This window comes from Ictalurus punctatus, chromosome 27 (assembly GCF_001660625.3).
Source record: "Ictalurus punctatus breed USDA103 chromosome 27, Coco_2.0, whole genome shotgun sequence".
NCBI lineage: Eukaryota > Metazoa > Chordata > Actinopteri > Siluriformes > Ictaluridae > Ictalurus > Ictalurus punctatus.
In genome coordinates, this window is record NC_030442.2 from 9,322,988 (window position 1) to 9,383,027 (window position 60,040).

Here is a 60,040-nt window from a genome sequence, read left to right on the forward strand (position 1 = left end):
ATGTATGTACAATGCACATGGTTTACAGAGAACCTGACTTTGTCAACTGAATATCACTATTAAATCAAGTATATCAATAATGATGAAGCCCAGATTGTTCTGATAGATTGTTCTGATATAAACATAATTATCTATATTTTGACTGTTCCTGTTGTGGCAATCTTAAGATGTGTATGTACTAGATCTCTGACAGCCATTGATTTTGATGCAAGTCATGAAAACACATTTAATTTGATTTAACATTGCATTTTGTATTTTGTAAGAGTTTTCTGACTTTGGAACAGTTTTATTTGAAAATTTTGAAGGACATCTATTTACCATGTGATCCAGATCCAGAGCAAAAAGTTTAACACTTTTTAATTACAAGTGGAACGAATTGTGACATTAGTATAGATACAAATTGGTGAATACATATTTCAGTCATTTCAGTACCCATATTACAAATAATATTAGGGGGAAAAGTATTAAAATTATTGCAAAAAAAAAACCCTATGTTTTTAAATATAAATACATGCATTCAGTGAAAACATTCAATATGCATAAGTATTTTTTTTTACCTTTTTTCAAATATCAGTTGTTTTATCAATTGTTTTATTTTCTGATTGTGTCAGTGCTCAAGTATTAAATCTGATGTTTATAAATATGCTTTAACTGCCTGTTTATGCCTTTTTACATCTTTTTACATCTGTGAGCAAGCCTAAGACTTGCAAAATACCCATATAGCTTTTCCTGCTGCTTTCTCACTGGCTGGTTTCAGAAGACCATGCACTGCATAGTTATAGCTGCATTCACTAAAACCAAAGGGTTTTATCATGCTAATCAGTTTATTTGGTGCTAAGACAGCTAGCCAAAGTCAAGCCCAGCACCATGCCTGTATGAAGATGACTGAGAAGCCTGTCAAAATGGATGAACATCTAATGAAAATACTTCACTCGTGTAAACCAGTGCTAATCAACTGCACATTCCACTATTTATTACCAATTTAGTTCTCATATTCCTCATATTCCTATATTTGTTATTTAATGAGCTAGGCTTCTTATATATTGCTAGTATGTGTCTTTATACCTTTTTACTTTTAATATAATTAAAGGTGCATAACCAGACCATATCAACCGCCTGTAACGCATTAGTCTAAAAGTTACATGCACATGCACCTTCCCAGGTAAAAGATGGATATGAAAGGTACACTAGCAACAAGGTAAAGTGTAGCATATTAAGACAAATGAAATGAACCTCTCTAGCCCATTTTCTGTTGAAGAATCTCTGCCTGTAAATCATCAATATGGCTGGAATTAATATACTGATAATATGCATCTCACAAGATGTTAAGGATGAATCCTAGTAATCCAGGAGGGATGAAAAAGTGATATGGGAGTTTTACAAGCAGAATTATTGTTGTCATGCTGTTTTTAACTGAAGGATAGCACCCCCCTTAAATCTTTGGTCAAAAGGCTTTGAAAGAGTCAAAAGCAGCTCTGAACTTTTTTATTTCTATCATAAGCTTTCATACATCTAGAATTGATAAAATTAAATAATTGTTGTAATTGCACAGACATTTGAATGAAACTTTTAAAAGAATGTTTTACTTTTCCAAACAGAGGATGGTTGGTCTGCCTCGACCATTGTGCAGTAATTGGGTTATGAGTAGTATAGAGATGGATGGACAAAGTTCAAAAGAGTACTAGGCTGGGGACAATTAGACAAAGAAACTTTTTGCTTGACCATCCCTAATTGGCCACCCATGGCTTATAGCCATTCACCTTTCACATTTGATCTCAAACAGCAAAATAATAATTGAAAAAGAGAGAGAGAGATGGATGGATAAAAGCCACCACATTGAGACTCTGACTGTCAAAAATGGATTTTCAGTTGTAACAGTCTGTAGTATTCTTTAATTTCATGTTTTCTATCTTGCTACATGTTTTAGCAACACTGCTGATGAGTGACTGGGTCTTTGAGATGTGTCGGGTATGTGGGCTGGGTTAACAGGGTTAAGCTTAAGGTGTGAAAGGGGGTTGGGGATCAAATGCTTTATATGTTGGAAACCTTTTCAAGCCTGTTCATGAAAGCAGAGAAATGATTGGATTACTCTTCTTTTCCTTTTGAGAAAAAGAGGGAACATCTGAAAAGGTCTCGGCAACCCAGTGGCATTCCATAGCTCACTGCTTTCAAACTTTTTTCCAAGCAGCCTTTGATAGATGAGCAAAAGATGATCCAATTATTTTATTTACTAATTAGCACCAATGGAATCTGGCTCTGTCCTTGGTCTAGCTGGCCTCTTTAAAGTTCCCCTGTCCAAAAGGCCATCTTCATTTCTCCAGCAAGAGAAAAGGATAAAGACAAAGGTAATTTGATTGTCAGTCTTTTTCCATATGCTAGCTGGCCTGTGCGGTCAACCAAAGCCCCCCGAGACCAAGCCAGGGCATTTCAAGCAACAATTATACATGTCACCCCCTAGAAAACAAACATGCTGAATCTAGTTAAGGGGAGGACGGTGGAACAAATAATGCAGGAGGAATCTAGTGACCCGCAACAAACACAGCCAAACAGCAGCGCCAGACACAAAGTTGGGAGAAGCTTTGTCTTTCTTGGGCACAAGCACTGGCAAGGCAAGATAAGAAATGGTATTGATAAACAAAAAGGACTATTTATTCTTTTGGGTTTTTTTCCCAAGGTTTGACTTTTGAGGGGGCAGGATTTGCTTAAGTTAAGGAACAAGATGATGAGATTACACATATTTGAATACAAAACATACCAACTGTTTTTAAGGTAATATGAGCAACATGGTGTGACTTACTGACTTGGAACATTCAGTCAAGCAAATGAGGTGTTTGTAGATAGAATATAAATGATGCAGTTGGGTAAAAACTTGGTTTGGCTGATGAATCTGGAAGTGGGTTATGCTTATAATGAGCCTTCTCCATTGAGAACTTGGCTTGGCTTGAATTGTGTGGTTATGTGACACGGTGCACCTCGGTAGCATGCTTTGTTGAGTGAGACTTCTGCATCATGCACTCATTAAACCTCGCCTCAATTCGTGCCCGCGAGAAAGCTTGGCTTTCTCTGCACCAAAGGAGCCAGCGTATGGATTCAAACCAAACAAGGATGCCATTAAGTCCCACAATGCACTGAATGAAGGGCTCACTTCATTGTAAAGACAAAGCCTGCAGGGAGAGTGCTCTGTCTGGCTTAAAGTAGGGGGGAGTGTTTAATTAAACTTTGGAAAAAGCTGAAGGTGCATCTGAACCAAATGACCCTCCAAGTGAATGGGGGATTAGGCCGGTGGATGAGAGCAAGTTCATTAAAGAAAGAAGAGAGGAAGGAGAAGCCCTCAGTAGAGACACAGAGCTTTAAGATGCTACTACCACTATAGGCATGCAACTATGAGCAACAGTAATTACATTATAGCATTAAATGCATACCAACTTCTTAAGGAGATTACCATAATGTCAAATCCTTTACAGACAAATAAAATATTTTTGTAGGAGGCTAAAGCAGTTACTTTTTAGTTACTTTAACTAAAAAATTTATCATAGAGCCAAATGTTAACCATTATGACTTTTCTACCGAAATGCTTAAAAATATTACGAGGTGCCCTTAGGGCTGGAAATGTTCTTGGCATTAAGACAGAATTTCAGCCCTAGGTGTCAGCCTGGAGAACACAACCAGGGCTAACACTAAAATTGTACTGCCTATACTATAAAATATATAAAATGGCTCAAAGCGGCACCAGAATACTGTGTTTGTACCACTACTTCTATAGTGCAACTGCAGTGAAGAAGGGCATAATATGGTAATAATGATACCTCTTTATATACTTAACAGATTGGTCCATTTAAGACCAACTACAGGCCAATAACAGTGCTTACAACCATGTTCCTATACTAGCTTTAAATTTTGTAAACATTGCTCTATTTTAAGCACTACCCGAAATACAGAACATAGAACTTTATGTGGGTACAGATGCTCAAATAGGCCCAACATCTGTGCAAGTCTGTGGACATTCCAGGGCCTTTGTAGAAATTAGCAGGGAGTATAGCTCCTGTTGGAAAGCTGAATTGGTGCATTAATAATTAACCATATCCCCATTTCCTTCTCTCTCTTAGAACATCTCAGTGCTGACGCTTCCAGGGTAGGCCTCTGAGGGAGGACGGACTTCTTCATTTGGAGCATAGGACAATGCAGCACACCGCTTTTGTCCCTTTGATATCCTGCTGAGCCACAATATGGCCAGTCAAGGATCAATGAGAGCACACAATAGCCATTACCCCACAGTTTCTGCAGGCTTTTAGGGAAGACGCAGGGCGGACAGCTTCCAGACGGCATGGTGTCTGGGCCACACTGGGTGAAGAAGGAAGAAGGCAAAGGAAAGGCTGAGAGGAGAGAAAAAGAGGGGCTGTAGTGGAGGGGGGCAGTCATGGTAGGTTTCTTTTTCTTGAAACTGAACTTGGATCGTGGATCAAAAAAAGAAAAAGGATCCTAGCATGTCCTTTTTTCCCCCAAATAATATACACAAGCAGTATTTATATGAATGGCAGTTAAGCATTTAAGACAAGGTTATTTCCTCAATGTTGGAGCAATCCAAATAAATTAATTTCCTAAATGAAATAAGTTCATCTAAGATATTGGAAGGGATTTGTTCATATTAATACTTTTCCCCTTAATAAACACTTAAGGAATTTTTTTTTATTATTTGAGCCATTCCTTTGCACAAGCTCAATCCTTTCTAGAAAAGGACAGATGGCCGTCCGTGCCATACATATCATCATGCACTGAGAGACTCTTTGGTCCCTGTTTGACAGGATGTGATTTCTCAGTTCAGTCAAAGCTTGTGAGAGGCCCAGGCCCCATCTTTTGTGTAAGAGATGAGTGCATGAATGAAGAAAGTGGCAGGGAGAAATAAAAGGGAGGCTGCCAAAAGGTGAACTCCATGTAAAGAGACAGCAAGGAGTGGTGGTGGAATTAGTACTATACATTTTCAGGCATGCTGCTAAGGTTGGACACTGGTTTGTGGGCTCCTGCCATGAAGTGGACTCGATCGCTGAATGTGGACACTGAGTTTTTAAAGATGGCATGCATGCTGAAACACCACCGCTCGCTGTGAATGGAGGACAGCGGCAGGAGACCTTTCTCCTGGAACCTTCCACCATCTGCCAACACTGAGGCTCTGAGTATTTTGTATGCCTGAGTTCAACAGTGTGCTAAATCAACAGTGTGCTAACATGCATGTACATAAGTGAAGTTTTCATCTGCGTGTCGTGGTTCGAACTTTGAATTTAGAAAATAAATCAATGAAACTTCAAAAATGGAATAAATTCTGTAAAATAAATTGATAGATACAGTGCCCTCCACTAATATTGGCACTCTTGGTAAATATGAGCAAAGAAGGCTGTGAAAAATTGTCTTTATTGTTTAATCTCTTGATGCTTTGTTCAAAAAGTTCACAAAATACTCATGGATATCAAACAACTGCAAACAAAACACGGGTTAATAAAAAAAAATCTTTGTTAAATGTAGGTGTGCAATTATTGGCACCACTATGAATTTATATGAGAAAAATATATTTGAAATATATTCCCATTGATATTTTGCTTTTTTTTTGTACACCTGGGTGATTAGGAACAGGAAATTGTTCAACCATGACTTCCTGTTTCACAGGGGTATATATATGAGGTAACAGGTAGGCCAAATTCCCCTAGTCATTCATAACAATGGGCAAGATCAAGGAATAAAGCTGTGATGAGTGACAAAAGGTTGTTGAACTTCACAAAATGAGAAGAGGCTATAACAATATAGCCGGTCAAAAGTTCCAGTCAACTGAAAATGGATCATTATGAATCAACCTGGAATTGGATGTGTGTCTATATTGTCTTGACACACTATGAAGAGGATGATTCAAATGATCAAAAAATCTCCAAGGATCACAGCTGGAGAATAGCAGTTAGTTAGTTGCGTCTTGGGGTCAGAAAGTCTCCAAAACTATAATCCAAAGTCACCTACATCACCAGAAGTTGTTTGGAAGGGTTTCAAGAAAAAAGCCTCTACTCTCATCCAAAAACAAACTCAAGTTTCTTCAGTTTCCCAGATATTACTTGAACTTCAAATGGGATCGGGTTCTATGGTCAGATGAAACCAAAATAGAGCTTTTTGAAATAAATATTAGAGCTGGATTTGGCACACACACAGTGAGGTAGCCATATGGAAAAGTACCTCATGCCCACGGTTAAATGTTTTTCTACCAGAGGACCTGGATTTTTTGTTAGGATACATGGCATCATTGACTCTATCAAATATCAACAGATATTAAATTAGCACCAATAGAATCTGGCACCAATGGAATGAAAGACTGATCTCCAGTTATCAGAAGAATTTTGGTTGTAGTTATTGCTGCTAAAGGTGGCACAGCCCGATATTAAGTTTAAGTGGGCAATTAGTTTTTCATATGGGTGATAGGTGTTGGATAACTTTTTTTTGTTTCAATAAAAAAAATAATTAAATAAAACTTCATTGTGTGTTTACTCAAGTTGCCTTTGTTTTATGTTGTATTTCACTTAAAAATCTAAAACTATTGAAAATTTAAAACATACTATCACTAGAATGAGATAAATACAAAAACAGAAAAAAATCAAGAAAACAGAAAGAGCAAATATTATATATATATATATATATATATATATATATATATATATATATATATATATATATATATATATATATATATATTCAGTTCACATTTGTTCCCTTTTGATTATAGCCATCATATAACCAAAGCTTACAATAAGCCTGCACACACCCACATGAACACTATAATAGCTGTGTGTGTGTGTGTGTGTGTGTGTGTGTGTGTGTGTGTGTGTGTGTGTGTGTGTGTGTGTGTGTAATACTAAAATGTGGTTTATTTGTCTAATTGCTGTGTACCGTGTGCCTTGAAAGGAGAAGTGCCCACAGTAAATGGCATGGAGCCATTCAGAGAACAAGCAGAGACAGCAACCTTAAACGTCCTGTTTTGTCTGAGATCCATATCTGAGTCAAAAGCACAACAGACACTAAATAATCCTAAACTCTTGTGGCATAGATGTGCTTGGAGTGGCGGTTAGAGGAGCGTCACCACGTTTGAAAAGAAGATTGGCTTCCCCAAACACAGGCTAAATTCCAACACACACAAACAGAGCTATGTTATTGGTAATATACCACCATATACTGATCTCAATTAGTCAAATGAATTAGCCTGAAAACATGTCATGTGATTTCAGATAAGTTTAAAGTCATATCACTCTAAAGACATGAAAGGACGTAGAAAGTTAAAAGCATGGTCCAAACAGTCAAAGGCAAGCATGGATAGGAGACATGTTGGATCATGTTTGAATGGCTCCTGGAAATAATAATTCCAAGTAAAGTAACTGAAATAAACAAACCTTTTTTGTTGTTGTTGTTAAATAAATGATAGTTGGCAACAAAAGCTAAGGTCAGCATCTATTGTGATCACAGATAAGATGTGATTTATTATCTCTATGGTTCATTACTGACATTTACATTTGACATTTCTTTTTTTTTACCGTTCTGCTTCATTTAACTGAACAAGACTGAACAAATACACAGAGTAAAAGGACATAGTAAAGGACAATTAAAAAAATATATATATATATAGAAGACACTGCATGGTTTTCCCTAATATACTCTGATTAAGTGTATTAAATTTAATATCCTGGTTTTAAATATATCTGTTTATTCTTTTTTTTGAGTGAAATGAGGTTTGTCAGTCTAATCTGAACAGAAGTGTCATAAAGAGTTCAATCAAGCACAAGCACATGATCTGGACAGAAGAATGCCTTTAGATGTGTCACTTCAAATTTAAAGTTTAACAACAATGATTGCTGATTCTCTAAGCACATATCAGACAAACCCTGAATCCCCCCCCACACACACACACACACACACAACAACCAGTAAAGAGTCCTGCCAAAAACACTCTGTACTGTAATTTCATTTGATGTCTCTAATTTGTCAGCTATGTCTAATTTGACATTCTTTGGCAGCTGAATTGGTAATGCAAGTACTCTTAGTGTACCATAAACACAAATGTGAAGGTGGATTATTTTGAACGGAAGCATTTCCCATCCCACATGCAGTAAGTGGCAAGGCATTTAGAAAGGCATGCGACGGTTTTCTTCTTGTCTCAAGTGTCAACAGAGCTGGGGGCAAAGCGTCTGTCTCAGGATACATTCCTCTGAACACCCCATTTACACTGTATGTAAATAACTAGCACTGCATGAGCGCTGTATGTAATCTAGTCATCTAGTAACTGACTATTGTGTCTGTAGATTTGTTTTATTAAATTTGAGGAACAGAGAGCAGGCCTGGAGAACAGACAGGTCAAGTTAAATCTCAGTGTCCTAACTTATAGCCTACAGCAACATGATAATGACCTGATAATGTCTGACAAAAAAAGCAAATCAGAAGTTCTCCACAACAAATTTATCTCACTTCTTGATACATTTTTTCATAGCTTTTTTCAAGCTCTGCTCTATGTTTTTTTTCATTATTATTGCAAATGGAGATTTTCTGTTTCCCAATTTTGTAATGCACCCATTTTCAGTTTAGAATGCCATCAACCAAATAACCATCCAAGTTATGTATAAAAAGAATGAAAAATTCAGGAACAAGAGACTTAATAGGTTTAAACGCTAGTATTTGCATGATAGTAGACTTATCTCTTAGCAATGAGAGGGGAGAGGCCTAGAGCCCCTAAAATTCCACTCCAAACAGAAGAGGTCTAATTGAGCGAAAGGAATATTCAAGCTGGTCCTATCATAACAGCAAAGGAGTGAAAGACACATCAAGAGACCAGTCAACCTCAATTCAACCTCAAGTCAGTGCTCTACAGAACAACTGACCTTGAAAATATAGCAGCAAGGCTTTTTTACTGTCGTTGCTACTTACTATTAATTTCATTTAGGTACAGAGAATTTAGAGGTGAAACATGTCAAATAAGGCTTCATAGAGTTATGTTTCACAATGAGTGAAGGTGAAAATATGTTTAAAAAAAACCAACAATGAGCCAATGAGAATTTACAAAGGCTATACTATAACTAAAGCAGCAACTACCTTCCATCGTCAAATGCACCCAATACCCCAGCGACCCCCACCAGACGCCTCTGCCATTCAGACCCCCGCTCTGCTCCTCCCAGGGCCTCCATCCTCAATCCCTCATTCACAGAGGGAGGCAGCAAAGGAGGGGTATTGATATAATGAGAGAAAGAGAGAATGAGAGAAAAAAATAAAAGAGAGCACAGGCCTGATTAGAGCCTGAATTCCATTATGTCTCTTGTGCACGATGGACAAATAAAAGGCAGTAATAAGAATGAGTGGAGAGGGGCCTGCAGGAAGCACAAAACCTTCTAACACACAAGCAGAGATGATCCTGCAAGGAAACAGAGCCTGATAGTCAAATATTTGAAAATACACTACATTGACTGAGCAGACGCATTGTGATGCATATAATTGTATATCGGCACAAGCAAATATTGGCCTTGAGAACACACCAGAATGTGTGTAGACAGAGGCCCAAAGAGAAAAACACAACAACGCAGGAAATTACCTGCTGCAGGCAGACCTATGGCTGAGTGGCATTTAAAAATAAATTATGTTTGCTTTGCATAATTGCATTATGGATGTTAAGAGTGTTAAATGTGCTGAGTGTGTTTTCTTGAACCAGGGATTTTGTTATGTCAACATATAAATTCACCCCTTGTTTATAATGGAGAGTGGGTAAATAATTGCTTACATTTGTATATTTGTCTTGGGAATAAACACTATATATATTATATACCAATAAAATACCAGAGTTCTTTCTGAATTGGTTGATTTTATGACATGATGATGTTGTTGCCCAAATAATCGACTGTTGTTTGAAACGTGAAGATCACTACCTCAGAAGACCTCTACAGTAGCGATGGCTAGCACCTGCCTAGCTGTTGACACAAACCCTTTTGAGCCCATATCTTTAATCATCAAGCCTCTGATAAATGAGGTCTCGTATTCAGGCCGATTCTATCTACAGTGTTACGCTAAACACACAGATTGTTAATCATGGGGTGATAAGGGGGCACCTGAACGTCAAGCCAATGATTAAACCTGCAAGCTGGGAAGGCCAAGGGGCCGTGCATACACTCGCACTACATGGCTTGCAAATCAGTACCTGCAAAAAGTAAACAGAATTTTTACACCTACATCATTGTAGAAAATCATATTTGCTTTAAGTACTGATTCACATGCTGTATACAAACTGTAACTATGCAAATGCCTATGTACAACCCTACAACAATGTTTGCTTCTTAAAGGGGTTCCAAGCAGCCCCCTTAAGGAGCCCGTAACTATCCAATAAACTCTTGAGAAAACTTTTTCCCAAAGAGAGTTTTGGGTTTTTACATGAATGTATAGTATCACACATCCATTCAACACTCATTTTTCTATTCATTATATAATTCTTAGCCAAATAAACCAGGCACCAAAGATCATTTTAGATCCTTTACATTTTACATTTATGGCATTTGGCAGACGCCCTTATCCAGAGCGCCTTATTATTATCAAATTTTTTATACAAAAGAGCAGATAAGGGTTAAGGGCTTTGCTTAAGGGCCCAGCAGTGTTTAATTTAGTTTAGTAGTTTAGTTAGAATTTTTAAGTACTTTGTGCAAGCAAGTACAACATTAAAACACCATAGGCCATGCTGTTTAGAAAAATCATCAATGACAGTGCGCTGGGATGTTACCTCTCCAGAGTTGATTATTTTCCTATAACAGTATATCCTGAAGTGTCTTACCACACAGCAATTTGCCAATGCTAAACATTTTATTTTTCATTTATTAAAGAATATATATATATATATATATATCCATTTATACATGTTATGTTGTGAAATGTCCATGAAACAAGTTAGTTCCTGCTATCACTTACATTATAACAGCTGTAAACTGCATTGTTGAATTCTTGATTCTGATTGGTCAGGAGGTCTTCTTCTATATACAGCTTTGACAGTTGTTCTAGCACCAGTCGCAGGTTTTATATTATTGCACTTGTTATAATACGTTATCATTTTTATGATAGCAACTTACACTGAGACTTTAACAGATTAAAAACATGTATAATTGTAATTGTTATGGTGAGATTTTCCATAACAAGACTATTTATTTAATAAATGAATAATAAATAAAATAATTTATTTTGTATTTTCTGCAAGGAGTCTCCAGTGTCATTGCTTTGTAACAGTCAGCAGTAAAGCTGTTCCTTCACGTTTTCCGAAACAGGAAAGATTTCAGAAAAAAGAGCTTTTTTGGTAACATAACTAGCTGCAATTTTATCTTATTAACTTGAAGAGAGAAAGAAGGTAAGGGAAAGACTGTTTATAGTTGCGATAATGTAAGAACAGGAACCTTCTTGGACATTTCACAACATTAGAAGTAACTGAAACATATAAATAGCACAAGAATTTCTATACATTTAGAAAGTTATTTATTGCATTTAAGATTCAATGGAGATAAGATTGAGCAAGACATACTGTACCAGTGGTGTACAGCAATCTGTAATCTGGAGTGGCACTCTTGTTCTCAGGTGACCTTTTCGGTAAGTTATTGGTGTGTACTGTCACACCACATCACCATCATCTGAATGAGAAGGAAGATCACTGTGTAGAAAATGGAATATGGATTAAATGTAACATGGGCAGTTTTGTCTGAATGATAGAAGATTCAGATGATGAGCAAGACATTTAACTACTAAATTAATATTGGAATTGTGACCAATTACAAAAACTTGGGGAAAAAACGTTTACTGACACAATGTTTCACGATGAACCAACCATGCAAGCCATGAGTTGCCATCATAGCTGATCATCAATATTGAAAAACAGTTAGTCAACACAGCTGACCACTATGTAATAAGACAGATAAAGGAAGAGAATTTCCAGTCATCCATTATACATCAGTCTTCATCCATAAGGAGAAAGTTAGTTGACTGTTGAGCTTACTTCGTGCCGGCTGAATAAATTCAGAGAGCCACCCACAAAGCGGACCTCTAATCAGTGCAGCTCTACAAACAAGCAGAAGCCATGGAGATATTAGACGGCTCACAACAATGGAAGTGTGGCTGTGTGATAGGAGCAAGACAAGCGTATTTGCTTATGTGCCCCCTGATCAGTCCACAGGGAGACTCCAAAATTACACAAAGGTTTGTAATACCAGCCAGTCTTTGGTATGTCTTTGGTATGTCTTTGTATATCATAATGCTGTGATTCCTTTTTGTCCAGTGAGCCCATCAAAGTGTAGTACACTGAAGGGTTCTCTATAATTGTCATGTAATGGAGGCTGAGACAGAAGCAAGTGCAGGTATGGCTAAAACAATACGAAGTACAAGGATCAGGCAGAAAACAAAGTCCAAGGCAGGCTAGGGTCAAACAATCAGTGAAACAGGCAAAACTAGGCAGAACAGAGAATCAAGGTCAAAGTTCATAACCAGAAAAGCAACCATGAGCTTGGAAATACAACAGCGACTAAGCAACTGAGTGTAATACTTCGCAAAGACTAAGTGTTGAACAGTCTCTTATATGTGTGGTGTGATTGTGAGTGTAAACTGGATGCAGGAGTGCGATTAGAATGAGAGTGAGTGTTCTGGGAATTGCTCCAGGTTTCCCCGTGACCCTGAAGGAAGGATAAGTGGTATAGAAGATAGATGGATGGATGGATGGATGGAAGGATTGTTCTGGGAATTGCAGTCCATGGCGGCCATGTTTGTAGGCCGCAGTGCAGTATGGGAAATGTAGTCACTGGTTCGCTGGGAAATTGTGTTATAAGGTTCTCATGTTTTATATATATATATATATATATATATATATATATATATATATATATATATATATATATATATATATATATATATATATATATATATATATATATATATATATAATATCTGGGGGTCTCCTCAACCACCACTAGTGTGTAGCATCCACCTGGATGATGCAACAGCAGCCATAGTGTGCCAGAACATTTAAGGGTTCTCTCTGATATCGAAATTCACTCTTATAGATTTTTACAAATTTTACGGGTTCTCTTTGATAGGGAAACTTTGTTTTAAGTTTGTACATAGAACACTGAAGAGTTATTTTTCATAGCCAAACATTGTTATATATATATTTTTTTTAACTTTTAAATGTTCTCTCTGATAGGAAATGCATTGTTGTTGGTTTGTACATAAAACATATAATAGTTTTTGAAAGTAAAACTTTGTTATTTATTTCGATATATAACTTCTACAGGTTCTCTCTGATAGGGAACTGCTCTTCCAGGTTTCAACATAGAACTTGTATGGGTTTTCTCTGATAGGGACACACTCTGTTATACGTTTCTACATAGAACATCTAAGAGTTTTCTCTGATAGTAAAAGGGATTGGGAACCTTTTCGATAGGAAAACACAGTTGTAATGACCTACATAGAACCTTTCAATATTTTCACTAAGAAAAAAACCCTCACTGATAATGAAATACTGTTTAAGGGGGTTTAGAACATTCAAGGTTTTTTTTTCTCTGATGTGGAGACACTACTATAGGTTTCAAAATAGAACCTTTACATTTGTTTTAATATGGACCCCTCTATTAAAGGGAAACACACTGCTCTGGAGGTAAAGTGTAAAGGTAAAGGTAAAGTTTTTTCTCTGATGGAGAGCCCTCTCTAATGGTGGAACATTCTGTTTCATTTAGAAGAAGAGTAATATTGAGGAATACGTTTTTGATTTTTTTTTTTTACTGTTTTTCTTTATTTGAGAAAATTAAAGAAAGAAAACATATGTATGTCAGTATATCTTTGTTTTTATATCTTTATATTTCCATACTTTCACTCACATCACATTATTGAACATTGTACTCTTTTCACTCTATTCATTTGACATTAATTGATGAAATGAAAACACTTGTTGGTCATGACCTTGCTGTATTTTAAGGAAAGGGTGTGCATTCTGCATCTCACTTTGTATTGTTGCTTTACTGCCTATAGTATTCTGAATGCCTCACTTTATTTTAGTAAGTTTTACTTTTAAGTTGCTATTGAGCCTTGAACACTAGAGTGTAATGAGGAAGGTTAGTTATGTCTGAGGGAGGGGGGAGAGTTGGCCCTGTGCCAAGACCGTCAGCTATTGTGTGTAGAAAGGAGCGTGTGAGGAGGGAGCGTGGGTAATTTAAGACCGCTTTTAGCATGCACAGTCAGTGAGAATAAATCATCTGCTCTGCACACAATCACACAGCATAATCAGAGAGTGTGTATGAGACAGACAGAGAGAAGAAAGAATCAAAAGAGTCGTCTAAAGGCAAATATTGATTGTCATGTGATGCATATCAAGAAGCCTCCTTATCTCCGTGTTTGTGCACAATATGGCTGTATTGCAATGGGCAAATTAAGAAGTATGCTCCGCAATCAATTATAAGCAAATACCTGAGAGATGGACAGATACAGTCCTCTGACAGGTGCTTAAAAATATACAAGAGTGACAGCGATACCAAGTAGTTGATGTGCTGTATGACCAGAAGCCTTCATAAAAAGAAAGAAAACAGATGCACAGATTTTTAAATTACAAGTCATATAATTCAATACTCTCTTATACAATAGAGATCTCGATGGTTTTTTCAGAGATTTATTAAAATTCACTCCAGTCTCCATCCATACTGAAACTTTCTATGGTAGAAAAGCACCAGCTCCTGTCTGGCAAGCCACAATTAGTTGTTCTGCCAAAGTAGAATGGCCTCGTATATACACACACACTCAAATAAAGCACTCGGGAGTGGGAGGGGGGGAACAAACAGAGGTACTGCAGAGAGTCTATAAGGAAGGCATGCAGGGAGAGAGAGATTAAAATTTGTTTGAATGAAACCCACGCTCATCTCATTCATTTGGCATCAGGCATAAATCAGGCCTTTGTTTGCTCCTCTGTAAAGTAGTGTCAATCAGCCTGATTGTTTTCATAGGAGCAGCGTTTTTATGAATTTACTCTTTCACAGATTAAAGGGACCCCCTGCTCCAAGTGCTGCAAATAGGCAGTAGAGGCTGAAGTTCTCTTGCCACTTGCACATTAGAGCAACATCAAAGAGCCTGAAACAACCGATCTGATTTGTCTCGAAGACACTGCATGATGAATACGGTGCGGCCTTTTGAACAAAAGTGTTTTTGTGTCACTTATGCAAAGACTATTCAGCGTCCAAGCAGTGCTGTAGGATAGGGTAATGATAACAGGGCTTTCAAAGTGTTTGCAGCCACAAAAATGCAAATGATTACATTTACATATACATAAGTGTACATACACATATACATATACTGTAAATATACACGGTATACATATATGCATGTACATACACATACATATGTAAATATATGTGCAAGTAGGTATGTAAAAATTAAGCACAGTTCACAAAGTGTACAGACAAACAAGACATTTTGGACAAAAGTCTATTATCACTTCAAAACATCCTATTTCTCTGAAAACTGTTTATTACAATTATTTTTACTACCCTTTTCTACAATTATTAGAGAAGTACACTGTAGTCACTTCCTACCTATACATATACATACACAAATACATATACAGTACTTCTCTCAGAAACACTTGAACTTGCACAGTTGAGTGTACTATAATTGCTGAAGTATATTGTTGTTACTTATATTGTTGTTTTATATATACATGCACACAGACACACACGCACACACATGCCCGCAAACACATATGCAGACACACACACACAAACACATATGTGCACACTTACATACAGTACACCTAAGTAATTACTGTAGATGTAGTAAAAGTTAAGAAAAGTCAACAAATATTCTGGAGAAACAGAATAGCCATGCAACCAAAGCACAGATTTGAGTTCCAAACATACTATTTCTCTGTGACTTCCTACGTATACATATACTGCACATACACAAATACATATATGTATACTTTCCCCAGAAGCACTTTGCTTGCACAGTTGATAAAGGTCTTTTATCCAAAACATATGTATTAAGCTTAATTTTTACTACATCTACTGTAATTACAGAAGTATACTGTAGTTAGTTATATATGTATACATACATACATACATATATACAGTGTAGCTAAGTAATTACTGTAGATGTGATAAATGTTAAGCACAAATATTCTCGAGAAACAGAAAACTTTGGACAAAAGTCCTTTAATAGTTGTGCAAGCAAAGTGCAGATTTTTATCCCAAACATCCTGTTTCTCTGTAAGCTTTGTGTACTTGGCTAAACTTTTACACATCTCCATAAAATATACAGTATATTTATACAGATACATATACCCACAAATCATTTTATATGCCAACACATTAACACCTAGACATGAGATTTCCTGATGGCTTTACTGTTACTTTCTTGGTCCTCGATTAATAAAACTATTCTACCATTGTGGCCTTTCAGCCAAGACACAACATACATGCAAACAGTGAAAAGGGAGCACTTAAAGCAAACGTGTTGCATGCAACCACATACAGCTCCCTGATGAAGTCCACTTGGAATCCCTCCAAAACAGTTTATCAATATCAGTCTTCTAGTGTTTTCTATTCACTGTCTCTGTCAGCCTTTCCAGACAGATTGGTTACACTATAAAGCTATTCATGTGCTGTAAATCGCTTTGAACTTCAACTTTTTGCTGTCTATTTAAAAATTAACCGGCGAGGCAGAGTATCTCAAGGTCGTGCCAGTTCTTCCCGTTCCCAGTCAGCTCTCACTTTTCTGGGACGTAATAAATTGTGCCATCAATTAAACCATGCTGACACGATGCAGAGTGTCTCCTTTTGAAATGTCAGGCAATGCGAGACCAGCATGAATGATTTTCACAAATGGCCACTGAAAGTGATTTGAGGAGCTGATAAACTCATCCCCCCATGGCACACAGTCTTATTTCAATGCAGCTTTTAGACTCATGCTGCAGAGCACTGTTAGCTTAGTTGATTTATTGATTGCCGGGTATTAGATTTGGCTTTCAGATAAGTTTAATGCACTGAAACTGAAATATGTTGACTTTATTTCAATGCAAAGAAGAAAAAAAAAACAACAACTTGTGTCCAGTTCCAGCATATAAATAAATGCTTTTTGAGCATTATAGATTAAATCACAATTTGCTCATTCAGAGCTTTATTACAAAATTTTAACAATATAATCATAGTTTTGTCTCAGGGCTGCTTATCAGCTCAGCAAATCTTCAACTTATTTTCCACCAAAGGTTTTTTCCAAGGTTCCATGTTTGTGCATTAAGTCTGAGGTTTGTGATTCGTAAATAATCATTTAACATCATTTATGTTTTCTGATATTCACAGGCTATATTTCTAACGGAATAGTTTCAAATATACAGTGAATCAATAACACAACGTTTCTGAATAAATAGCATCTTTATTTTTACATAAAATAAGCATTCTCTATATAAAACAACACAGGTTTGTATAAAAAGTCACAAGTGCACACTTTTATATAAAAGCCATTAATCAAATATGAAAGAAACCCCCACTGCTTGTGTAATGTGAATGCAATATCTATTATAATTCACTTTTTTGCCTGTACAAATGCAGATTTAGTATTTACAAACGTACAGTTCTACCAGCACCAAAAAAAAAGTGGTCTTATTTTTTTTTAATGGCTACAACGCAGCAGTGCGCCTTCTTTATTTATTTTTCCCTCAGGTCTCTGCACTCAGTTGGCCAAAAATATATATGTAATAGAGGTTGAAAGTCTCTGAGTAATGATCAATATTTGCCACGCATATTCTCCAGATGTTCTGGTAATCACACTGGGAGATGTCTGGGCTTTTGGGCTTGAGGTCGCGTGGCTAAAGAGCACAAGTGGAAGTTACTTTTGCGTTGCGCGCGCCGCCCGGAACTTTCCTCGCGCGTGTGTCGCGTTTTGATTTAACGCGCTCTCCGGAAGTGAACATCGGCGAAACCGCTGTTCTTTTCAGCACCACCACAGGAACAAACACACCTGGAGCAGAAATAAAGGTTGAATTAGTGTCGTGGAGTACACAGTGCTTTAAAATTAGACATGCATAATTGTAAAGTCAGCGTTGAAATTGTGTTGGGTGGACAACATTTAGGTGTATTTATAAATGTAACCTTCATCAACAATATTGCGTAATCATGCAATGAAAACATAATCATTCTCAATAAGTAATTAAATTCCCTGCTGTTGGTAGGACATAACGCATCTCCACCATTACTTGTACACTATCTGCACTCGCTTAAAGTTTTTGAAGAAATTCTGAATATTTGTTTTGCCTGGAAACTTAAACCTCTCTCGCGGTCATGCACAGGTTCAGCTGTTTAAACCCACAGTTTGAACAGGGCTCGCTTATTCACCTGTGACTAGAACCCGTTGAACCATGCGGCGAAGTCCAGCAGCTCCTGGTCTTCCGAGTTTAGATGCTCGTATCCGCTCTCGTCAGAGGAGCAGGCGGAGCGGGGGGACTCTGGACCAGCAGAGCACGCGCTCGAGACCGTGGGAGACGGGACTCCGCACCGGAACGCAGCGGACACGGCGTCGTGCTCGTCCAAAAGTCGCTGGAGCGCGCGGATGTACTCCACAGCCGAGCGCAGCGTCTCCACTTTGCTCATCTTCTTGTTGGCCGCGCCGTTGGGCACGTGCTGGCGGAGAGTCTGAAAGCCCATGTTGACCTGTTTCACCCTGTTCCTCTCTCGCTCGTTTCGCCTAGCCACAGCCACTGGCTGCTGCTGAGCGACCCCGAGCCCAAGAGCTCCGAAGCTCAGCCTGCGCGTGCACCTCAGGCGCTCCGGGCTGCTGCAACCCTGCCTTTTCAGCAGCGCGCGCTCCGGGCTGCGCGGACTTGTCGCTTTCTGTAGAGGAGCAAAGCTGTCCGAAATCTGTAAACGGTACGCGCAAGGACTTATTTGTGTCTTTGTGATCTCCATTTCCGTAAAATACATGAAACCACAGCAACAAGAAAAAGAAAACAATAATAAAAAAAATTATGCAGCGACAAAGTTGCGTGGGACGCGAGAGTGAAGAACAAAAGTGTCTATACACCGCTCTCGTGCCTTTCGCGTGGCTCGCTCAACCGGAACGCGAGTGGAATTTTGTTGGATGTTGGTGGCACCTGTTCAACAACCGATGTGAAAGTGACGGGCGACACGCGGTCCCTTTTCAACATGCACACAGACACATACACCCCCCACACCCCCCTCCGCCTCCCGCCCCGGGAGCTGCACGCTCCACCGAGAAAACTCCGCCCTCCACTCAACGGCTCCCCCAGCACTGGCTTCGCGAGCCGGGCGCGTGGCTTTGACGATTTCAAAAGAATCTATTCGGCGCCACACGCACGAGCCGCCCAAATAGGGAACGCGTCACACTGTTGTCGGAAGTGAATTCCTCATATTGTAGCCCAACTTGTAATGTTTTAAGTTACGGTTTTGCCCTCGATTGCCAGTTTAGACCTTTAAATTGCATCATTTGTGATATTATGAACCTCTACACTTACATACCAAACTTTTCCTTGTTGCTCGGCTGATGCCATCATGTCCTGTGCCTTTATCATGGAAACTTTATTTTAAAAAAATTTTTTAAAAATAATAATAATAAAAAAAGGTCATTAAAGGTGCATAATTGGACCTCAAGGACCACTACAGTCAAAAACTGGTGGCTTAATTTTTGTACACCTCTGGGTTCCTGGGTTTAGCTTGTTGGGTCTATGTGACCCAAAATTAGTAATTTATAATGGGCAACTCAGAAGGCAGTGACAACAAGGAAAAGTCTTTAATAAAAAAAGAAAAGAAAAGAAAAGAAATCATCTGTAACTGCAAGAAATGTACGTTTTGTTCACATTTAACTTACAGTACTTAAACTAGTTCAACATTTCAACATTCTGCTTCTGCATAGGAAAGAACATGTTTAGTTTGGCCTAATAGCCAGTGTTAGCCTGCTGACAAGAAGTATGCCAGATAAAAAAAAATGGCACAAATTGGCTTCTTGTAATAAATAAGAAATGTAAGGACATTTTAAAGAATAGCTAAAAAAATATATTTACAGTTATGAGTACTTTAAATAAATTTTGGGCTGCTACATACCTATTCATGTTACTTCTATGACCTTGTGTTTCCTCTGTAACATTGTCTTGGATTATCAGCTAGCAGTCAGGTTCCTTCAGATCTTGCTTTTCATATCCGTTGCTCATGATTTCAAACTGTATGTGGATATGATATAAAGTTATCATGATTTAGTTAAGTAAGGCTGCTTTTCAGGTGTTTTTGGAGAGAAAAATCCCTGCCTGAAGATTCGTTTGTGCTGATATGGACAAAGAAGGAATTCACCATGCACACACTGTAACCATAAAATCTTGAATGTCTGTCTATAGCTCAGTAATGTAGTCATTTTTACCCACAAGTTGGGTCAACCTCCTAACCCACCCTCACTGCTTTACTCCATTTCTTCCATTCACTGGTTTTCAAAATTGACCCAAATTGGGTTATTTTAAAACCAGTCATTTTTAGACTGTACTCTAAAAGCTAATTCAAGGTACACCACATGCACTTCACTAAAGAAAAGATACATACTAAAGGTACAAAAACACGCATCCTTCATGGCACCACCAGTGACAGGAAAAGTATTGTTTGGTATAATGCATATTTGATTCCATATTGTCCAATGACCATATTCTAAGTTAAATACATAATTGATCATCTTTAGGTTGCCAGTAGACTAAGGCCATGGGCACCATAAAGGGGCTTAGAATGTGGAGGATTACAATGCCCCTGAAGAGAAAGATAGCACCTTTTGGGGTTTACAGTAAGATTGTTAATTTTTAAGCAGAAACACGTTATTCATTCAACACTAATCAAAGATTAATTTTAGATAAAGTGGCAACAGCAATACAGCTAACATTCTGTGACATCCATCCCAAACCCCAACCCCCATGTGAGTCCTTCCAGTTTAGCCCAGTTACGGTCTATCAGAAGATGAAGATGCTGCCAAATTATCTCTCTCGCTCTCTCTCACTCTCTCTCTCTGGAGCAACATATCGTTCGCCGTGCTATTTGCTGTTCTTTTGTCCTGGTGCTATGGACAGCATATATATATATATATATATATATATATATATATATATATATATATATATATATATATATATATATAGGCTGTCAATAGCACCAGGAAAAAAGAACAGCAAATAGCACGGGAATGGTATGTTCCTCCATTTTTGTCAGAGGTATTAGTGGATTATCAAGACATACTGGGGTAACATTGATCAGATTGTGGGTAAAATCGGTCAGATGGTCAGATGTGATGGAGTGTACTGATGTCGCCATTGCGTGAAAAAAATTAACAAAAAGGTTCGAGTACAGGGCGCACAGTGGCTTAGTGGTTGGCACGTTCGCCTCACACCGCCAGGGTTGGGGGTTCAATTTCCACCACTGCTCTGTGTGTGCGGAGTTTGCGTGTTCTCCCCATGCTGTGGGGGTTTCCTCCGGGTACTCCAGTTTCCTCCCCCAGTTCAAAGACTTGCATGGACCCTGAAAGGGATAAAGCGGTATAGCAGATGGATGGATGGATGGATGGTTCAAGTACAAAAAGGACGATTACAGTTATGCACAATATAAGAAATTAGTAAATGAAGCAAAGAGCTTCTATGATTATGGAAGCCAAAAAATCCTTTTATTTTATTTATTTATTTATTTTTTAAAGAAAAAAGCAATTGAATATAATGATGGGCCTAAAAAGTTTTGGAAGACACTAAAGGGGTTAGGGTACAGTTAGCAGTCAATAACTAAAAGTACAAAAGTTAGTTTAGATATTCATGGTAAGATTACTTCTGATAAAAAAGGAGGTGGCTGAATATTTAAATCCTTATTTTACAACAGTTGCTACCAATTTAGTTGAACAACTTTCTAGACATTCAAGTATTTATAATGAACAGCAAGTACAAACTTATTATGATCATCATGGTATCTACTCTGGATATAAAGACTACTCTTACTCATAAAGTAAGTACTTAATGAGGCCAAGGTCTGTAAGATGTTAAATGAACCTTAGATGTCTGTTTAGATAATATTCATGTTAGCTTTCTAAGAGACTTTGCAAATATCATTGCTCCTTGTGTTACACATATTATTTATTTATCCATCAACCCCCTTCAAATGATTCAGAATGCAGCAGCACGCCTCATCTTCAACCAGGCCCATGTTACACCCCTCTTCATCTCCCTCCACTGGCTTCCTGTAGCTGCCCGCATCAAATTCAACGCCTTGATGCTCACCTACAAGACCTTGTCTGGAACAGCACCCCCCTACCTCAACTCTCTCCTGAAGGCTTACATTCCCTCATGCAATCTGCGATCAATCAACGACTGACGCTTAGTAGTACCTACTCAGCATGGCTCAAGGTCCCTTTCAAGAACATTCAAACTAACTTCAGTGGTGGAATACACTTAACCAACCCATAAAATGAATAAACAAATAAATCTACTCTGGCACTTACACCTCTACTCTGTGCACTTTGCTTCTTCTGGAACTCAATTAACGGATCTTGTATGGTAACACTACTTGTATTGTTCTCTGCTTGATATATCGCTTTGCTTGTATTTTCTCATTTGTAAGTCGCTTTGGATAAAAGCGTCTGCTAAATGAATAAATGTAAAATGTAAATGTAAAACAAGGAAAGGATAATGGACAGTGGCATTTGAGACTGCAAGACTTTTTTAAAATAAAAGGCTGTAAGATAGAAGGCCAGAATTACTTCTGTGCATTTTGTCCAGGGTTATTTATGAACAGATTGAGGAATACATTTCAAGGAATAGTATACTGTATGAGCTTCAGTCTGGATACAGAAGATACCACTCCACGGAAACTTGTTCTCTGTTGTATTTCACAGATCTTATAAGAAAGAAAATAGATATTGGGCATTTCTGTGGCATGGCCATAGCATTTTGCTGTATAAATTACAAGTGTTAGGCTTTAGTGAGATGGCCAATAAGTGGCTTAAATCTTATCTCACTGGATGATCTCAAAGCGTAGACATAAATGGGAAGTGTAGAAGTCATAAGTATGTTGTGGAGTTCCACAAGGAAATATTCATGTTCTATTAATTTTCTTGCTTTATAATAATGATTTTAAAGCAACTTGCTCATGAGATCTTTTTCTATATGCTGATGCTGCTGCATTAGCTTAAGTAAGAAAATTGAATGAGTCGCTTGCTTCAAAAATATTCAATTTGGTTGTCGACAGTAAATTGTCTCTTAATTTAGGGTTAACTACAGTAAGGGTCAAAGAGCTCACTGGATTGACAGCCAAGGTAGGGCAGGTTCTAACTTTTATTAAATGAATGATAAATTATTAATAAATTATTTAGGTTCTCTCATATAATATTTTATCGGGGGAGGCAATGTCCCGTAAAGCATTACTTTAAAATGCTTTTTAAAAAAATTTAAACTTTAAAATTGGTAAAAATAAACAAATTTCTAGCTATGAAAGCTGCATTACTAGATGTGTCAGCTTTAAAAACTTTGGCTGGGGCATTAATTCAAGGCCATTTTGTTACTGCAGCCAATTTCTGGTAAAGCAGTTCTGCTCAGTCCAATAATAAGAGACTTCAGACAGCCCAAAACAAGCTGATTAGTGAAGTATTTAAAAATGAAACAATAAAATAAAATACTGGATGTATTTGAAAGTAAACATTGACAAAAACAAAACTTTCTTCCTCTAGAGAAAAGTTTACATAAAAGGAAGTTGAGAATTAATCATAAACTTCTTAATAGATTAATTCCCAAATATCTACGTAATTATTTTAACCTATAGGATTTCATTTATTAAGAGACCTTTACAACTATTTAAGCAGATGGAGTATAATAAATAAATTAATAAATTAATCAATAATTAATTTAATATACATGTCTAAGCAGGTTTGCACATGGCCAAAATAAGTGGACTTAATGCAACCAACTAATATGAATGCCTGTGTAGCAGTTCAGTTTTGCACCAAAATCATCATTCTGCATAAAACATAAGAAATCATGTACTACAGAATAGCAAATAAATCGCTCCTCAGTAGATATTGTTCTACAGAGCTGAATTATTCTTTCTTCTTTATTAAATAAATATAGGTAAACACACTTCCAAAAGAAGAAATGTAATACAAACACCCAAGACTTTAATCAAGCAAACAGCACCCTCTACTGACTGGATATTCTCTTAGCAAATGCTTAAAGGCTTCTTCAATCCCACATAGGAACAATTTCATAAGTTACATTTGATATTCTATAACAATAACATTCATGAATTCTATTGTGTGCGTGTGTGTGTGCGTGTGTGTGTGTGTGTGTGTGTGTGTGTGTGTGTGTGTATATATATATATATATATATATATATATATATATATATATATATATATATATATATATATATATAGTATAGAAATACTCTGCTATCATGAATATGAAATGATTGCAAACAACAACGGTTTATCCAAAATATAGGTGTGCAACAATTATTGGCACCCTTTTAGTCAATATTTTGTGCTACCTCCCTTTGCCAACATAACAGCTCTGAGCCAAGATAAAAGCTCTATTTTGGTTTTATACACCATAGAACCTGATCCCATTTGAGTAGCTCCAGTAGTATCTGGCAAACTGAAAATGCAGATACTTGTTTCTTGAAACCCTTCCAAACAACTTGTGGTGATGTAGGTGACTTTGGATTGTAGTTTTGGAGACTTTCTGACCCCAAGATGCAACTAACTTCTGCAATTCTCCAGCTGTGATCCTTGGAGATTTTTTGGCCACTTGAATCATCCTGTTCACAGTGCATTGAGACAATATAGACACACGTCCAATTCCAGGTTGATTCATAACATTTCCAGTTGACTGGAACTTCTTAATTATTGCCCTGATGGTGGAAATGGGCATTTTCAACGCTTGTGCTATTTTCTTATAGACACTTCCCATTTTGTGAAGCTCAACAACCTTTTGCTGCACATCACAACTCTATTCCTTAGTCTAACCCATTGTAATGAATGACTAAGGGTTTTTGGCCTATGTGTAACCTCATATTTATACCCCTGTGAAACAGGAAGTCATGGTTGAACAATTTCCTGTTCCTAGTCACCTACATGTATTACAAAAAAATTAAAATAAATTAAATATCAATGGGAATATACTTCAAATACATTTTTCTCATATGAATTCATAGGGGTGCCAATAATTGTTTTTTTTTTGTTTTTTTTGCATAAACCTGTGTTATGTTTGCAATTGTTTGATATCCATGAGAGCAGATTACTTTTGTGAATATTTTTTGTGAATCTTTTGTGAACAAAAGATCAAAACAGTTGAACAATAAAGACAATGTTTCACAGACTTATTTGCTCATATTTAACAAGGGTGCAAATATTAGTGGAAGGTATATATATATATATATATATATATATATATATATATATATATATATATATATATATATATATATATATATATATGTGTGTGTGTGTGTGTGTGTGTGTGTGTGTGTGTGTATATATATATATATATGGCGGTTTGATTCCCAGCCCACATGACTCCACATGCCGAAGTGTCCTGGGGCAAGACACTGAAACCCATGGCAGCTCTGGAACCTTTGGTGTGTGAGTGTGTGTGTGAATGAAATACAGTGTAAAGCACTTTGTAGAACTGCTAAGGTTGAAAAAGTGCTATATAAGTACAGACCAGATTGGGCATGTGGAGTCATGTGGGCCGGGAATTGAATCGCCAACCCTCACACATATATATAAAGATTGCTTTCATTGTACTTATTATTAATTATGATATTTTTTCCAGAAGAGAGTGACAACAGCTGGGTTTGAGGCAGGTGCCATTTCTCAGATGTCAGTTCTTTAGAACTTAGTCAGTTCCTACACAGCTTCTGTAAAAAGCCAAGATTTGGGAACTTAAAAAGGAGAGTAGGCAGTTTTTTGAAAGAATTTAAACAATAAAAACATCTCAATAATAAAGATTACCTAGCAGGAAACAGCAGTTCAGTTCTGCGAGTGTGTCCTTCACGACAAGTCATTTTTTCCTCTGGATCCCTGTTAAAATGAACAAAGAAGATAAGCATTGTGATGCCTTTAAAACACACCAAGAAATTCACAGATGATTAAGACAGTATGTTTCCGTGTAGTGTGGTTTTTTAAATTTATGTTATCATCATCAGCTGTGCTAGTGAATGGAAGATAACGATTTACAATCCTAAAGAGCCAGTGTTGGGCCATGAATCATGACCCTTAACGGCTCCAATTTGTACTCACTTATAAGTCACTGAAAATAAGAGTAACTATCAAGTGAAAAGTAAATGCACAGAGCCATAACATACATGTTAAATTTTTCACATGCGTAAGGGTCAATCCAGTCTTGCCAGTCCGCCCATTCGAAGTAAGCTTTGCAGCCTTTGTGTTTACATGGGCTGTGCACGTACTGGCACACGCCTCTCCACTGCTGCGTGAGGTGCGCCAGCCGCTTCATCACCACCTTTATCATGTCCCAAGCCTTTAGGATATCTACTGAGGTGGACACTGAAATACATCAAAGAACAAGCAAGAGAAACATCAGTGTGAGAGGAACAATCAAGACCTTAAAATGAATAGTTCAGAGGGAAAATCATATTTACAAAAATCTCTCACTTTACACAAAGGTAGCTGATCAGACAAGAATTAGTTCCAAAATTTGCTTTAATCTTTTATTAAAACTATGTGATTAATGTATTAGTCAACAGAAAACTATGAGCACCAATTACTGTAACATGCTAAAATCATCACACACTGGCCTGAATCCACATTGTGTTAAGTAAACTAAAATAGACCTGCCAGTGTGGTGTCTGTATAGAACCAGTATGAGATGCTATTTTAAAAAAGCTGTTTTGAATATATTTATTCATCCTGCTATTTTATTAGATCGTCTGTGCACAAAATATCATTCAAATGATGGGTGTGATGATTACTACAATACTAATTACATCAAACAAACTTTTTTATTTTACATTTTCGTTTCAGGCAAGTAAAATATTTTGAGCGAATTAAATGTCTTCCCTATCCTCTGCTTCCTTAAGCATAAAATAGAAAAAAAAATAACATACAGTGCTGTGAAAAAGTATTTGCCTCCATCCTGATTTCTTCTGTTTTTGTGTGTCTCTCATACTAAATTGTTTCAGAAATGAAAACAAATTCAATATAAAACAAAGGGAAATACCGTTTATAAATGATGATGATATTTATTGAAGCAAAAAAGTTATCCAATACCAACTGGGCCTGTGTGAAAATGTATTTTCCCTCATAATTACAAATTCCCCAAATCTATGAAACTGCATTCATGAATGGGTTCAGCTGGACTAGACGCAACCAGATTACTAGACGCAACCAGATTGAACCCTGTTCAATCAAATCAACACTTAAATAGAATTGTTTCAACAGCATGACGTTGGTTAAAAGGTCTTATTCAGTAACACACTATGCCAAAGTTGAAAGAATTTCCAGAAATAATGAGTAAGAAGGTGATTGAAATACATCAGTCTGGGAAGGGTTACAAAGTTACTCCAAAGGCTCTGGACTCCAAAGAACCACAGTGAGAGGCATTATATCCAAATGGAAAAACTTGGCACAGTAGTGAACCTTCCCAGAAGTGGCTGACCTTCCAAAATTCCTCCAAGAGCACAGCAACTACTCATCCAGCAAGCAACAAAAGAAATGTCATCCATGTAAGAGTGGCGAGGTGAAAACCACTGCTAACCCAGAAGAACTTTAAGGCTCATCTGGATTTTGTCAAAACTTTTTGGGAGAATGTTCTGTGGACTGATGAGTTGAAAGTGGAACTGTTTGGAAGACAGGGGTCTCATTACATCTGGAATAAACCAAACACAGAATTCCATAAAAAGAGCATCATACCTACAGCGAAGCATGGTGGTGGAAGTGTGGTGGTGTGGGGATGCTTTGCTGCTTCAGGGCCTGGGCAACTTCCAATAACATGAATTCTGCTATCTATCAGCAAAACCCTAACCCTAAGGAGAATGTCTGGTCATCAGTCTGTAAATTGAAACTCAAGTGCAACTGGATTATTCAGCAAGACAATAATCCAAAGCATAGGAGTAAATCCTAGTCCTGGAAGCAAGTGAAAAACTGATCTCCAGTTATCTGAAGCATTTGGTTGCAGTCATTGCTGCTAAAGGTGGCACGAACAGATTTTAAGTTTAAGGGGGCAATTAGTTTTTCACTTTGGTTATAGGTGCTGGATAACTTTTTATGCTTCCATTAATATATATATATATATATATATATATATATATATATATATATATATATATATATATATATATATATATATATATATAAACTGTATTGTGTGTTTCTCAGGTTGCTTTTGTTTTGTTGTATTTCATTTGAAGATCTAAAACTATTTAGTATGAGATCAGGATGGTAGCAAATACTTTTTCACAGCACTGTAAACCATGGCTTACTATCGCTGTGTTTGCCCCGGATCTCAATGAACTGATCCCCAGTGCTAGCTTGCTCTCTGACCATGAGACGTCTGTTTCCACAGGTGAAAAGACACTGCTCTTTCCCGATCCAGTAGGTGGAGTAAATTGAGCATATCCTGATTACCAGCCTATAAGGAACAGAAATAACACATACAATCTTGTAAAACCCTCTTCCCCTCAAATAACTCCAGAAAAGGTGGATTATGTCATATCATAAAGTCTGGGTTATTTAACTCTTAGCATTTGTTGTTAATAATACAGGAACTTTATGAAGTAGACAGAATTTTGAACATTAGCATTAGGGGGAACAACAGGACAAAATATTTTTCAGTGAAGGATACAACAACCAATTAAAATGAGTTGACATCTTATAACTGGATTAAACTGTTATGTGGAATGTTTAGGATTGGGGAATAACTACAAAGTAGAATAACTACTACTAGGGAATAACTACAAAGGATTGGTGAATAACTACAGACATCATTATGAATGGCCTATAATATATAATAATATTACATATTACCTATGGAAGAATCCATGAGGTATTTCAGGGAGGAAGTAAACTTGGACAATGATGTCTTCCAGGTTGTCCTGTCCCCACATCTTCATTACATCCTGATTGTCTCTCTGAAGGAAACTTGGGAATAGACAGGCTCCATTTGGTTCATACACACCAGGGTTTGAAGGCTCCCATTTTTTGTTTGGACAAAACTCTGGGGCTGTAGGATTGAGTGGAGCACTTTCTTTGGTTGGTAGACAAACATCAAAGTGCTGCAGCAGCCTCATAAGATTCCCAGCCTTCTTCTTGGTCCCAACTATCTCCTCAATCAGCTCTTCATCATTAACCCCTGACACGGTGAGTTCTGCATGCACCAAGATTCTTATAGCCACATTGCTCAGAATAGCTCTTTTCGCAAAGTCCTCAATCCAAGTGTCTCTGTGCTTCTCAAGAGAGTTCTCTCTCATCAGATCTCTCCTGGAAATCTTTTTCAGCATACTGGCCAAATCATGTCTGACAATGGCCTGTATCAAAATAAAATGTATCAATTTGGAGCTAGATCTGCAAATATATTAGATATCAGATTTTCTGGGGGTTACTAGTTATGTCTTTCATAACAAACCTTGAACAATGAGATAAGGGCTGATGGCTTAAGGAACACCATGTCGTTCAAGTCTCTGTACCACAAAATAATTCCAGTTCTGTGCAGGTACTCAAGAATACCCGTCAGCTTATCAAGGTCTAATTCATCCTGAGTAGTTTTCAGGTGTGCCAGGATGTCCCCATGAGTTACTATTCCTATTTAAATGTGCATAATATCAAGAGTGAGTATATAACTAGCACATTAATCTTAGTGCATCTAATGAAACTGAAGACACTCACCATGTTGAGGTATGTTGCCACTATCCAAGTCGGCCTGAATAGCATTTTCCACATCCTGGTAGCATTGTGGTAGTGTTTGTTCCATAAAAGGAAATGTGTCTGTATCTAAGACCACTTTGTTGATATAGAGTTGTAACCTATTGATGTCCTCAGAGTTTCTGCAGTCAATGGCAATAAATTCAAGGACCTATGCATGCAGAAGAGATGTGTATTACAAAAAATGATATATATATATATATATATATATATATATATATATATATATATATATATATATATATATATATATGCATACATACAGTCCATTCTGAAAACTAATGGAATGGCAAGGCCAATTACACATAAGACATTTAGTTTTGAGATCTAAAGATGATATGATCGATCATTTGAAGAAGATTTATAGAGGCCATACCACAAGATGCAAACCACTCATCAGCAGTAAGAATGGGAAAGCCATATTGGAATTCACAAAGAAATACAGAGATGAGCCTGAAAAGTTCTGGTTCGGGAACCAAGATTAACCTCTACCAAAGTGATGTGAAGGGCAAAGTGTGGAGAAAGAAAGGATCTGCTCATGATCCAAAACATACAAGCTCATCTGTGAAATGTGGTGGAGGAAGTGTCATGGCTTGGGCTTGCATGGCTGCTTCTGGAACAGCTCACTAATCTTTACTGATGATGGAACTCAGGATGGTAGCAGCAGAATTAATTCAGAAGTTTACAGGAACATTTTGTCTGCCAGTTTACCGAGAAATGCATGCAAATTAATCAGGAGGAACTTTATCATTCAGCAAGACAATGATTCAAAAAAGTGGAAGGTTTTAGACTGGCCAAGTCTAACAAACAACAACTGAAAGAACAAACAAAAACTGTGGTAAAAGCTTGGAAAGTATCACAAAAAAAGAAACCAACAATTTGATGATGTCAGTGAGTCACAGGCTTGATGTAATTATTGCAAGCAAGGGATATGCACCCAAACATTAAGTGTTTTTTACTTACTTTACTTCAAGACTTGTTACTATACTTTACTATACTATACTTGCCTAAAAATTGGCTGGTCTGATACAACATAAAACACAGAACCTTTTGTTTTGTAATATATGTACATATGTAACTGTAAATACCAGAAATAAAAGCTGAAATCCTAAACATTTGTCTCATATCCATCTTTTGATCTCAAACTCAAACATGACTTTGGTGTACAGCACAAACAAATGAATTGGCTTTGCCGTTCCAATACTTTCAGAGGGGACTGTACTGTATATATATTATGTATATTAGAGGTTGACTGATTGATCGGTTTTGCCGGCACTGATAACCGATTGCTGGAACTGTCAGTTATCAGCAACCATCCACACCAGTAGTTTTTCCCGGTTGTGTCCATTACAGGAGCGGCTGAGAAGGGTCCGCTGTCATTATACAGTATGGAAACAGCCTCTAGAGGCAAAATAAAAATCACTGACAGATTTTGGTGTTATTTAAAGTGTTTTTTGGTTCCTTTTGGATGTCTCAGTTTTTATTTGTTATTTGGAGTGTTACTTTTTTGGTTCCGTTTGTATATACATCCTTTATTAACTATTAATATTTATTAATAGTTTATATATTAGTACAGTACATATTCATGGTACAGTCAGTACTGTTTATTTTTGTAATAATCTGTAGAAATATTTATTTATATATATACTATCTCACAAAAGTGAGTACACCCCTCACATTTTTGTAAATATTTGATTATATCTTTTAATGCGACAACACTGAAGAAAGGGGTGTACTCACTTTTGTTGCCAGCGGTTTAGATATTAATGGCTGTGTGTTGAGTTATTTTGAGGGGACAGCAAATTTACACTGTTACACAAGCTGTACACTCACTACTTTACATTGTAGCAAAGTGTCATTTCTTCAGTGTTGTCACATGAAAAGATATAATCAAATATTTACACAAATGTGAGGGGTGTACTCACTTTTGTGAGATACTGTATACACACACACCTACCTGCAATTTGTTTTCTTCAAGTCGCTCAATAACGCTCATTTGTTCACAGACCAGCGAAGGGTCCTCTAATTCCTCAAGGTTTCTTCTTTGCTGCTCTAAGCTTTCTTTTTGCTCTAACAGCATCTGATTCACCCTCTCCTCAAGGTCTTTCTTCTTGTCTTGCACCTCCATCTTATCAGAGCAGCAGTCAACATGAGTGCCCAATAACAAGACCACTGCATTTGGGACCTTGAGCTGTATATTGTTGATCCAGAAGCCCACTTTATCTCTGAAAGACTCAGCATCATACCTGTTAAAACATTAGTTATATTTAACAAAAACAACAGACTTTTGTTTTAATAAATGTCATCATAATAAGAGTGTTTTCATACTTGGAAAGATCAATAGCAAGAATGACAAAGGCCTGGGGCGTTATGAAGACGTGATGAGTGAAGTAGTATTCCTCTTGTCCTGCAAAGTCCCAAAAGACAAAGTGAACTCCATCTGCATTGTGGACTTGTTGAATTTCAATGCCCACAGTGCGATCATCTTCAGCCACCTCTACAGGGCAACCTTGCCTCAGACTGCGACACACAGTGGATTTCCCGGCCATGGAGGACCCCAGGAACATTGTTTTAATGGTTCGCATAGTGAATGAACTCTTTTCTAACATCTCAAAGTAGCTTTGAATGCCCTTCAAACCACCTTCACAAATTGCTTCAGGAGGCTTTCTAAGTGGGTTTCTGTTTGCTTTGAATTTTTCCAAATTCTGGGACTGAAAGAGAGCATGTGGAAGTTCTGTCAGACGGTTGTTCTCCACGTAGAGCTCCTGTAGTTGACCAAGACCCACCAGAGGCTGCACGTCCCTCAGACAATTGTTGGACAGGTTTAGATAGATAAGGTTTTCACACCTGTTCATGTCTGATGGTAATTGCCTAAGCTTGTTAGTGCTCATCTTTAAAAACTTCAGTTTCTTCAAAGATGGGAATATATTATCAGGTATGCTCTTGATATTGTTCTGATTCATGTACAGTGTGACCAACTGCTGTAGCTTGCTAAACTCCTGAGGAAATTCAGTAAGCTCATTTCGGCACAGATTGAGCTCTGTCAGGTTTGACAATTGAGAGATGCCAGTAACGTTCTTAAGTCTGTTCTTCTGTAGGTCTACCTTGTCCACATCCTGGCCATTCTGAAGCAGATCTGAAGGAAGCAATTTCAGTTTCTTTCCTGCCAAGTTTTCTTCTTTTTTTCCTAACGTAAAACAGATGAAAAAGTGACAACATTAAGACACTTATGATTTCATCCTATTTGAGTTACGTGTGTGTTGAACATGCAGGGTTGGCAGTGAATTTTCATATATATATATATATATATATATATATATATATATATATATATATATATGAACGGCAAGGCCAGTTCATTTATTTGTGCTATACACCAAAGACATTTGGGTTTGAGAATAAAAGACAGATATAAGACAACAACATAAAACAGCATAAAACATAGAACCTTTTGTTTCAGACCACCCGATTTTTAGGAAAAGCAAAAGATAGGAACAGATAAGTCTTGAAGTAAATGAAAATAAATAACACTTAACATTTAGTTGCATATCCCTTACTTGCAAAAACTGCATCGAGCCTGTGACTCATTGACATTGTTTCTTTCATTGTCTTTGATTGACTTGGCTAGTCTAATACCTTCCACTTTCTCCCCCTGATAAAGTCCTTTGTTGAGTTGGCACCCCTGTTAAAATGGCAGGTTTTTGGGATTTTAAAAAAATAAATAAAATAAACCAAGATAAATCATGTAACGTTTCTGTGAAATTATAACCAATTAATTAAAGTGAAAAACAATTAGAATCATTTTAAGGATTTGACTGGCAAAATTGACTTGTATTGGAGCTATTCATTATTCCCTCCATCCTTATTAAAGCCTGTTCCAGCTGAAGAAAAACAACTCAAAAGTATGATGCTGCCACCACCATGCTTCCCCGTGGGAATGGTGTTTTTTTCATACATATCTTTTGGTATTATGGCCAGAAAGTCCAACTTTAGTATCATCAGCGACCAGATATTCCACATGGTTTTGGGAGATCGGATGTATTTTTTTAAATTTATATTTGGTTTAAAAGGACTTCCATCTTGCCACCCTACCCCATAGCCCAGATATATGAAGAATATCACCAGTTCCATGGGATATCGAGTGCCTTGGAATTTTTTTTGTAACCTTCTCATGATTGATATTTATCAACAATGAGATTGAGTACCTGATTTGTAAGCTCTTTGCAGCCCATGACATTTCCAGTTGGATGTTACCAAAATGTCCTATAGGAATCTCTGTACTTTATTTGTGGGTAATAAGTCACTTTAATTGGTGGCAGGTCTATAGAGAACTAATTAGTTTTTAGCATGAGTTGGAATATGATTGGTTCTTTCTGAACCCTACCGCATTCCCAATTATAAAAGGGTTCTTATGCAAGCTGGGTATTGTACATTTTTTATTATTTTTCTTTTCAAAATGCATTTCTCCCATAGACAGCTCTCTGATCTTCATGCTGACTTATCCATTGTAACAACAAAAGCAGTCTTCACAGGTGAAACTCAAGGCTAAAACCAAGAGTAGATGTTCAGAGCTATTTATTGTATAAACAATCAATCTAACAGGATACACCTGGGTAATAAGATAAACCTGTCGGTCACATGTTCCAGTATTTGTGTTTACCTACAAATTGGGTGGTCTGATACAAAATGTGTTATGTTCTATGTTGTGTAACACATCTACATATAAATACCAGGAAATAAAAGCTGAAACTCTACAATCTCTTCTCATATATTTTGATCTCAAATATAAATGACTTCAGTCTACAGGGAAAAAAATTAATTGGCCTTGTCGTTCCAACAGTTTTAGTAAAATGTAACTAAATCTTGAAAATCCAGTTATCGACTAAGAATGAATTGTAGCTGACAGCAAGATATATGTTTATAGGATAATCTGCAAGCCAGTTATTTTGCTTCAATTTATACAATATGAATTAATCTATAGAAATTCTACTTTACACATGTATTAATAAATATATAGAAAAGGTGCTTACCATTAAAAATAGGCATGTTGACAATTAGCCGGTACACAGGCGTTGACGATTCTTTCTGTTTCCCTTCTTCTAAATAGTAAGTACTTCCTTATTATTCATCAGGGCAGGAGCGTCATACTGATATCATCCAGTACTGGAACAACCTCTTAACCCTTTACTTGCCGAAATTTTAATTATTATATATTCTTTTAAACTATTGTTTTGATATTTTTACCCTAGCTTTTCCCACTCTCTGACTTTAAGCTTGTTAGCTCAGACTTGAGTCAAGTCAAGCTCAGACTTGGGAGAGAGGCCCTTAAGTTTTACTTTCATTTTTTCAAAATCATCATAGTATCTATTTCACCTTCTATCACATGACTTATAGAAGTTATAATGATTCTTAAGTACAAGAAGTATTTGGAAATGTGCATTATATATAAAAACCACGCCAAAACTTTGGACCTTGTAGAATTTTACATTTTAAAACACATTCATTCATCTGCAAAGCAACCGTGCACTCAGTATGTACGATGTACAAAACAAAACTAAGACAAACAGTGTGAACCTAGGGGGGAAATTTATAGCTTTTAAAATTTAGACAAAATTGGTACTTGGTATAATCTTTTGTTTGCAAAATAACCAGAGATTTTGGTTTGCCTTGTGGTAGTAGGTCCAGGTCACTAGACTTATGGTATAACCTTGAAGATTATAACATAAGATTTTAGCACGAATCCAGTCTGAGACAAAAATACATTTCTCTGGTTTATTGAAAATTGACATGTTCTAGTTCTCCAAGTCCAGGTATTTCACAATCCAACTATGTGCCTTTATAGCAATAGACTGCTGCCATCTTGTGGCCATATGCAAAACATTTTAGTCTTGTTTAAAAATAAAAATATATATAGATCACAACACAGTTCGGTGCCTTCGCACAGGATCCAGTATATCTGTTTTCCGTCTTCTTCTTTTCTTACAAGTGACCTTCTCATCTGCTTTCTGAGTGTTTAATATAAGATTGCTTGCCATGGCATCTTCAGTTTTAGACCAACTTGATTTCAGAAGGTATCTGGGGACATCCTGGAAAATAAACAACCAAATATATTAATGCATTTTGAATAAAATATTACTAACTCTGTAAATCAATTATAATGGTAATCATACAAAGATCCTAACATAAGAATGACAAGAATGCCTCATGACAAAAATGAATACATTTCCCATAAAAACAAAATAACCTGACAGAGAGTGGTGTGTGTTCTGCTGCTTTGCTGTCGAACTCTCTCACTCTTGCGGGTGCGGACAGAAACGGTACGCTGGGCTGTAGTGGAAAGTCTGAGACGACTGGATGTTGGGACGACTTCGTATAGCAGATCCATCACTTCAGCCTCAGCTATTTCACTCTCATCTCTAGAGAAACTGTCGCTTAAGTGACTGTTGTCAGAGGCACATTCCTGACAGAACCAATCCTCGAATGGTACTGCAGCCAAAGGTGGACTCAGACAAGCTACATGGAACCTTCCAAAATCAAAACAGATTGGTCAGAGTCTGAGTTTCATTAGAACGCCACTGTGCATTTCTCCTCTAATTGGACCCATGTGATATGTAAGGAATGAAACATGACAGAGCATGCTGTTATAGAAAACCAATCCAAATCCAAAGTTTATTACTGTCTAATAACAGCATATACTGAAGTTTTATTTCTCTTATAGCACAGCAACTTACCAATGATTGTTTTTTTTATTTATTAAAGAACACCACATAGTACTTTTATTCCGTTTTCTGTTCTGTTTACATTTAATGCTGTGGAACGTCCATGAAACAAGTTAATTCGTGTTAGCATTTACATTATAACTGAACAGTATAAAAAAATGTCCTCTCTTGAAGTTAAGAAGACCAAAAAAACAAACAAAAAAAACACCTTCCATGTTAAGGAGAAATCAGAAAATGGAAAGCTCTCTGTCCTGAAGTCTTTCCCTGGTCAGAAACTTAAAACAGCCTTCTGCACCATTCCTTTGTGTCAGTACTGCACATAATTGTGCTAATGATTAATGAATGCTAGAATTGTGAAGCAAAGGCTTTGAGGTCTCACCTTGAGTCACAGGCAGAGCAGAGGAGCATCAAGTGTCTCCGGTCACTCCTGCCACACTCCTCACACACACTCAGCTCTCTTCTTTCGTCTCCAAATGTTTCTTCCACTTCTAATCCCTGACCATCACGTGGCTCCACCATAATCTGAAAACATAGAGAAAAGTGGTACGTCTCATACGTGTCTAATTAAATGAAATCTTATATTCAACACACTATACCTAAAAAAGGAGACTGAAACTTTAACAATAATTCATTTGCCTTACTATTTTTTGAATATCTCTTCCAACGCAACTTCTCTGGTAAAGGACAGTAAATTTCCGACGATCTACAGGGCAAGAATTTGTAGTCTATGGAGAAAAGCATCTGTTAGAATGGTCCGTGAACATACAAACAGCGTACATAATTCAACTGGAATCGTAAGCCAACTGTTCACACGGACAACACCGATGTAACAAGACAGAATTAATAAGGGTAGAATCATTTGAATACCTAAAAATAATCTTACCCTGGTCCATTCTGTGATGCAAGTCAGGCAGTAGAAGTGGTCACAGTGTTGTGGACTCGCCACTGGCTGCCCGCTGAACATGTCAAGGCAGATAAGGCATCGGACTGCATCAGACGCACCGTCTGGATTCAAGTCTTTGAGATTCTGATCACCCATGATCTACATTCGCATGTCTGATTTAGGATAGTCACATTCACACAGAATACACATTGTCTTCAATCATGGACTCTCAATCAAGTCATATGCTTGTGTTCTTCTCATGACAGGCTTGTTAATGAGATGTTGAGTTGGTTCTGGTGTAATAGAGCCACAAAAATGTGCAGTGAAATGACGCTCTAATCCACAACAAAAACAGTCATATTTATTTGCATGTCAAATCTCAGAGCTCTTATTACTTCATGCATAAACCAAAGCAGTTATTGTAGGACATACTTTTAAGTGTCCATGGACAGGATGTTGTTCTATTTAAATCAGTTGTTTAAATCCACAGCAGCGTTTTAAAACACTCAATCATCTAATGATACTCAGTTGTGGAAGCCCACAACTTAAAAAAGACAAACGTTTAGATAAGCAACAGACTGTCATATATACATATATAACGGCATCAGTCCAACTTCATGGATAAACTATGTTAATTTGTTGACTTGCAGCTGAATTAATAAATAATGTTTGTCAGTATTTTAATAGGTGATGAAGTGGAGCTCAGTGTCTCAGTAAAGCGCTATTGTCTACACTTGTGATTATTTCTGGCCAACCTTTTTGGCCATTTTATTATATTTATTTTCGTCCCACTGCGTACCTGACTGTTTTGCTCAATATATTAAGCAGAATATTGACGTCGTTAAACCCGCGACTCTCTCTAGATTTACACTGGCTTACACGTTTTGTCCCATCCAATATGTCGGGCGCGTTGTCTTATCGCAGTAACTAGCAAAAACGGCAAATTTTCTCGTTTCCTCAGACGAAGAACCTTCTCCTGCTTTTAAAATTCGGGGTATAATTTCGTTTGCTTCTTATTGAGCGGGATACTGAATTATAAAGCTGTAAATGAAGAATATACTCTAAAATCCAGGCTACAGTCACTTTACAAACAAACTTGACTAGCCACCTAATTCTTGTGTAGGTAAGGAAATATAAGCAATGATATCACGTGCCTCTCGATGCTCGCGCGTCGTGCAGATTACGTCACTATCGGTTCATTTGCATACAGAAGAGTATGGTGTCTCTGCAGAACAAACAAACAAAAAAAAAAGGCGTTTTGTAATTATTTGGCGTTTTCGAACCGGAATAGGCGTTTTTCAAATGCTTTACCTGATTTGTTAAAATAACCCAAACCCCAACTATAACCATAACCATAGTTGATTGGATGGTTGGACAAGGCGTATCCGGTCTGAAGACGCCCACTGGGTGGGAAACGCCCGTTTATGTTCCGCAGAGACATGAGCAAACAGCTCCTGGAAAGCTACCGAAAGTCTAAGCGAAATAATGCGTACATTTTGTGGTCTAGTGTTTTACATCCATACAACAATTTCACATATTATGTGACCACGTTATCATCTGTGTTATGAAGTCAGCGGACATTTCAAACGTTTTTCGGTAGAGAATAGGCGGGGCTATTTACCCAAATGCGTAGGCAAGATACTGACTGTCTATTGGATAAAATCACCATCAATCACATCTTAAGTAGCAGCTGATGACGTGGTGGGCGTGTCGATCAAGCGGGAAAAGCCATTTCATGGAAAATTTTCGTTTTACTTGACAGTAATGTAGTTGTATAATATTATACCACAACTAAATTTTTGTTCAGTTTTTGATTCTGATAGGTCAGCAGCTCTGATAATAGTGGTGACTGTAATTAAAATCACAGGTTTATATTAAAGCATTCATTCTGGTATGTTTCTACAGAAACAACTCATTCACAGGGACTTGTATGGTGGAAAATCTAAGAAAAAAAGTATAATTATCGATTATGGTGAAGCTTTTGTTGATAAAAAAAAAAATTAAAAAGTATTTTTCTTCATTGTGGCTAGTGGAACAATGTCATTTCCAGGTAATGCAATAATTACATCCTATATCTGAATATTTTAATCATCATTTGTCTTGTGAGCCACAAACTATTTAGGCAGCATTTCTCAAACATCATGTAATAACCATGAAGACGTCCTGGTGGCTCAAATTAGCTGGCAATGAAACTGACAACCTGTTCAGGATCACTATAGTGTCCAGGATGGTGTTTTCTGAGTCACTTTCTCAAGTGAAGGACACTTATTTGGAATTGTCTAGTACAAACATACAGCTACAGTAGATGGATGGATGGACTTTATTAATCCCGAAGGTTTAAATTGAGAAAAATATAGTCAATACTCCACGCAATCACTAAAGCTCAAGATCAAACCTAGAAACCAGCTGTAAGGCTGCAGCTCTACCGCTACACCAGGTATGTTCTTTGTGTCAATCCCTATCAAGATAATTATGTACAACATGTATGCCTAATCATGTATTTTGATATCATGAAAAAAATCAGTTGTGATCCAGAGAAAACATCATCATCAACAACAACAAAAAAAAACCTTTTAGCCTTTCTGGACTCCAATAGTTCATAGCTGCTATAAGTAAGAACAGGAACTAATTTGTCACATGGATATTCGACAATATTAAAGCTAACAAAATTGTTTAAAAGCATGATGTTGTTCATTTATAAATAAAAAATGTAATAGTTGTCAAATTGCTGTTGTATAATTGGAATATACTTTGGATGCGCTTTTATTGGAAAATAATCATTTTCAAAATAATCAGAGGCATCACACAATCCCATCATAATTTTTGTTGTTTGTAGTTCATCTTTCAGTATGTCAAAGTTACATGTGTATACATAGTACAATTGAATTTATCTGTAACTTAAATGTATAGACTATTACTACTACATAACATGTTTTGCACTTGGGGTTATAGTTTAAAAAATAACACAAAATTAATATATAATAATAAACAATAAATTAATAAATAATACTAGGAGACTGGAATTGTGTCATTAGGGACAGAAACGAAACAAAAAAAATTCAGACATTTTGTATGTGTTGTTTAATAATACAAGTTGTTTATGGACTTGTTTAGAAATCATGAATGAAATTGCAACTTTTATAAAATAGACTGAATAGTTATCTTAAGCTATTTAATAATTACAAATATAACAATATTTACAAATTGTGCTTCCATATAATATTTTTACAGACAGACTTTATAGAATGGTACAATACAACATATACTTAATTAAAAAATCATATTTTATATAATCAGGGAATAAAGTGACTAGATCCTCAGGCTTGTAATCCCATCTTTACCGCCATGACACCTCTCTCGATTGCAGGACTGAAAGACACAAAAGCGGATTGAGCTTTCTACTGAGATGGAAGATTATTATTATTATTATTATTATTATTATTATTATTATTATTATTATTATTATTACTACGGCTTTGTTTCACCACAAGATAGGACCTGGGGTTCATCCTTTCAAATATTTTTTATTGTTTATGAGTCATTGGCTTAGAGGAGTCAGACTCCAGTTCTAGGAATCATTGGTCCTATAAAAATTTTGTGTTTTGTGTCTCTAATAACACTACAAATTTGGCAAATGAAGGCCTTTGTCATTATTTTAATAAAGTTTTTTTTTTTTTTCTAGGTGTGTTAAATAGGTAGAATGCTGAACTTTGTAGTTCTGGGACCTTTCAGGACTGTAGTCTTATATGTTGGAAAAGACAGTGAGGAAAAAACAGGACTAGAAGACAAAAGTATCAGTGATCAAGTTGATTTGACTAGATATGAAATGTGAAATATTTGTTTTAAATCAATAAAACCTGACTTACCATACTGATTACCATAACTCAGATAAAAGTCATTTTAGCAGCCACCTTTTTCATAAGTGTATCTGTTTTGCAGATTTCTGACTGAAATGCAACCCAGAGAAATGGAAGTGAAAAGCCAACTGAAGGGAGAAGAAAAGCCGAGTGAAGCACAGCAAGGAGAGGGTTAAGTCTGAAAAGCAGGAAGAGGAAGGCTTGGAAAGGCAGCACGGGCAGTGCTGAGAGGCATCACCAGTTCAGTGATTGTCTCATTTCACACATACACACCCTCTGGATGGAGGCTGGACACCAGTGGGTTTTGCAGACTGCGAGGGTTACCCAGGATCTGCTTGGCAGTGGTGCGGGGATTGAACTCTAACACTGAGTGATTTGAGTCTGTGAGACAGATAAAATAAAGCAAGAGATGCAGATTGTTAAGGTTTATGTCATGTGGGACAAATTGTTATTATTTTATACTCTTCAGCATGCATGATTATCTGGAACAAACTGGAGGTGTCAACTTTGTTGTGAATCATATGACTGTTCTTACAATAAATGTATATACAAAACACACAAAAGCTCACAGGAATTTACACTTTGAGTTAATACCTGAACCAGACAAGTAATCTCTACCTTTGTTTTAATGTGTATACCAACATCTGAAAACAAGGTTTATTTTTTAAAATGTTTTCACATCTCTGGAGATGCATGTCTCGACCATAAAGACCCTACATTAAGTGTGTTTTTGATGCCAAAATGTGCACTGGGCTATTGACTTCCACGAGCAGTACTGCCTCATCTTGCACTGGACATACTTCAAATAGAATTTTTGCCCTGACCACTTTGTTTATTTTTGCACAGTTGTTCAATGTGTATGTGTGCTTGTATTTGTATGGCTTATATGCAGCATTGCTATGGCTTGCTTGTGGCCCAGATCTGGCAAAAAGGAGCAGACCGCCCAAGTGCCATCATTCCATGCTGTACGTGGGCCGGAGAAAGGTGTCAGATCTGGGCCAGAATTAAAATGAACTGTTGCCCAGATTTGGGCCGGTTCTGCTTTATTTGTTTTGTTATTGGATAACATGTGGCATTGATATGGCTTGCCTGTGGCCCACATCTGGCAAACAGGAGCGGACCGTCCAAGTGCCATCGTTCCACACGGTATGTGGGCCAGATGAAAGTGTCAGGTGTGGGTCAGATCTGGGCCACAGCAATTTTGCTGTCTGGGTCAGCAGTTGTGTGCTTCAAATTTTGTGATAACAGTTCGGGGAAGACCCACATATGGGATGTCATTGTCAAATGTACAGAAACTTTTGGCCATGTAGTCTAATGTAAACAACAGTGACCCCAATCAGGATAAGATAGTTACTGAAAATGAATGACTACACACTAAATGCACTGCACAGCACCAAGCCATATCCAGTATACTCCCATGTTAATTATTGCACAAGCTTCATATTTGACTGCCAACATTTATTCAGATGAGAGTAAAAACCATCCACTTTTTCAGCGAGAATCCACTCATGATGCACACCTCGACCTACAATAATTTTGCTTGATTGTCTATTGACAAGGTCAATTACTTATGATTTAAATCACTTGTAGCTCTGGTGATGTGCATATTGATGTACTAATTATTACTATGTCAATGTCTGATTATGTTATAGCTGACAATAAAGAGTGATCTGGACTTGATAGATGTGTGTTTCTGATTAGAATGATCTTTTTTTTAAATTGTTTTGACTAGAGAAACTGCACCATGTTCAGCACAGACAGTATGTCAACAATCTGGCAACAGGAAGGTTGTTCTATAATTTTGGAACCACTCAGCTTAAGTGCAGGGGTGGACAAAGTACTGTGAAATGATACTTAAATGAAAATATAGATAAGTATCCAGCCGAAGAATGTACTCTGAAAATTGAAAAGTTGCTCCTTTTAAATGTATCCAAGTATGAAAAAGTACAAAGTAAATGTTTTAAAGCAACTATGCCTTTTATTTTCATCAGCTGGAATTTGACTTGCTAACTTGCATTAGGAAAGAAAACAGGCTAAGCTGATTAATTATAGCAGTTAATGTTAGCTAAATGTATCTCAACATCCTTTTTTGGATTAGATATACTGTACAACCCCAATTCTGAAAAAAAAACAACCCCAAAAAGAGTCGTTTGAAAATTCAATTCACCCTGTACTATATTGAAAACACATTATTAACACAATATTTGATGTTTTATTTTGTGAATTTAATTTATTTTTGAAAATATACACTCATTTCAAATTTGATGACTGCAAGACACTCCAAAAAGGTTGTGACAGTCATGTACATCACCACTGTGTAACATCACCTTTTCTTTTAATAACACTTATTAAGGGTTTGGGCGCTGAAGACACCAGCTGGTTAAGTTTAGCAAGCGGTATATTCCCCCATTCATCCATTATGCATTTCTTCAGAACTCGTTGGACCAAAAAACACGATTCCACTGTGCCACTGTCCATCTCAAATGAGACCGAGCCGAGAGAAGTCGGCGGCGCTTCTGGACAGTGTTGATTTTATGGCTTAGTAAAATAATAAAGCCTTAACTTGCATCTGTGGATGTAGCGGCGAATGGTGTTGACTGAGAAAGGTTTACCAAAGTATTCCCGAGCCCATGTCAGGATATCCGTTAAAGACTCATGACTGTTTTTAAGACAGTGACGTCTGAGGGATCAGAGATCACGTGCATTCAGAAGTGGTTTTCGGCCTTGCCCTTTACACACAGAGATTTGACCGGATTTATTGAATCTTTTAATTATATTGTGCACTGTAGAAGGTGAAATGCCCAAAATCCTACCGATTTGTCTTTGGGGAATGTTGTTCTCAAAGTGTTGGATTATTCGCTGACGCATCTGTTGGCAGATTGCCGAGCCTTGACCCATCCTTGTTCTTGAAGGACTAGGCCTTTTTTGGAGACTCCTTATACACTATGATTAGACGATTGCCTCACCTGTTTCACATCACCTTCTTATTTCAACTTGTCACATCGCTATTAGTCCTAAATTACCCCTGTCCCAACCTTTTTGAAACGTGCTGCATGCAGCAATTTAAAAATAAACGTTTACTTTTTTTAAAAAAAAAGCTATGCAGTTGATTAGATAAAACATCAAATACCTTGACTTTATATCTTTTTTTAAATACAAATTAAAGTACATTTACAAATTACTCCTCTTTGTTTTTATTAACATTTACCCTACTGTCCCAACTTTTCAGAATTGGGGTTGTACTTCATGTTTTCTAGGAAGGCAAAGGAGATGCTTTAATTTGTCCAGCATGATGAAACATTTCACTGAGGTAGGGCCAAAGTGCTCATCCTAAAGTTCTACACTGCAGTTCAGTGGCTTATCCATAATCAAGCACACACAAACACACCTAGCTACAGCGCTCATTACATCATTGTGTAGCACAAGAAGATCATGGCTGTTGACAAACTGGCACAATTTTTGATCTTTATTTTTTATACATTGATGAACTTCATTGGATTCCAAATTGAAATGACTGGATGCTAAACTGATCCCTTTTGTTTGAGGTATAGAGTACAGTCATTAGCTGGACCAGAGAAAAGTGACCTTTTTACTTTATATGTGTAAGTAAAAATGTTAGGATTAAAAAGTAAACTCTATTTTCATAAGAAATGTAATTATGTAAGCGTACAAGTATTCAGTTTCAATAATACTCAGCTAACGTATAAATGTGTCAAAAATATTTAAGTATAGTACAATTACTCAAGTATTATCCAAATCAGGAATAATATAATGTGTTATGTTATTTACCTTCATCGCTCTGTCCATCTGGCATGAGGTATGCAAGTTCTGCATCATCTGCTGGAACACTGAGCTGAGTTGAAGGACCTCCTGCCTGTTGGATGAACTGCTGGAGATTACACTGCCTTAATTCCTTATTTAGTTCATCCAACTCCTTGCTCTTCGCCTACAAACAGAAGAGCTTATTACTTTTTATTACTCATGAGAGAATTCAGTTAGTGGTAACTAAAAAAGATATTTCAGTCACGCTTTTTTAAAAAAAAAAAAAAGTCACAGTAGAAGAAAAGAACAATTAAAAGCAACTTGAAAGTACATGATTGCTATATAAACCTTGTTTTATATATGTTCCTTAATCTTTATTTGAAACACGCCTCCTCAAATATTTCCTCAACTTCTTTACAGTGTTCCTGCTTGCTTGTTGATGTGGCCTTGATTTTTCTAATGTCACTTCATAAAGTAGCCATAGGGAGGCAGCACAAATGCAAGGGTTTAAAGACAACTTTAAACATCTCACTTCAAGTTCTTACATTTTATTACTTTTAAATTTAAAGTCATTTTTTGCTCAAAGTATATCAGATATCAAATCCACACTCATTCTGTTTCTGTTGATCATGAATACTATGTATTTATCTCTGCCTTCCTTTTATGGTTTCGTATCCATATATAAACACACTCTTTTACACTTTCAATCATTTGTCACAACTTCAAAATGGTTTAGACTTCAAAATTGTTCTTAGTATGTTAGGCTACCTGGATTTTGTGTTACCATTTTATGAGGTTTGTGAACATTTTATTGAAAAGAATCTGTTCACGCTAACGATTAATTTATAACATGAGGAGCTTAGCCTGGATCTACTTTTTCTAGGTATTGGTTCCTCTTAGACTTGCGTTTTTATGTTTCTGACCTCTGCCTGTTTTTCTAGTTTCTCAAAAAAGGACCCTTGGATGATGTAACAGCTACAATTTAATGGAATATTCCTAAAAACACAGCCTTGAATCTACGCACTTATATCTTTCACCTTATGCGTACACCTGTGTGTTCTGCTTCAGTAGAAGTCATTATAGCTTGTGCAAGGATGATTGCAGCCTTTGAGAACAATAGCACACTATTCTGCACTTAGAAAATGAAGGTGGTTGATTTAACTGCACCTTTTAGGTGTAGTTGCCCTGCGGTAAACTTAGTCACATTGAGTTTGCACTATTTTGTTTGCGCAACTTTACCTCTGTCAATTTTCCCAGTGTGATGCATGATTCTTGGAAAGAAAAAAAACATTGAACTCTGCCTTAATTTAACTAGTTGCAAAGAGGCAATGGTGACAAGCCTGGGCAACTGTTCTACAGGAAATTAAAGTGGTTTTACAATGCTTAATTTAACTAGACATCAGACATAAAATAGGGTTGGGACATTACCAAAAAAATTGCCATACATCACACTATCATTTACATTTATTAATTTAGCAGACACTTTTATCCAAGGCAACTTACTAATGAGGAAATACATCACAGCGTATTGTAAGTTACAGTATATACATGTACACCATGAAACGGCATACACTGAAACAATGACATTTGTTTCCCAAACAATTAACTTGGTTGGGGAAACTACTAGAATAAAATTTGATTATTCTGTTTTAAACTTTTTAAGATATGTCTTGCATCTGGAAATGATATATTTGCATAGCAATATACAGTAACATAATGTTACCAGTATAACTATTTCATATTTCCTTATCATTATATACCAGTATCACCTTCCAAAAAGAGAATGAGCTGAAAAATGTAATCACTTCTGTTTTCCTGCCAGTGAGCACTCATGGTGTGCGGTTACTGATTTGAAAATAGGGTCTAGGGTATGCCAATTTCAATTAAACCAGGAACACTTCAGCTCCATAATGTTCTGATCCTAGTGCGAAACAACTATCTCATGTCTTCCTGAATTCACCATTCCAGGGCATAAAAATTGTAGTAAAGAATGGGGAAATCTATTTGGATAACTTTTCCTACCATTGATTGTACTCAGAATGATAATACTAGTCAATGAGAGCATATTACCTGCAGCAGTTCCCCTGCCATCTTGAGAGCCTTTTCTGTCTCCTCTAGGGAAGAGCTCAGTTCAGATCCCTGGTGTTGCACTGTGTCTAGCTGTGCCCTGATCTGTCCCAGAGATTGCTCCACGTCAACTTGTGTGTGACGCATACCATTTTTCCTGTCCTCTTGTAGATGGATATTGTGCTCAAGTCTCCCAGACTGGGTTTCTGTTTCATGAATCCTCCGGCTGTGCTCATCTAGAGCTACATTGAGCTCTCTTAGTTGTTTGAGCATGCTTTGTTCATTTTGAACCTCCAAGTGATACTCAGACTCCCAGTACTCCCCATGGGCCAGTTCTGCCTCATTTTGCCTAAATTTGTCTCCCAGATAGTTCATCTCCTCTATAAGGTCTGGAGAAAAGCTTGGAGGTGAAGGTTGCTCCAAAACCCAGGCCTGCTTTTCCAGAGCTTCCAAGTGGGCCTGGAGATCCTGCAACCTGCTCTGCTGCTGAAGAATCTGCCGGAAGACCTCCTCTTTGGACGGGCCAGCTTGGGCATAGGATGATCCAGGAGGACCAAGAGGAACTCGTACCTCAGGAGAGTCCTTTGGCACATTTTTGGGTTGCTTAACAAAAGTTTGTGAAGAGGTAGATGGCCCTAGGTTGAAGCTGAGAGCCTTCTTGGGCACTTTACTCTTCGGAGGTTCTGGTTCCAGGAGTTTTGGGAAGGAAGGCACTCGGTCCAGGTCGGAGCCCTCGCTGCTGGTGGGACCAGTGCGCCGCAGGATGAACTGTACTTCACTGCTCAACTGGCCTAGTTTGGCCAGAGCTTCCAGAGGACGCTCATTAGCAACAAGCTGACGTTCTTTGTCCCTCATCTTCTGGACAAGGACATAGCGACCTGTTTGACCTGAAACATAGTTATATAATTTCATAGATATTAGACAAACTGTGATTCAAAATATTGTAATGCAGTAGATCTGTTTAGTTTATATATGACTTCTATTTAATTAATTTTCCAGTCTAGCAATTAGCTCCACCCCTAGTCGGAAAAGAGCAAACCAGCTTTATTGCTTTTCCTTCCAAGACACGTAATGTTGTATACATAACCTATGGGTTGGGCTCAGATGTGATGGAGGTAAAAATATTTCCAGCGTTTTCACCTCCCAGGCAACAGAGGCCTCTAAACCACAGACTCCCTTAGACTTTTAATCCTTATCTGCAAAACTATATGCTTGATGTCTGTCAAATGTGACTATATATAATTTACCAAAATCTTTTGAGAGATATCGATCAATCAAAATAAAACACTACAACAGTACATTTTGCCATCACACAGATTCTACGTGCTAATACATACCTATGGCCTGAGCAAGGGCGATGACCACATCCTGACAGGATGTCTCTTCGGACAGGCCGCAGACGACGCGCTGCACGCCGTCCACCCACACCTTTAACTCCATCTCTGTGTATGAGCTTCATACAGCAACTCCTTTCACATGGCGGTGTCCTGTTGAAGAAAGGGGACACTTTTAAGGAAACCTAGGTGAATAATCATGCTGGGAGGATTTGTTGTTATAAGTACCAAAGCTATTAAAAATCCAGGTACTAACAGAGACAGAGCTTTACATTCATTAAACTAAACAATGTAAAATAATTCATTAAAAATAATAATATTAGCAAAATCCGGATATCATAATCAAGTCTCCAAGACTGGCTTTAAAATGTTAATCTGTGTCATAAGGCTTTCTAAATGGATAGCAAGATAGATATCTACTGTATGTACATTGGTATGATACTATTCATGTCAAATAAAAAGTTCCATCTTACTACCTAAAATAAGAGTTGCCCACGTTAGTTCCCTTTGTATGTATTTTTTTTTTTTTTTTTTAATGCAGAAGTGACATGTAAGAAGTTAATAACAGATGGCAGTTTTAGCACTGAGTGCACATGAATCTGAATGTCTGGATGTAATAGAACATACAGTGAGTCCGAAGGTCCAAGACCACCAGTGAAAATGCCTCTGTTTTATATACTTTTCTTGTTGAAAACGTTTTTCATTGTAAATTGTATTCTCAGCAACACCTAGAGTGAAATGTAGAATCTTAGAAATATTTACATATAGTCTGTGTTTAAATATATATATATATATATATATATATATATATATATATATATATATATATATATATATATATATATATATATCCCAGTGTTCTCGAGCAGGTATGATCTCCACAAAACTGCCATTCTGTTCTATATCAAATCGGAGTGTCGTTTGAACACGCGCTTCAGTGGGAGGTATAAGACTGCCATTGTAAATCTGACCTTTTGTACAAAGGAGGTGGTCAGTATATCATAAACTTGCTTACATTAATAGTGACCTACAATACTGAATACAACATATTAAACATAACACTTTTCTTTGTTTAAAATTCTAAAACTTTTTGTTTATTTCCAGTACTAAAAATAATTGTAAAAAAAAAAAATCACAGATTTATAATGTGGTCCCAGACTTTTGGACCTCACTGTATAGATGTAGATGTGTTTAGGCACCTTGTAGCTACAATAATTAGCCTTTTTTTAATCAGATAAACCTATCATAGAAGTGTTCTTTATCAACCATGCATCAGCAGAAAGGGTTTACTGTCGGGTCACAGCTGACCAGATATCATTTGAGAGGTGGATCATTATAAGCACAACAGTGTCATTGTGTGTGGTGTACACATTGTGTACACAATTTGAAACTATAGCTCAAGAGTTTATATTAATCATCCTATAACCTTCACTGGTAAACTATTCTACAACTATTGACCCAGCAGTGACATCAACGCTACTATGCCTGATACACTGTACTTGTTGTATGGCACCAACCTAAACCTAACCCTATAACATACATTGCCCCTGGTCTTTTGATGTTAGCTAGCTAATTGTTATGTTGTGGTGGGCATTCTTGGCTTAGTGGTTAAGGCTTTGGGGCATTGATCAGAAGGTTGGGGGTTCAAGCCCCAGCACTGCCAAGCTGTCACTGTTGGGCCCTTGAGCAAGGCCCTTAATTCTCTCTGCTCCACGGGTGCTGTATCAGGGCTGACCTGTGAGCTTCCAGACATGCTGGGGCATGTGGATAAAAGAATTTCACTGTGCTATAATATATACGTGATCAATAAAGACTCATTATCATTATGTATACCAGAAAATGCAAAAAAGAATAGACAATGCTGTCTGTTACCAAACCATATTAGAGTATCCATACTGTGTGAGCTACGGAGAGGTTTAATCCAAAGTGGAGGCATATTGTGTTGCTTTTGCTGCATTACAATTTGTTTGATATGTAGAAATTGGGATATTTCATTAAAGTTTTTAATATGACATCAAAATGGGGAACCAACTTATTTGAAGTTAATTAGTTTTCTCCGAATACACACCAAGTATCTGTGACTGAAACATTAGGGACCGTTGCTAATGTGCAATAAAACAGAAAAGTGTAAAAAACCTTGACTTTATCAATTGTCTGATTACAGAAGGATCTTACTACATGTGAAATATGAAATGGAAGTCGCTCTGACCAGCACAGTGTGACCTACACAGGCAACGTGATTCGCTGAATTCTTCAGTTGGAAAAGATTAGATCATATCATCAGAACAGAACTATTTGTACAACAACAACAGCATACTGGTTGGGTATATTTAACCTCATATTTGTAATAAAGATGTAGTGTGTTTTGAAATAATTAGAATAATTGATAATGATAGAGAAATAGAAAAATGCTAGGCTATTAATGTATGAAAGTGGTTATATGAAAGTAGTTGCTATTATATCATAAATTGTCCACTACCGCCCTGTCATCATGATCATTTAGTAGCTGCTGGTTTGTATTATAGCAGTTGAGCTTTTTTCTGGTTGGAGAAGTTGTAGATTCATGGAATGCTGTATGTACATAGGGCCTCAACAATGGTTTGATCCCAGGGGCACCCAACACCTTAAGTCTGTCCCTGCCTATATGATAAAAACCCAAATACATGTATGTAACCCATTGTCACATACTCACACACTGACACTGGCATCAACTATGGAATGCTGCGTTACAAGTTTGAGATTAAGAATGAGACAAGGAGAACCCAGTTTTGTCATGATATCAGGGAGAAACTGTTACACATGATGTTTACTGTTCTATAACTATTCTTTCTACATCATGGTGCTTTAAAATGAAGCGTTTAAATGGTGCTCATGTATTATTGATGTAGGTTGTGTGTAGTGTAAAGCTCAGTAGAAAATGGAAATGCTCGCAATCTGTTTCAGTTCACTTTCTCACAGAAAACTAACTGAAGGGAAATGGAATATCGATCTGTTCCCATCCATAAGTGGTACAGAAAGTCTGGCATAACCAAACTGTTATCTGTTATCAAACAGATACTTGAAACTAGGTGAAAGAAAAAGCTGTAAAGACTAATGCTTTAGCAGTGGAAACTTTGGGAATGATTTCGATGACATTACAGTACATATGCTAAGATATTACACAATCACATTAATCAACCAACTGAGTTCTCCATAATACAATATGGCATTAAATCAAAGCTCTGCCTGCAGGCCCTGATAAACCAGCCCTGCTCTGCCTGTATCATCAGCTCTGATATTCATGCTCTAGGAGCAGAGCCGACCCTCAGGGCGTTGTTTGTAAATGCGCAGGTGAAAACCTGTGTTGCTGAAGTCATGTACAGCATGGATTGTGCAGTTTAAACTTTCTCCAGCTCTCCACGAGGATAAAGACTGATGTGAAAGTGGAGCATTTTGTACCAGCTTGTGTTGGATTCAGATTATATGCCTAAGGCAATCATTAACCAGTGTTCACATTCCAGCACATACTGAAACTGTGCTCACTCACATAAATCAAACACAGACTGCACTACATGAAAACATGTAGATGTCCCAGTGCTGATTTCAACATCAAGCCTTGCTCTAATTTGATAAAGCTTGAAACACATTTCATGCCTTGTTATTGCAGGTTTGGATTAAGCTCACTTGCACAAAGCTTAAATTTATTCATGTTCTTCCGAAGTGTAAGCCTTCTAATGATCGGTTATTGGTGATGAGCTAAACCACAGAACAATTACCACCTTAGTAATGGTTCAGATGTGGGCTGTACAAATAAAACCACAATCATAACAGTACGATCCCTACAATCCTACATTATCTCTGAACTAATCTGGTGGTGGCAAAATAGTACAAAGCCTCATATTATGGGATTTACATCCTAGGACAAAACAAGGAAACCTTTTTTGTGTGTGTCTTTGTTTTTGATCAAATTAATCTATCAGTAGAAGCCGTTTCTTTTTATCTGCAGGCCATAGTTTAACACCATGTTGAATTTTAAAATATTGTTATTTCAATTAAATATTAACAATTCAAAGTCAAGTTACAGTTAGGCTTCTACCAAATGTCAAGTGACTGCATGGTGATTACTGAGCGATTACCAGCAACAAATCTTATGACATGATTTCCTGTACTGAGAAAAGCACAGAAAAGCAGTTTTCCCTGAAACTCACCTATAACAGAAGCCTAAGGGCAGTTGTTGAGGAGGTCAGTGAATGTTTGTGCAAAACTGTAATTACTTTTACTGTGTTCAAAAGTTGGATAAAAGTACATAAGAACTGCTTTTGTAAGACACATTTCCTCATATTTATATTATCCTTTTTACTGTTATCTTGTGTTGCTGAATTTGTGTGATTAGTTGCATATTTAAAACAGTTATTGATAGAATTCAGCAATTTCCCTTAGACTTCTATTCCATTACAGTTCTAAGTATGTAACGAGTCAATAGGTTTTCTGTTGTTTTCTCATTACTAGGAACCATGTCGTAATTCTTGTTAAAGGTAAACGCTCATAATCTACAGATGTGGTGGGTAGATATTTATTTGAAAAATACTTGAGTTTTTCTCTAATAATGATTTAATAATAATTATATTTATAAAATGGATAAGGCTGAAAGATGTCGTCCTTGACAGATGTCGAACCAGACTAGCTGGAAAAAGTGAGAATGGAAACGCAAACATGGAATTCTACTTTTCAAGGTCTGTGAACAGTACAGTCATAGGGTTGAATAATTCACAGAAGATAATGCCCGGTTCTGCTAAAGTTAACAATGATTAACTAATACAAAACAACGTAGCAGCAGGTGTTGGAATGGCTCGTGTTTATTTGTTTGTTTGTTTGTTTCTTGGTTTGTTGAAAATGACAAAACCCTTGAACTCCAACACTAACAATTGTGCAGTTTGCAGGTCTAAGAAATTCTATACAACAATTTATTAACAATTTCTTTATTTGTTTGTTTGTTTGTTTGTTTGTTTGTTTTATATTTTTCAACTTACAGTGTTTATGTAGAATATGTTACAATTTTATCTAAATTTATGTATTTATTTGTTCTTTATTTATTTAGTCATTTATTTTAAACAAAATTCTTGAACTCAAACACTAACCATTTCAGAAATACCGTTTTTATAAAAAATAACTTTATATACAATTAATTAATGAATTTGTTTATTTTAAATAACAAAACAAAAAACTAATTATATATATATATATATATATATATATATATATATATATATATATATATATATATATATAGCAAACTAGTTCATGTTCTGCTCTGATCAATGGAGACCTTATTAACATTTTGTTAATGCGCACACCGCTGATCTGTGTGAAATTACACACCTCTACCCGCACTCAGCGAAACTGCGTTAGATTACAGTCTGCCGAATGTCCCTCAACAAAAGATTCATCTGTTCTCTGAGCTCCTCTTCCAATCACTCAGATGTGGCATCAACAGGATGAAAGCAGAGGGACAGAGAAACTAGCGCAGGTGTATAGACCCCATATGGGAAACAGGTTACATCAAAGTTCCAGGTGTGTAAAAAGAGACCATGGTGTGTGTGTGTGTGTGTGTGTGTGTGTGTGTGTGTGTGTGTGTGTTTGTGGTGATAGTGGCGGCTAAGGTGAAATGCATTCTTTAATTCAATAGATGTGGGTTTGTTTGTTTGTTTACAATTTCCTTTGTACACTTCTTGTGAAAGATATGCACTCCCATTTTCCTATGTTTTCCCATCAACACTGAAATTTGATCAGTCCTCAAAAAGAAACATGCCAACATAAACAGTAAGAAATAAAGGGAAAACAAAAGATGCTGGTTCTCCTGGACATCATTCTTTTACCAGATCCCAGATACCAGATATCATGCCTAATGAGATACAGAAAGAGTGGAGTACTTTTTTTTTTTTTTAACAATGAGGACTCCCTGTATACGATACTATGAACAAACCTTGTTTAAACATTCCAAATTCCAGAGAGTACATGAACCGGTCAGAACCAGGTTCTCATATAGGCAATAAGTTTCGCATGTCTAGTTAAAGGGTGAAATGCATTCTCAAGAGCAGCATATCTAAGCCATGCTCATTGTGTACAAAGGGAGGAGTGTACTTTCCCATTCCTCTATGAGCTCACCAAAGCGTGGAACTAAAGAATGATTGCACATTGAACACCAAAACGATGGCATGCAGTATTTCAGGTGGATCGACCTACTTTTTTTTTTTTTTTTGAGAAAAAACCCCCCCCAAAAAAACTACAAACAGAAACTGAGGAAATGTATGAGAGTCTATATTTCATGTAAGCATCTGAATTATGTTATATATTATTAGAATGATTGATCTTGGACACCACCATGGAGCCTTTAAGTCAGATATTTTCCAACCTAGTCAGAGCAATGTTGTTTCACTGTTTATAATAAATGTGCCCTGAGATACAAACACACCTGATTTGTTCTAATCCTTTCGGTAAATAGCCTCCCAGAACTGATCCTTGTAATACACCATACCACATCATTACAAGAAGCTGAAATGGATCATTTACCAGTGGGAAGTTAGCCTTCTGTCCATTATCGCCTCATATCTACACCTCAGCAAAGTGTATTTATTGTTATGCTTAAGTCTTTGTTCTGATAGAGGCAGAAAGCAAATACACATGGGATCTTTATGAACCGGAATAGACGTGACTGGATAGTTTTGTTTGCATATCCAAATGAACTGTCATCAGATACTGGGACTGGAGTTTTAAAAAAAGCCAGCGGAGTGAATCATCACAACTTCCTGGATGACCTCATGTTTAACCCCTTGTGCTCTTTTAGATTAACTTCCTTGACGTTGTTTTATCCAGTAACTACAGGAAGGACAAAAAACAAAAAAAACAAAAAAACCATTATGGTTATGTTACATTATAAATTAGACGTGGAGTTGTGGTGAATTCATAAATTCGAGAAGCTTGGGAATTTAAAAGAATAGCTTAAATATTTACATGTAAACATTTTAAAAAACACGCTATTAATATACTTCTTATTCATAAATGTCCTTTCTCAGCCACACATCCTAAAAGAAGTGGTATAGGTTATATAGGTCAAATATCTTTCCCAATATTTAATAGTGGTACATAATGAGTAAAAGTATTTTTTTTTTCCAGGTTTAAGAGCAGCTCAATCTGTCTTACAATACAGAAATAAATGTCAGACCTAGAGTTACATACATCTTTTTTACTTAAGCAGATCATGATAACACATTGGCCACACTGATCTCTCACTTAGATGTTATATTTATCAGATGTTATACCTGAGGAAATGAAGGAATAACGAGATTGTTCGTATGTATTGGTTGCCAAAATTTGAACCTTGTGGATAATTAGCTCGGATTAAACACAGGTCTAAATACATTTGTATTACGGCCTCCCTGTAGTGAACATACAGATGTTAAGCATTTATGAGCCTTTTATGAATATGAATCTAATACAAAAGTGTCCTTGGGAAATCCTGTGTCCGTGTTCACATTCAACATTACTGATATGATAAGAAAAAAGAAAAAACATGACATCATGTCATAAATTTACAGTAGTCAGAGTGTGCCCAGAAGACAGGACTTAACTAAACATGACATCTTTATATAGCAATAACAGTGTCATTTTTAAATGAAATATATATTATAGAGCTGAAGGGCCTTTCAAGAGTTACACAGATAAATGTTACAGTAAATCAATAGTCTATTGAGATAAATTATTACTTTTCTTGAAATAGTCCAGCATTGTAATCACATTGTAATGCTGATTATACTGTTTATAATGACAAGCCTGTAATGTTCAATGACACAACATAATGACATATGACAGACTTATAGTCAGGACATATCTTTTTCAACTGATCTAGTATATGGCACACTTTCTAATGACATTTCTATTTAGTCTCTGGTTAAAAGGCTAGAGCAGACATGAATGCTGGAAGAAAATCAGGTACACGTACTGACTGACCCTGTGGAAGAACTAGACAAACCTGCTGCTCAGGCACACAAGGCTATATTTACCTTAGAGCTGAAGCCGCTCTACCTACAGCTTTTCCGGATCACCATTCTGAGCAAAACCAAAGAAATGATCAGCCACCTTCAATACTGCTCCGTAGGTACGGCAAAAGGGGGGGAAATCCAATAATGTCCAACAGGTGATTTGCTGATTTCTACTAAATATCGAGAACGAGGCTGTCTACGCCTCAAAAAGTGACTCTCTTTCTCCTTCTTTCCTCTTCTAACTACTATGCTATGCTGGCACATACCACGGCTTTTCCATGCTCCTCCCCTCCCACAGGTAAGAGTCACAAAAATGCACTTCCTATTTCATCTCTCTCTCACGCTGTCTCTGTGTCTCTCTGCCTCTCTTTTGAAGTTTTGGAAACAAAACAAAAAAAAACAACTATGGCAACACAGTGTTGCTTTGAAATAACAATACAAGCTTATTACCTACATTATACAGAAATAATTAGATTGTGTTATTCTGATGCTAACATACACTCTCTCCAAAAGGGTACTAAATGAGGTACTAAATGAAACATGAGTATATTGTACCATTAAAACTGTGTTCAGGTGCATAATTGAACCTTAAGGACCACTGTTATACCTTTAATTAGTTGTTGTTTTTTAAAGTAATTTATAATATTCACCTTTCCAGGTAAAGACACAAAATAAACATATAAAAGATATCCTCCCGTGGAAATCACCTCAGCAGAAAGAAAAGGAACAGTTTAGTACCATTTTTTTCTGAGAGTACTATATGAGGTCCTTCCTCTCTTTGATACAATACAGTTCCTTCCCCCCACATATCTTTTTAGTATATGCAGATTTATGTACTTATGGACAATTACATCACGCACACACACACACACACACACACACACACACACACACACACACACACACACATACACATTATAATAATAATAATAATTATTATTATTATTATTAAAGGAAATACAGGTTGCTATTTTTTCAGCGTTGCTAGGAGCAGTAATACAAAAAGCAATGTCTTGGCTCAACACTTATATGCAAATGACTTCTTTGTCATGTAAAAATAGATGAGCTTAAAGTTTGAATGAGAATGACAAATTCAGGTTACACCCACACAATCTCATAGCCCAGATCAAGCACTAACCACCTAAATACAGGAGTCTGGCAAATCATAAAGCTGCCACATTCAGAATTATTTTGCGGATTTTAGCAAGATGGACATCCTCACACACACACACACACACACACACACACACACACACACACACACACACACACACACACACACACACACACATTTACTGTTATTCTGTTTCTTTGTTTCACTACAATTACTATTTAATTCCATGTCAGCCTTACAGCTGAGTCATGACATGGAACAGTATGTGATTACTCTGCTGTGTACAGTACATATCAACATGGCCACACACCTTTTGAGATAAGTGACTGTCTGTCCCTGATTTCCATTACACAGTGTTATCAGCCTTACTGGCTCTGATACTGACAATGGACCATCTTGCACATGTTAAACAAGCTGCAGTGAAAGATTATGTCATGTGTTTGGATTTAGTAGTCTAGGAAGATATCCAGTGAGCACTGACTGACCAGAGAAGGTGAATGTCTTACATATAACATGTCTTTTCTTCATCCTCAGAACTTCATATGTCTCATTAACACTGAGCAAAGATTTATACTGATTTTGTGTGTGAGTGTGTGTGTGTGTGTGTGTGTGTGTGTGTGTGTGTGTGTGTGTGTGTGTGTGTGTGTGTGTGCGTGTCTGTGCGTTTGTGTGCGTGCATGAGTGTGTGTGTGTGTGTGTGCGTGTGTGTGTGTTATTTTTTTTCTTTATTTCAAGCCTGAAATACAAATTGCTTACAACAATTTGAACAATTAAGCAAAGTGTTTATGGTAAAGCACAACGACGAATCAGTTTACCATGATTGAGGAAGTATCTATGAAAATGGCCCAAATTGTGAAAAGTTTGATAAAAGATAATAATTTTTTTAAAAAAGTTAAAAGGTCTTTGAATTACATGAGCCAGGTTAAGCAGATATGTTTTTCATCTCGATTTAGAAAACTGCTTGTTTTATTCAGAGATTTGTTGCATGTAAACAACTTATTCAGAAAATCCACTGAAAGGAGATATATGCACATGGCCAGTCCACTAAGAATTGAGGGTTCTAACAGATGCATAGCTGTAGTTTAGGTATTTAGGATTGGCAACTCAGGTGTACTTACAATAACCATGTACAGAACAATATTCTGATGCCTATACATGAATAAACATCGTATTCGGAATATGGCTGCAACCCAAATATAGACCTTAAATAGAATTTGATGTGCATGCATACATAGTCCATATAGTGGAATAGAGACTATTATGTCTATTACATGCGTTAAAAGGGACATCCCATTTTTAAATGACCAAGCATAACAGGTGAAATTACTAGGTTTTCCAAATCTAGAAAAAAAAAAGGACTTGGATTACTGGAGTTTAATATTTCCTAATTGAAAATGTGAAGTTGAATTGATACGAGTTGCTATAATACTGGGTTATATAGTTATTATACCCCAATTTTTAAAAAAAAAAAAAAGCAACTCTTCCTCTTTATTCAATTCAGTCTTTCAGCTGTTTTCTGCTATGGTTCACGTGCTTCCTACTGAATTGAGCTTACGAAAGGAGGTAAGTTGATATAAGCTGATCCTTTTCCAAAGAAATTTTTTGAAGGTACTTATCTTCAACTTATAAACATGGCCAGTGGCTATAAACAGCATGACAGAGATGGAGCACTTCAATATTACACGACGTTTGCATGACATTTGCACACCAAAAAAAACAAAAAATGTAATTTTGTGAGGTCAGCACCACACACAGGAAATAGTGAGCACAAATGTATGTCTTTAAGGAAAAACCAAAGAATCAACAGGACCTTGTCAATAGACTCACCTGGTCTAGACTCTTGACGTCCACGGGGCAAAATGTTGATGACAGAGTGAGAAAAGACAAAGAAAGACAGACAGAGGGTAAAAATGGATCAGGGTGACTTAGCCAAGGCCTCAGCATTCAAGTGAAGAGGAGCTGCAGCTCTCCGTTGCCTTGGATACGGATGCTTTTTCAAGCAAATCAGCCAATGGGAAGCTGTCATGGTGGGACAGACAAAAGACCATGTGACGGGCTTTCAGCAGAAAAGGAGACATGGAGGGCAAGGATTACTGACTCAGAGAAAGGCGGCTGAACTTTTCTTTTCCCCTGTCGCTCACTTAGCTCAGTAACCACAACAGCCAGCTGCAGTTAACATAACTGTGTGGTTTATGTGCTTTATCATCACTTTTCAAACAAGTGTGATGTCTTCTATATGTTAGAATCCCTATACACAGAAAGCCTGGGAGGCACATGTGGGATGTGAAAAATATATTGGTATGATTTCATAACACATTATACATTCATTCATTCATC

General features: G+C 36.9%; 4 protein-coding genes across 9 annotated transcripts; all 4 read right to left on the bottom strand.

The window, feature by feature from the left end:
* Positions 1–17,398: 17,398 nt before the first annotated feature.
* ascl1b (achaete-scute family bHLH transcription factor 1b) lies at positions 17,399–21,094 on the bottom strand. The gene is made up of 2 exons (XM_017458727.3): positions 18,393–21,094; positions 17,399–18,018 (listed from the first exon to the last, which is right to left on the bottom strand). Exon 1 carries the CDS (start codon positions 18,975–18,977, stop codon positions 18,399–18,401), a length of 579 nt encoding a protein of 192 aa, XP_017314216.1. The 5' UTR covers positions 18,978–21,094; the 3' UTR covers positions 17,399–18,018; positions 18,393–18,398.
* Positions 21,095–21,200: 106 nt separating this feature from the next.
* si:ch211-210p4.6 (malignant fibrous histiocytoma-amplified sequence 1) lies at positions 21,201–35,254 on the bottom strand. 2 transcript variants are annotated; one of them, XM_017458723.3, is made up of 10 exons: positions 34,980–35,254; positions 32,278–33,136; positions 31,907–32,195; positions 29,914–30,100; positions 29,654–29,829; positions 29,056–29,555; positions 28,512–28,660; positions 26,379–26,577; positions 26,026–26,094; positions 21,201–21,557 (listed from the first exon to the last, which is right to left on the bottom strand). In XM_017458723.3, the coding sequence occupies exons 1-10, from the start codon at positions 34,993–34,995 to the stop codon at positions 21,539–21,541; spliced, it is 2,463 nt and encodes an 820-aa protein (XP_017314212.1). In that variant the 5' UTR covers positions 34,996–35,254; the 3' UTR covers positions 21,201–21,538. The 2 variants fall into 2 exon arrangements, with proteins under 2 accessions (XP_017314212.1, XP_017314211.1); XM_017458722.3 differs by lacking the exon at positions 21,201–21,557 and adding an exon at positions 24,094–25,931 and having other exon boundaries at positions 34,980–35,252.
* A 453-nt stretch (positions 35,255–35,707) lies between these two features.
* On the bottom strand, positions 35,708–38,837 carry LOC128629259 (PHD and RING finger domain-containing protein 1). 5 transcript variants are annotated; one of them, XM_053676492.1, is made up of 6 exons: positions 38,706–38,837; positions 37,552–37,724; positions 37,310–37,393; positions 37,048–37,190; positions 36,194–36,473; positions 35,708–36,035 (listed from the first exon to the last, which is right to left on the bottom strand). In XM_053676492.1, the coding sequence occupies exons 2-6, from the start codon at positions 37,705–37,707 to the stop codon at positions 35,865–35,867; spliced, it is 834 nt and encodes a 277-aa protein (XP_053532467.1). In that variant the 5' UTR covers positions 37,708–37,724; positions 38,706–38,837; the 3' UTR covers positions 35,708–35,864. The 5 variants fall into 5 exon arrangements, with proteins under 5 accessions (XP_053532467.1, XP_053532469.1, XP_053532466.1 ...); XM_053676494.1 differs by lacking the exon at positions 38,706–38,837 and adding an exon at positions 38,431–38,699; XM_053676491.1 differs by lacking the exon at positions 38,706–38,837 and adding an exon at positions 38,351–38,699.
* Positions 38,838–40,298: 1,461 nt separating this feature from the next.
* On the bottom strand, positions 40,299–56,844 carry rassf7b (Ras association domain family member 7b). The gene is made up of 6 exons (XM_017459182.3): positions 56,611–56,844; positions 48,575–48,724; positions 47,241–48,124; positions 45,198–45,354; positions 41,682–41,789; positions 40,299–40,920 (listed from the first exon to the last, which is right to left on the bottom strand). Exons 2-6 carry the CDS (start codon positions 48,675–48,677, stop codon positions 40,889–40,891), a joined length of 1,284 nt encoding a protein of 427 aa, XP_017314671.1. The 5' UTR covers positions 48,678–48,724; positions 56,611–56,844; the 3' UTR covers positions 40,299–40,888.
* Positions 56,845–60,040: the final 3,196 nt, after the last annotated feature.

Coding starts and splice junctions, on each gene's coding strand:
- rassf7b (XM_017459182.3), bottom strand. CDS start 48,677: ATGGAGTTAAAGGTGTGGGTGGACGGCGTGCAGCGCGTCGTCTGCGGC. Junction 48,125..48,574: donor CGCCCTTGCTCAGGCCATAG/GTATGTATTAGC, acceptor ACTATGTTTCAG/GTCAAACAGGTCGCTATGTC. Junction 45,355..47,240: donor TGGCAGGGGAACTGCTGCAG/GTAATATGCTCT, acceptor TTCTGTTTGTAG/GCGAAGAGCAAGGAGTTGGA.
- ascl1b (XM_017458727.3), bottom strand. CDS start 18,977: ATGTATTTTACGGAAATGGAGATCACAAAGACACAAATAAGTCCTTGC.
- LOC128629259 (XM_053676492.1), bottom strand. CDS start 37,707: ATGGGTGATCAGAATCTCAAAGACTTGAATCCAGACGGTGCGTCTGAT. Junction 37,191..37,309: donor GAAGAGATATTCAAAAAATA/GTAAGGCAAATG, acceptor CTATGTTTTCAG/ATTATGGTGGAGCCACGTGA. Junction 36,036..36,193: donor CACACACCACTCTCTGTCAG/GTTATTTTGTTT, acceptor TTTATTTTCCAG/GATGTCCCCAGATACCTTCT.
- si:ch211-210p4.6 (XM_017458722.3), bottom strand. Junction 30,101..31,906: donor TTGAAGAAAACAAATTGCAG/GTAGGTGTGTGT, acceptor CTGCATGCATAG/GTCCTTGAATTTATTGCCAT. Junction 25,932..26,025: donor GAACTGCTGTTTCCTGCTAG/GTAATCTTTATT, acceptor GGCTTTTTACAG/AAGCTGTGTAGGAACTGACT.